This window comes from Polyodon spathula, chromosome 8, assembly GCF_017654505.1.
Source record: "Polyodon spathula isolate WHYD16114869_AA chromosome 8, ASM1765450v1, whole genome shotgun sequence".
NCBI lineage: Eukaryota > Metazoa > Chordata > Actinopteri > Acipenseriformes > Polyodontidae > Polyodon > Polyodon spathula.
In genome coordinates this window covers 15626439-15698527 of record NC_054541.1, presented here as the reverse complement: position 1 = coordinate 15698527, position 72089 = coordinate 15626439, and the positions used below count along the sequence as shown (strand labels likewise).

The 72089-nt window shown below is 39.2% G+C and overlaps 1 protein-coding gene across 5 annotated transcripts; it reads left to right on the top strand.

The window, feature by feature from the left end:
- The first annotated feature begins 34541 nt into the window (after positions 1–34541).
- On the top strand, positions 34542–69251 carry LOC121319509 (transcription factor ETV6-like). Of its 5 annotated transcripts, XM_041257005.1 has the most exons (9): positions 34546–34915; positions 40700–40826; positions 46222–46271; positions 56763–56927; positions 58897–59031; positions 63023–63490; positions 66287–66429; positions 66813–66913; positions 68493–69251. In XM_041257005.1, the coding sequence occupies exons 3-9, from the start codon at positions 46253–46255 to the stop codon at positions 68593–68595; spliced, it is 1134 nt and encodes a 377-aa protein (XP_041112939.1). In that variant the 5' UTR covers positions 34546–34915; positions 40700–40826; positions 46222–46252; the 3' UTR covers positions 68596–69251. The 5 variants fall into 5 exon arrangements, with proteins under 5 accessions (XP_041112938.1, XP_041112937.1, XP_041112936.1 ...); XM_041257003.1 differs by lacking the exon at positions 46222–46271 and having other exon boundaries at positions 34543–34915; positions 40703–40826; XM_041257002.1 differs by lacking the exon at positions 46222–46271 and having other exon boundaries at positions 34544–34915.
- The last annotated feature ends 2838 nt before the right edge of the window (positions 69252–72089 follow it).

Here is a 72089-nt window from a genome sequence, read left to right as displayed (position 1 = left end):
TTTCTGACCACTGTAAACAGCCATTCAGCAGGGGTGATGCATGTCATGTGTAAACTATGGAGACCTTAAAGCAAAAGAAATAAGCATTTGCAAAATAAATGTGTCACCTTTCTGATCCTGAACACATTGAGATTACTGAGAATATTGCATAAACTGCTGCAGATTATCAGATTTACCCAGAGCAGGGAGGGAATGAACAGTAAATGCTCAGCTGTATATTAGACAGGAAACAGGCTCATAAACGTCACTTAACAACAAGCTGCCAACCCAGGAATGTCCCTCACTCGACTCCGCCAATCCTGAGCAGCAGCTCGGAGATACAGCAGCACCTGCAATTATTCACCTACTTTCTTTAATTAGGTTAAACTGTGTAAAATACCCCAGTACTGTATATCTAGGCAACTAACTTCAAATCATATGTTGAAATACTAAAACAGACTTAATAAATGACAATGGCATTGAAAAAGCCTTTTAGTAAAAATGTTTGTCATTGAATTTATTAATAAGCTTTTTTTAGCATAGCTTAGCATAGCTTTAACACTGAACTTCCTTAGACCACATGCCAAATAATCGTGTGACTACCTTCAATTCATCACAGGTCAGTCAGTATCTACTTTCAGTGGCAGGTCCTTCTTTTTTTCTTACAAGGCATCTGTTTGATTTCCCATGCCTGCTCAACAACATGCCAGCAGCACTTGGCTAATTACAACTTGATATTTAAGTTTTATATTACTTCAATTCAACAATTGCTTTTACATTAATTTTCACAGACAGATCAGTCATTTATACTGGCAATGAAGAAATGTAGTGAAACAATAAAACGTTATTTGTTGTGTATGAGTGTCTCCATAATTTGTGACAGTACCTGTTAAAGCTGTGTGTAATTTAGTGCTGTACTATATGCTGTACACAGTTTTGGGCAGTCCGCTGTGCTCCATCAGAAAGCAAAACTTTGTTTAGATTCTCCAAGATGTTTCTTGTTATAGCTCTTTTGAAACCTTCTAGTCACTATGAGGTGGATTCAATCACCTTTCTAGAAACAAGAGTACACCACCCAATTGCGCTTTAGCCAAGGTTGTGTAAGCATTCGATATGCACACATTTTAAAATGCCTTTAAAAACTGCCACAAATTCCATTTAAAACATTCTCGATGAGCACTGAGCTATTCCCGTGATACCCTCCCCTCCCTCTGCAAGCAGGTTCATTCAGGTCTCAGTGTGGAGAATGGGTAGTAAACCACTGTGCTGTTCCAGTGACTGCCCTCCCCTCCCTCTGCAAGCAGGTTCATTCAGGTCTCAGTGTGGAGAATGGGTAGTAAAGCACTGTGCTGTTATTATTTTTTTTTTTTAGCAAACCATTGTATTTAGGTACAAAAGGCATTGAGCAGTGGTTAAAACTGTTTGTTCTTAAAATACATTTGAGTGGGACTCGAGTATGACAAGGAGGAAACAATCTGGATGTGCAGATCCATCACCTGTCATTACATTGTAAACCCTGTTCCCTGCACCACATTGCAAGCAATAAGAAAGTTAGCATCATTTGTTTTTGTGGAACACATCTGTCCCATCTACCTTAAAGGGTTAATATATGTTATGTGTACTACTTTATATTTGTAAGTAAACTTAACATTGCTCAGCGAGACAGGATGTGAGCAATCACCTTCACCTAAGAGCTGCAGCTTTAGCAGTGAAAACACTCAGCTTCAAATAGAGTCACTGGACCTGATATTCTCATTCCAGAGCGATTCCTCTCCATTGTGCTAGTGCTATACTTGCAGCAGTGGGGGGTTAAAAATAACACCTTGAAGATCTGAATATGCAAGATTAAAATGAAAGAGGATGTTTTTTGGGGTTTTTTTGCATACGCTTTTTTTTTTGTTTTAATTGTGCAAACAAAATTTGACTGACAACACTTTAGAGGTGGTTGATATTCATTGTGATCAAAAACTAATAAACCCTAATAATAATAATAATAATAATAATAATAATAATGAACATTTAAATGAATTGCAGCTTTATATGTACAGTAGGGCATACCTTATTTCTTCTAATTAAATGTCAATATTGATTTCTCTACTTTCTCATATTATTATGAAATTTTATGTTTTTATTGTTCATTGTTCTAGCTTTTTTGTATTAAATTTTTCTTTCTCCTCCAAAATTAAAACAATGTTTCATTCATGTCATTTTGTACTGCTTATTTTGACAGTTGTTGTATTGTCTCTCTAAATAATATGTTTGTGCACTCCTCCTGTGCTTTAAACAGCTTTAAACATTTACTACGACTAATAATAATAATTATATTCAGATTTTTTGCTTACCGTTCTGCGGTTGGAGAGTTTTCAATTCCAAACATCACTTGTCTCTTAATTCACACTTTTAGTGTACATTTGGCATATTCGCTTAAGAACTAAAACAGGAACTAAGCTTTTTTTAAACAAAAGAACCCTAAACGACAACACCGAAAGTCATGGAGTTCTTCCTCTTCTTCTTCCAATTGTCCTGTTAGAATGTCAGGTTCCTCAATCGGCCTGGAGCTTTAGAAAGCCAAGTAACTGGAACGGGAAGGAGACTCCTCCAGTCTTTAATATACTTTTCACTGTCTGTGCTCTGTGTGTGTGAGAGAGTGTGTGCATGTCTGTCTGTCTCTCTGTATTTGTGTCTGTGTGTGTGAGTGTGTATCTGTGCTGTGGGTGTCTGTGTGTGTGTGTGTGTGTGTGTGTGAGAGAGTGTGTGCATGTCTGTGTGTGTGTTTGTGTTTGTGTCTGTTTGTGTCTGTGTGTGTGAGTGTGTGTCTGTGCCTGTGGGTGTCTGTGTCTGTGCTGTGTGTGTGTGTCTGTGCTGTGTGTCTGTGTTGTGTGTGTGTGTGTGCTGGAGGACCTGGCTGATGCCTCCCTCCCTCCCTTCCTCATGAAGAAGAGTATGCCTGCAATAAAAACCTGAGACAGCCCTTCATCTGTGGCAGATACTGTAACCTCTTCAGGTGCACCAGGAACTGAGTGCTAGTTGTTCAAACAGTTTCATCTTAAAATACATTTGAGAGCGACTCAAGTATCACAAAGGGAAACTGACTGTTTGGATGACTGGCTCCAAGCTCTCAAACCCTTTTTGTGCTCTTTTTTGCAAAAATAGGAAAGTTAGCATTTTATTTGTGGGACATGTATGTTCCTTGTACCTTAAAGGGTTAAGAATCCCAACAATGTAATCACACTGGGGGCGGAAGCAATTCTGCTTTTTCACACTGCTCTCTTCCTCAGAACTGTAAAACATGCTTCACACAGGATTACCGCACTACTGTAATAAACTCCAGTCGAGAAACCCCCTGTTCCTTCACCGCAGCAACTCCCCACAACAGCTTAGGAGAAGTGAATGTCAGCGGGTGTCCTCCGATCCCCAAGCCAGTTGCCTCTTCACACCCAGGCCCTGGACAGTCGGGTCTGCAGTCCTTGCAGATTGTGCGTCATTCACCTGCAGGAGCAGCAGAGCTAATGCAGCGATCCCTGTGGAGTCCCCACAAAGACCAGCCACTTTACACAATCTTATTTACAGCCCAGTCCACACTGTACTTGTTAAATCAGCTACAGGAATGACTGACATAATATGATTGTTTGGGATTTTTTTTTTTTTTTTTTTTTTTTTTAAATCAAAATGATTGGACCTATTCACAAAACTTTAAGGAATTGTTTAAAATAAACTGTTGATAAACATTCTCTTAGGTTAACCAGTGCTTCGAAATGAGAATAAACATGTAAGTCCTCTCTTAAACATTTCATTGCATTGGTGCATTGGATTTGAACTCGGGCCCATAGAGGTGAACAGTAAGTGAATTAGCCTTCTGCCTTCCTTTTTGATCTTGACGTCCCTCACCAGCTGCACTGCCCCTGTGTTGCATGATATTAAAAGGCTACTTCATAATCATCCAGACTACATTTTCCAATGTCATGTCTTCACTCTTTAACATCCCATTATGTGTGTTCTGTAGGACTCGCTATACGATTGTTGATGGTTAATAAGTGTAATGGGATAGAGGCTGCATGAACCAGCGACCAGACTGCAAGCAAACCTCAAAACCACTATGCAAAAGAGAGTTAAGAAACCGTGACAAAGTGCATCACGCAAGACTGCCCATAACATAAACACAGCCAATAATGATCCAAGTAGAGACAACAACAGAGAATCTCATGCAATAGGGTATTATACCAGGGAGAAGCATTAGGAGGGGGTAGACAGCATTAGTGTATATAGCAGGCCTGTGCCAATGCTCGTATTTTCCTTTTTGGACATTTGAAGTTGTTCGGTATTAATTAAATGGAATAAAACGTGTTCATTAATCAACACAAAACAATGCGCTCCCTCTTATTTTATTTTTTTTTTACTTGCCTTAGTTTCCTTAGAAGGGCATCATCAATGCAGTGAATTGTGGGATTGTGGCCCTGGCAAGGTGTTAAATCCCTATTCCAGCAGGCAGACGGGAGCTAGAGTTTAGGGAAAGGAAAGATGACATGTATGCGGCGATTCAGTTGCACTTGCTTGTTTTGCAGCATATTTTCACTGTCAGCTTACAGCCTCTGTGCAGCAGTATAGTAGTAAAGCCCCCCGGATGAGTGGAAAATGAGTTTCCAATCAGCTTCTAAAACACTCAATGCGGGAAGGTAATTGCCATTGATTGGTAGTCATTTGTAAATGTGAGGGAAGGACAACTTTTCTTGTTTTGAAAACTAAATATTAAGAAATAGGTGTGTTTTGATTTATTTAATACCTACTGACAAATACTTCTTAAAGGCAAATAAATCAGCACAGCCCTTGTGTTTGGGATATGTCAAGCAATATTGTGCCAGAGGAGATACGTGTTCTATAGTGTTCTGCTTGAAAATGAAAAGTTCAACTGCGCAATCATAATAGTGCAACGAAAACCGCAGCGAAGGAACTAAAAGGATAGGGCATTTATTGTAATCCCTTAGAGGCTACCCCTTTAAGGCTAGGCTGTAATATCAGCTGGACAAGGTTGCCTGGAGCAATTGCTAACCAGCTTATCTGGTTCTTTCGCATCGAATGCCCACATCAAAAAAATGAGCGTGTCATGACTTATTGATTTTATCAGGGTTAGAAAAAAACTTGTCAGGTATGGCAGAGGTTCGAGAAGCTGTGCAATGAATTTGCTCTCTTCACAGTTGTGAATACAATAGTACAATAGACATGTGCTTTAGTTAAGGAATTCAGAGTCCTGTGACTAACACAAAGAGCTCTATAGATTGGACTTGCTGTGTATGCAGACAGCGCTTGTAGGAGTGAAACCACCTCATTATTTCTGCATGCTGTACTTCTCTGTCTTACCTTATCAGAAGAAACAATCAATCTGGAAATGACTGGCAGAGTTTGAATCTGCTGTCAGTGTAAACAAGCATGGAATTCAACCTACTCAACCTTTGAAGAGGCAAGAGAATTTTTATTGTGAAACAAGAGTGAATGAAAAAAAAAAAGAAACGTCTTGTTTAGATAAGTATTCACCCCCCTGAGTCAATGCTTGGTAGAACCACCTTTGGCAGAAATTACAGCTGTGAGTCTTTTGGGGTCTCTACCAGGTTTGCACATCTGGATTGTGCAATATTTGTCCATTATTCTTGGCAAAATTGTTCAAGCTCTGTCAAGTTGGATGGGAATCGTTGGTGGACAGCAATCTTCAAGTCTTGCCACAGATTCTCAATCGGATTCAAGTCCGGGCTTTGACTGGACCACTCTAGGACATTCTCTTTCTTGTTTTTAAGCCACTCCAGTGTCCCTTTGGCTGTGTGCTTGGGGTCATTGTCCCGCTGAAAGGTGAATCTCCATCCCAGTCTTAGGTCTTTTGCAGACTGAAGCAGGTTTTCCTCAAGGATTTGCCTGTATTTAACTCCATCCATTTTGCCCTCTACCCTGACAAGCTTCCCAGTCCCTGCCAATGAAAAGCATCCCCATAGCATGATGCTGTCACCACCATGCTTCACAGTGGGGAAGGTGTTACCTGGGTGATGTGCTGTGTTGGGTTTGCGCCAGACATAATGCTTTGCATTTAGGCCAAATAGATCAATTTTTGTTTCATCGGACCACAGAATCTTTTGGCATATCTTTTCAGAGTCTCCCACATGCATTTTTGCAAATTCCAAGCAGGATTTTACATGGGCTTTTTTCAGAAATAGCTTCCTTCTTGACACTCTTCCATACAGGCCAGATTTGTAGAGTACCTCAGCTATTGTTGACACATGGACAGTTTCTCCAATCTCAGCCATGGAACTCTTTCAGAGTTGTCACTGGCCTCTTGGTGGCTTCTCTGACCAATGCCCTTCTTACCCGGCTGCTCTAATCAGATTCTGGGTGGTGTTGTATACCTTCCACATCTAATGATCCACTTGACTGTGCTCGAAGGGATATTGAATGCCTTTGAAATCTTTTTATACCCCTCCCCTGATCTGTGCCTTTCCACAACTTTATCCCAGAGCTGTTTTGGAAGCTCTTTGATCTTCATGGTAGTATCTTTGCTTTGAATGCACTACCCAACTGTGAACCTTTTATTGCACACAGATGGACTCCATTTAACTTATTGTGTGGATTCTGAAGGCAGTTGGTTGCACCTGAGCTTATTTAGGAGTGTCACAGCAAAGGGGGTGAATACTTATCTAATGAAGACTTTTCAGGGTTTTATTTTTGATTGATTTGTTTTTTCACACATTGAAAGTGCTGATTGTGTGTAGGTTGTGTAAATCAAAGGAAAAAAATCCCATTTAAATGCATCAAGATTTCAGATTGCAACACAACAAACTGTGAAAATATCCAAGGGGGGGTGAATACTTCCTATAGGCACTGTATGGCCAAAAGTTTTGCATCACCTTATATAATGAACTCATTTTGCTTCATAAACTTGAATGAAACCTGCTGAATAATGTTCTGCTATCATATCAAATTTAACATCGCTTTGTAGTTTTCCACATTCTTAACGAAAAAACTAACAAAATGAAAAATGTGACATTTCAAAAATCTAACATTAAATACTGTACTGAACTACAATTATGGTCGACTTTTGTGATACCATTTTGTAGTTCCTTTGATTACATGATGTTAAAAACGATCGAAAATATGTTCATGTTTTTTTTTTTTTTTTAAATGATGTCTCAATCCTAAAAAGCTTTTGGCCACAGCTGTAGAGTTGAAATCAGACTTCAAGGCTAAGGCATTAAAACAGTAAAAAAAAAAATAACGAAGGTACAGGATTTACTAGCACAGTTAATGTGAATAAAATCATATGGCAGTACTGAAGATTTTCACAATATGGTTCAATTTCCTGGTATATGACATTAAGACCTTTCCCTTAGCTTAACTGTTTGAGAAACTGCATTTGCAGACTGAATGCAACAGTAAATGTGTGTTGTAATATTGCCTTCATTACAAACCAATGAGGAATCTCACTGATTAAACAATAAAACCACAGCCACTCTGGCAGGAGTCTGAAAGGAGGACTTATCAAAAGGACCAAGGTGATTTATTCAGGAAATAAATGAACCAGTACCTCGCGAGACTGAACACCTTCACTTCAATGGACCGAGCCAAAATGAAACAAGACTTGCCTTGTGTAGGAAACCATATACCCGGTACAGCTTCACCTAACATTTTAGGACTGAGACATACTTTAAAAACATACAGTACTGTGCAAAAGTTTTAGGCAGGTGTGAAAAAATGCTGTAAAGTAAGAATGCTTTCAAAAATAGACATGTTCATAGTTTATATTTATCAATTAACAAAATACAAAGTGAGTGAACAGAAGAAAAATCTAAATCAAATCCATATTTAGTGTGACCACACTTTGCCTTCAAAACAGCATCAATTCTTCTAGGTACACTTACACAAAGTCAGGGATTTTGTAGGCATATAGTCAGGTGTATGATTAAACAATTATACCAAACAGGTGCTAATGATCATTAATTCAATATGTAGGTTGAAACACAATCATTAACTGAAACAGAAACAGCTGTGTAGGAGGAATTAAACTGGGTGAGGAGCAGCCAAACTCAGCTAACAATGTGAGGTTGCTGAAGACATTTTACTGTCAAAAGTCATACACCATGGCAAGACTGAGCACAGCAACAAGACACAAGGTAGTAATATTGCATCAGCAAGGTCTCTCCCAGGCAGAAATTTCAAGGCAGACAGGGGTTTCCAGATGTGCTATCCAAGCTCTTTTGAAGAAGTACAAAGAAACGGGCAACATTGAGGACCGTAGACGCAGTGGTCAGCCAAGGAAACTTACTGCAGCAGATGAAAGACACATCATGCTTACTTCCCTTCGCAATCGGAAGATGTCCAGCAGTGCCATCAGCTCAGAATTGGCTGAAAACAGAGGGACCCTAGTACACCCATATACTGTCCGGAGAAGACTGGTCAGAAGTGGCCTTCGTGGAAGACTTGCGGCCAAAAAGCCATACCTCCGACGTGGAAACAAGGCCAAGCGACTCAACTATGCACGAAAACACAGGAACTGGGGTGCAGAAAAATGGCAACAGATGCTCTGGACTGATGAGTCAAAATTTGAAATATTTGGCTGTAGCAGAAGGCAGTTTGTTCGCCGAAAGGCTGGAGAGCGGTACACAAATGAGGGTCTGCAGACAACAATGAAGCATGGTGGAGGTTCCTTGCAAGTTTGGGGCTGCATTTCTGCAAATGGAGTTGGGGATTTGGTCAGAATTAATGGTCTTCTCAATGCTGAGAAGTACAGGCAGATACTTATCCATCATGCAATACCACCTGATTGGCCCCAAATTTATTCTGCAGCATGACAACGACCCCAAACATACAGTGAAAGTCATTAAGAACTATCTTCAGCGTAAGGAAGAACAAGGAGTCCTGGAAGTGATGGTATGGCCCCCACAGAGCCCTGATCTCAACATCATCGAGTCTGTCTGGGATTACATGAAGAGAGAGAAGCAACTGAGGCTGCCTTAATCCACAGAAGAACTGTGGTTAGTTCTCCAAGATGTTTGGGCCAACCTACCTGCCAAGTTCCTTCAAAAACTGTGTGCAAGTGTACCTAGAAGAATTGATGCTATTTTGAAGGCAAAGGGTGGTCACACCAAATATTGATTTGATGTAGATTTTTCTTCTGTTCACTCACTTTGCATTTAGTTAATTGATAAATATAAACTATTAACATGTCTATTTTTGAAAGCATTCTTACTTTACAGCATTTTTTCACACCTGCCTAAAACATTTGCACAATACTGTATATATACAGTACCAGTCAAAAGTTTGAGTACACCTGCTTGAAACCAGGTTTTTCATGATAATCTATGCTTTTAACTGTATAAACTTGTCTATAAACACTTAATATTTTATTATATGATACATGTATATATAAGCTGATAATCATAAGTGAACTGCATTTAAAAAATTAATTTTTAAATGAAAATGTAAATCTTGTCAATTTCAATGAAATGGTCACCCAAAGCAAGGGGATTTTAGTCTGAAGCCCAAGTCAGTTAAAAGTCTGAAATGTGTATAACACGGTGTTAGAACACTGGCCTAAGTATAAAAGTGTCTTTGTTAGATGTTCTCTGAGTTAACTAGCATGTTACCTAATTAACCCTTTGTCACCAATTATTGTTAACAGGTGAGGGTCCATGATCACTATAAATATATGTAGCATAGGCACAAGTTTGTTGTTCCTGAATGTAAGTGAGCAGAAAATGGGAAAAAACGCTCAGTTAAGCAAAGAAAAAAGACAGTCTGTAATTACTTTAAGAAATGAAGGTCAATCTTTAAGACAAATCGCAAGAACTTTGCAATTGTCTGTAACTGCTGTGGCCAAGACCATCAAACGATTTGAAGAAACAAGGACCGAACAAGGTCAGGCAGGCCAAGGGTGACCACAGAATCAGAGAACAAGTTTATTCGAGTCAGAAGTCTGCAAAACTGGCAATTAACTGCCCCTGCAATACAAGCTCAGCTAAATGCTACTAGAAGTACAGATGTTTCAACATGAACTGTTCAGAGGAGATTGCGTGAAGCTGGCCTAACTGGAAGAATTGCTGCAAAGAAACCATTGTTATGAGTGCAGAATAAGAGGAGGAGACTTGCCTGGGCCAAAAAACACAGAAACTGGATGTTTGAGGAGTGGAAGTCTCTCTTATGGACCGATGAGTCCAAATTTGAAATATTTGGGTCCAACCGCCAAGTATTTGTAAGATGCAGAAAGTGTTGCATGTGCATGAGTTCTGCATGTGTGGTTCCCACTGTCAATCATGGAGGAGGGAGTGTCATGGTACTTGCTGGTGACAGAGTTGGTGATCTTTACCAAGTCCACAGCAAGCTCAACCAGCATGGCTATCATAGCATACTTCAGAGGCATGCCATTCCATCAGGATTATAGCTAGTTGGGCAGTCCTTCATTCTTCAGCAAGATAATGACCCAAAGCACAGCTCAAAGTTGTACAAGAACTATCTGGCAATGAAGGAAATTGAAGGACAGCTCAATCTAATGACCTGGCCTGCCCAGTCTCCAGACCTCAATCCCATAGAACTTGTATGGGACGAACTGGACAGAAGAGTCAAAGCAAAGCTACCCACAAGTGCCCTACATCTCTGGGAATTGCTGCAGAAGAGCTGGGAAGACATGTCGGGTGATTTCCTGCTGAAACTTGTTAACCGAATGCCTTGTGTTTGTGAGGCTGTTATTAAGGCAAAGGGTGGCTATTTTCTTTAAGTCTTAGACATGTTGACTTTTCTGATGCATTGTGATCATCAACAATTTACTCAAAGCCTCCACTAGTGTTTTCTACTATTATAACAAGCTTGACTTGCATAAAGAAGGGAAAACATTGAGTGAAATAGCTTGCATCACTCGATTTACAAGGTGTGGTATCCGAAGCACAATCAACAAGTACAGAGAAACATCATCTGTAATTTACAAACCCAGGACTGGAAGACCCAAAAAGCTGTCTAACAAGGATGAGAAACACTTGAAGATTATATTGTTAAGAAATAGAAAGAAGACAAGCGTTAAATTTACAACAGAACTGGCAGAAGGCACAGGTGTCGTTGTCAATCAAATCAACAGCACGAAGTTCACTCTTGAAATCAGGACTTAAAGGATGTGTTGCATTAAGAATACCTCTGTTAAGAAAGGGGAACAAGACTAAAAGGCTAAAATATGCACAAGAACACAGAAATTGGACTATGGAACAATGGGAAAGGGTGCGTTGGACTGTTGATGGATGGACAGCCATTTCCTGCCATCTGCTGGCGAGAGAGGGAAACTACACCCTGCAGACAGCTCTGGGTAACAACAATGTTGGCTTTGTGTGTGTGTGTGACTGGCAATACAGTAATTAGTGTATTATTACATCTAATTATTATTTATTTTTATTTAGATATTTTGTATTTAAAACTGTCAACCATGTCCTACAATTCTATTTGATGTTATTTTCATTCTCACCTCTCAGTCAGTGCTCCAGATAAGAGGTTGGGTTATTCTGTAATTTACTCTTCAATTTAGACACATGTTATTACAATGTATGTTGGGTGAGTACAATGCAACACTCCCTTGAAATCACAAGTACTTTCAATAAATGCTGTACACACTTTATAGCTAACTTTTGGGGTATGCATTAACTACAGCCTTACATAACCCTATTTGAACCTGAAAAAAAAAATCAACAATGCATTTTTTGCAGCCATTTTGTCCTGCCTTTATAATAATAATAATAATAATAATAATAATAATATATTTCAGGATAGGCTACCCTTCCTTCCACAATGAAAATGCCCCAATACTGTACTAATGCAAATAATGAAACGATAATATAGTATATATAATATAGTATATATATATATACTAGTCGCATGTTCACCAACCATAATTATACAATTCAAGCGAGTGGATTCAATGGACTTATTGGTCACGTGTTTCTGGCACTAGCTGTCCTGGAATCGCTATGATCTATTGTCTAGCTGGAGGTTATACAGATGGCACGCAAGCTAATGTTGTATAATGTCTAAGTGATGCACTGAACACTTTAATATTAAAAAACAAGAAGCAACAAATAAATAAATAAATAAAATGACAAATGCCTTCAAACACGTGAAAACATGCCCGGGCCGGTACATAATTTTTACAGGGGTCATGAATCTTTAAATGTGGGAACCATGACGACAGGTTGATCAATGATGGCTTGAAGGAGGCTCAAAAAATGAAGAATTGCCTCGTGGGTGAAATAAACACAGCATTCCTAGACGTCGTGGGGGGTCATATTTATGTAACATGTGCACTGGAAGGAAAAGAAAGAATCTTTAAATGTTAACAGCTCAATTCAACATGTCACAACAATCTACTTTTTTTACAAATATGGGGATTATTGTCACAGATTAAATTTCAACCAACTACCACACATTAAAAACAAATCTTCACCTCCCTATAACAGCGCCCATCAACAATAATGAAGGCAACTTTTAGTCAAGTACAACTCAACACACAACTGAAACACTGAATTACAACTCAACACACAACTGAAACACAAAGTACAGCTCAACACACAACTGAAACACAAAGTACAACTCAAAACACAACTGAAACACTGTCTTTCAGGAATTCAGCTTGGTGTGCTGTCCTCTCAGAATGCATCTCCATCCATAATTAATATATTTTTGGCAAAGCGCATACAATGGAGAGAAAGTGGCTCTTGTGCAGTTGTGAACCATCTGCTCATCGTGACCTATAAAAGGTTCTGCTGCTTTATTTGCATTCTGGTTTTTGTTTCATGTATTACATGAGGGACAATGGCATTAGCTACAGTCAGTCACGATGCTATTTGAGAGTTTATCCTCACAGCTCTGAGAGAGAGAGAGACAGAGAGACAGTACATCTCAGTCTCCTCCCAATCCTGACATGTTTTGTGTTATTGAAATTTTAATTATACAATAAAACCATACTAGCAATCTGGGTCATGTGTTAACATTGCTTGTGCATTCAATATGCAGTGATAAAAGGTACAGTCAAACATATTTTGAAATAATAATATCTTTATATAGCACCTTTCATAGTGGACCACAAAGCGTTTTACAGAGTTAGGCTGTGAACTGTGCATTATCACTTACAATAGGACATTGATTGAACATTGATCTGCAGGACGGAGCACAAGGAGGTTAAGTGACTTGCTCCGATGAATACAGCACTGCTTCTGGAAATTTTGGGGGTCCCAGTGAAAATGTTGGGGGTCCCAACAAAGTACAAAGTCTTAATACAATGGTACATGCATTTTCTTTCTTTCTTAACTCATTAAAGTTTTGACTTTTTTTAATAATAAGATAAAAACAATAAAAGCCACAAACAAAAAATGTTTCTGTCTAAAAGATTGAAGAACAAAATGCCATAGCAGTAGAATCCACAAAAGTTAAATTCCAACTTGCTCTTCAATATTGCACTTCCAGAAGACACTCAACTCTAGAAAAGTGGGAAGTGAAGTCCTGTTCCTTTTTTTAACAATTATTTTTACTCATTTTCCAATTTTTCTCCCAATTTTTTTTGGAATGTCCAATTATTATTCAAGTTGGCTCACTGCTGCAACCCCCGAACTGGTGATCTCCAAGCTCTAGGGTGCATCAATCTGAAATCAAGGGAGCTAGATTTTTATTTATTTTTTGTTAAACATATTTAATACAGTCGGCTAGTAATAGAGAGATTGAAATGACCACATTTCTTTCTTTTTCTCTATATAGCTAGCGATGGTAATTTGGAAAATAAACTACCGGTACCCATCATCATAACTGCCATTAATTTTGCCGAGAATTAACAATCAACCAGTAGACCCTTAAACTTAGCAGTATTACTACAGTACAGGTGCAATAGACAGTGGGAAATTAACCTGCCCTGGCTACTATATGGATGGGCTTTTGAACACCATACTTAAAAAGACGCAACAAAAAAAATTAAGTTCTCTGGTTCTCTCTGGTCTTGTGCCAGTTCAGTTCTATAGGGGAGAAAAAAAATCCATTAAACTTCTCTACCATTTATTTCTGTGAGCAGCCGTCAACATCGTTCAAACAGTTGCTTGTGCAGCAGTCAGCAAGAAAGCCCGAAATGGATTTCAGCCAAACATGTAACCGTACACAGGAGGTCAAACGAAACGGGCGCAACTCTGTTTCAGTCTGCTCCGAGAACTGCAATGCAAAGAGACTGCCAGCATTACAAAGCTTGCACCTTGAACAACGCAGCTGTATCACCTGCAAATAACGGAGAGACGCAAACCTGTCCCACTGCAAACCTGGCAGCCCTGACAAACGATGCGTGCATAAAGGACACGGGTATAACTATCCTACTAATTATCTCCACTTCTATTTTTGCTTAGCATTTACCAGGCTCACTAATAAATGAATTTTTCCACAGAGGCCTGCTTCTGAAGACTGCTAAAAGCTGCATTTCTGCAATGCGGTGATTTCAATTAGTTACACAGGGGAATCAAACCACAGCTGTCCACCCCACTAGAGATGTTTCTATCAAAGCTGTTCACTTCACAAATCCAGCTTTACTAAGGAGACCCAGTGGTTGAATACACTTTGTTTCGCTGGAATAGTTAGTAAGCTGGCAAATAATAATTGATGCAGAAACATGTATGAAGGGGAACACAAAATTAGAAACATAACGGATACAATGAAGGTGCTGATGAGCTCTCCAAAACATAAAGTGTTTGTTTCTTTCTTCAGTGTCGTCCTGGTACTCTATAACATACTCGGGGTACACCTGCTGTTTCTCAAACACCACGTAAAAGGAAGGGTTGAAGGGCTCGTCTACGCAGCTATCGTAGAAGTTAGTGTCCCTGCCGTCTTTGGAGGGAGGGTGCCGGTAACTGAAGTTTCCCTGGATGGACGCGCCCACCAGAACCCGGGCCACAAACATGGTTCTGGAAGATTGGCAGGAGCTGGTGTAGTTGTGAGAGTTCTGTGCGAAGTGGCTCCCTGTGAAAGCAGAATTATTAAAATAGACCATAAACAGTATAATATGAAGGTTATGTCATATCACATCTAATGCTTTATAAACGTGAAGTAACGTGATGACTTTTTGGCATTGCTCAAAGCTCGCCTGCGCTCTATGGGCGACAGGGCCTTCTGTTGCTATGCCCCCAAATTATGGAACTCTATTCCACTAGAGATCAGGGACTCGGCTTCTTTGAGTGTTTTTAAAGTTAATTTAAAGACTTACTTTTTAGAAAGGCGTTTTATGATTTTTATGATTGTTTTATTTCCTTGTGCTTTTTTATGCATAATCTGTTTATTTATTGTTGTACTATTAATTGTAAAGCTCTCTGAGATGACTGCTTTTAGAGGTGCTACACAAAATAAAGTTTATTATTATTATTATTATTATTATTATTATTATTATTATTATTGCAAAACCGTTTGTTTCTCCTCATCGCGTTACAGTGGACCCTCCGCCAGGCGCCTAGTGAGCTCAAGAGGACACCCACAGGGCTGGCCTTTTTCCTCCAGAGGTCAGCATGTTTGTGGTTGGCTCCTTAAATAATTTAGACACCCACATGTGTCAGTACCACAACACATTGTTTCTTACCATTTTATGTACCTATTCTAATGATAGTGGCGGGTTTGAATACTGCTATCCTGCAATCTAAAAGCCTGACTAACAAATCTCATTTCAGTCTGTTTATTTTTTATAGTGCTGGGGCGAACATTGGTTTTTCATGTTTGAATATTCCTTCAAAATATAAATAGATTTTCAAATACTCTCATTTTTAAATAGTTGGAAAGCTAAAGTACAATTTGATGATATATATATAGTCAGAGTCAAATTTATTTCAGAAAGTCTGTGTATTAAAAATAGTATATATATATATAATTATATTATATATATATATATATATATATATAATATATTTTTTTTTTTTTTTGCAGCCGGCGAATAATACCTGTTCTATGAATGAATGCAGTATGAACAGGGTCATTGTTGCCTCCACTTATTTCAAGCAGGGTTTTGTTAGAATACTCAGATATTGTCCCAGCACTGTTATTGTACTTAGTTAATGCTACTTTCCCTTTAACCCAAATTGTGTCTATTTTAAAGAACTAGATGGTGGATCTTTTAATACTGATGTCATACAATCTATAAACCTAATTCACTGCATTTCTATTCTATGTAAAGTGTGTATACAGCTATTGCCAAAGATGTTGCATCTCCCTATAGAATAAACTAATTTTGATTGAATTAAATCTGCTGAATAATGTTAAGTTAATATATTGAATTACATATCGTTTTGTAGTTTTCCACATACAGTACTAACGAAAAACTGACAACAATTGAAAAATGACATTTTTAATTCTAACATGAAATACTGTACTACTATGTCTTCCTTTACACTTTTGTGATATAATTTTGTAGTTTCTTTGATTACATGATGCTAAATAATTATGTTCAAATACTTAATTTTTTGTATTTGAATGAAACCTGCTGAAATAGTTCACATATTGAATTACATACCGCTTTGTAGTTTTCCAGATACTTAACAAAAATCTTGAAAAATGTGACATTTCAAATAACATTAAACACTGTTCTATTATTATGGCTTCCATATTATTTTATAGTTTCTTTGATTACAGGATGTTAAATAAAAGCTCTAAACTATGTTCAGATATATATTTTTTATTTTTAATTATGTCTCAATCCTAAAATTCCAGGTGCTGCAAAACTTTTGAACACAGCTGTATATACCAACCCATAAGAAGGTTTGATTTATTTAGAGTTCAGAACAACGGACTAAAGCACGTGGACAAAACCTCATAACCCAATTTACCAGTAGACAGAAGACACGTGGCTCCCAAGATAAAGGCTGTTTATTGAAGAGTTCAAATCCTTTACCTTGTATCCTGTCTCGGGCAACTGGGATTTATCCCAGTAGGGTGGAACAGCTTTGAAAGTGGGAGCAAACGACCTACTGGGTCCACTTTTCCTAGAAATAAAAAAAGATATAATGTCAGTAGCATACATCTCACTCTCCACAGCTGTATGTATTAAACCCGAGCTCTCAGGAATGACCTGCATCCACCAATGTGCACAGGGTTTTGCACTAATGAATTGTTACACCCCTACTACATATAAAGTAGTGAACAAAAGTTTGGAAAAAACAATTGATTTACAGCAAGACTAGGAGTGGGGATTGTATTGCCCATGCTTCCTCACTCTGACCTCTTACTTACCAAGTACCCTGGTATATCTGAAGAAATAATTGCCTGTTTAAAAATATGTTAAATATTTTAACGTGCAAGACATCTCATAAGTAGAATGGTACTCTGAAATATATATTTGAAAAACATGCAAGAGATTTTACTGAACAGTCCCTTCCACAAGCGATGTGGTCCCAAATATGATCCACTTACTACCAATGCGGAGTGACCAGGTATGACATTCTCTCTTTATTTTACCCTCATAGAAAGATTTCTGGCGAAGGACTGCCGAGGATCCCACTACATTGAATATTGTACCAATCACCACTTAGGAAAAACATTTTCTGGGTAAAATAGAGAACCAATGCTCCACCCAGTCATTCAGCATTGTTAGTAAATGAATTATATTTAGAGAACCACCGACCTTGTGAGACAGATTGCTCATGAAAATCAATAGCAATTTTAAAAGAGGAGTCCATTTTCTATTGAGGGATAGCAAGATATTTAGTGAGAAAGTACTCTCAGTGAAATTATCTAGCAAGAAACTCCTTCATCCCCAGCTGTGCTGCTTTCCTAGAAAAAGGAGAACATTTCAGACAACCATTTACTTGTGAGATGTCTTGCACATTAAAATATTCAGCACATTTTTAAAGAAGAGACCAATATCTATTCCAAGGTATTTAATAAGTAAGAGATCTGAGTGAGGAAAAATGGGCAATACAATTCCCACCCTTAGTCTTGCATTAAATCATTTGTTGTATGTAAAACTCTATAGTGTGACTACATTGACTAGTCAAATAGCAAAGTGGCAGTCGACCTCAGACACTGGTAGTCGACTAATAGCACGTCACGTCAAGTCAAGTCAAGTAATTGTAAAACACAGATGGAGGGAGAGCTGTTGAGGTTGCAAACCATGAACACAGAACATTTTAGAACATTAATAAACAGGTTTAAAAAGTTCAGATCGCTTTCAAAGTATTGCACGCAAACAGCAAAATGTTACGGAATGGTCACGAACAGAGCAACAGCTGGTTGACACCAATTATCATGCCCCTTGTGAAGTCACTGTGAACCTTCTGCTTTCCTGCTTTTGTTGCTGAACAGTTGCACACAGCTAATGGACCACATGTCAAGTGATCACATGAATTTGTACACATGGTAGACAATATGACATATAATTACTGTTCATGAGACAAACTGACAAACTGCCCATTCAATGCTCAGATTGGAAATCAATAATCAATAATATTCCCAATGTATTCTCTTACATTATAAACCAATTGAGCCTTGCAGTTCCTTGTTACCGTTTTTTTATGACCTCTGCATCATTTCTGGAGACAAACACCGGTCGCCTTCGGACGGATTTCACGGTCTTATAACGTTTGTTTACCTGGATCTCGTCTGAAAAACAAAAATGCTGTTAAGATCTGAAACAGAAACATCACTGCTCCGCTGGCGGTCCTCGAACAAACTGCGGCTGACGTAAAAACGCTGTAGTCTGAAAACCGACACACATCAATGCGACCCATCAGGTTATTCTATTGGCAGATCAGCTAATCCACACCATGATCAGGACTTGTTAACTAAACACAATCACAGTTTCCTAAATGTGCCATTTTCAGGGCTATTGGCCAGGCACCACAGTGTTTCTTCGAAAATGTCACGGAGGTAATCATTCCAAACCGGATGGTGTACAGTGGCTGTTCATTCACTTTTAGGCACGCTTACATTTCTCCTTCATACTGCAGGATGTTGGAATGCTTCCCCTGCTGTTAATCTCATATTCCTGCATGCCTGCTGTGAATACATGCACTGAGCTGCTGTCTTCCAGGTATTTCTTCTCCAGACCTTCACTTGTGGTAGATGAAACTTGATGAATGCCACTCTATCGATTTAAAAGCAAAGTTTCTGCTTGAATTATGCTTGTCAGTCACATAGCGCTTTCTTTTTAAAGAGAGCGAGACACAGGTATGGGAGTTAACGTAGTGAAAGCATGATAAAGCATTGGTAAGAGTTGTAAAGACCAGCGCAGTACAGCAAAGCAAATTAGTAAACATGGCAAACCAGAATAAAATAGGGTAAACACATAGTATAACCATGGGAAAAGCAAACTATACCATGCAAAAACACTGTGGTAGTCTTTTATAAGGGTTGTGGTGAAATCATATATGGTTACATGGTACAGCAACAGATTACCAGCATATATCCGTTCCGATTGGTAAAACATTGCAAGGTTAGCATGTGCTACTAGACCATGATATAGGGTATGCACCTGTGCTGACATTGCCACAAAGCAGGGACCTGCTACAGAACGTTTGTGCTTGGAACTTACTGAGGCTGCATATTCTATCATCCTGGCAGTACCAGGTCCAGGTTGTGGTCAGGCTGAAGTCAGGTCTGGTGACGGAGGAGGCAGTGGAGAGGCGCCACACTTTAGCTGCTCCCTGGGTCATTGTCTGGAAGTCTACAGACAGAGAGCCGCTGCTGCAATATCAATAAAGCTTGTTGTACTGGTCTGATTGGAAACCAGGCTTGGGATAATCAGTGCATTATAAGACTTGTAAAGGTCCACCAATCTTAAGCAAGGACGAGAAGAAAGACACATAAGAAAAGTTTGGAAACTAGAAAAGGCCATTCTGCCCCTACTAGGGTGATTTAATTTAATAGGACAGAATCTAAAAGTTCCCAGTGCGACAGATCCAACAAATCACCGGGTAGGCTATTCCATGCATCTGTGTGAAAAAGTGCTTTCATTCTAAATGTATTTTCACTCCGCTTCTGCGTATGCCCTCCTGTTCTCTCTGTGCTAAACCTGAAGAAGTGTCTTGGGTTAACTTTATCTAGACAGGCAGGACTAAAGCCCTAAATGTAAATTGTATATTTGTGTGTGTTGGGGATATAGGATTGGCAGGGAGGGAGTTAAAATCCTCCCTGCCAGTATTTAAGGAGGACGAAATCCTTTGTTTGAGGTTGGTGTGTAGATAAGTGAAACCTGGGCTGGGTTGGGCTGGGCTGGGCTGGGCTGGGCTGTGGATACTCTATCGGTCAGTAAAGATGACTGCCCAACCTGAGCTATGTGTATTTAGTATTTTGTTTAAAGCTTTTAATTTGTCCAGCGTGCCTCTATTTGTTTGTTTCAGTGTTTTGTTTGTTTAATACATGTGTACACCAGCACTTTAAATTGCAGCTCTCTTGGCTCTGAGTCTCATTGACACCATCCTGTTGCGTAGATCATCTAGGATTTTATAAATGCAAGACCCCTCGTTTCCTTCCATTTTCTAGAGATTTCATTATTTTAACCTGTCCTCGTAGCTCATGTCATTAAGTTCTGGGATCAGCCTGGTTGCCCTTCTCTGCACCTTCTCAAGTGCAATAATGTCTTTGTTTGTAGTGAAGTGACCCAAAGTGGACACAGTATTCAAGGCAAGGGTCTAACTACTGTAGGGCATTGTATAATCTTAGCAGAACATATAATCTTAGCATATCTTGTGCAAGTAGATTTAAATGATTATGTTCCTGCACAAAGCAAGAGAAATACAATACTGGCGATTCAGCCCCCAGCCCCCAGCACTAGTGCACTGGTGCAGGGGTCTCCCAGCAGCACATACCTGCATGTGTGGGCCAGTTTACAGAACTCCTTTTCAATCTCTTAATTGTTGGGCAGAGCTGACCAGCTCAGCCCCTCCCACACCTCCCACTTGTAGGGCATGTCGAAATGGGCACTGACACACCAGCCAGCAAAGGGAGGCCAAATGGCATGCCAAACATTATAAACCAATTGAAACAGCTACAAAACTTTATAAACCAATTGAAACAGCTACACTAAATTTTATAAACCATTTGAAACAGCTACAAAACTTTATAAACCAATTGAAACAGCTACACTAAATTTTATAAACCATTTGAAACAGCTACAAAACTTTATAAACCAATTGAAACAGCTACACTAAACTTTATAAACCAATTGAAACAGCTACACTAAACTTTATAAACCAGTGGGAAACAGCTACACTAAATTTTATAAACCAACTGCAACAGCTACACTAAACTTTATAAACCAATTGAAACAGCTAAACCATTTTAAGCTAAACAAAGCAGTTTCAATGTCACACTTTATAACAGAGGAAATTCCATTCTGAATCAAAACTGGCTTATGCAAAAAGTGTACAAAATGAAATTTACTGGTTGTATAAGTATTCAGCCCCTTAAGCACCTTTTGCAGCAATTATTGCTATGAGTCTTTTTGAATAGGTCTCTACTAGCTTTGCACAGTAGGATGGTGACATTTTTGGCCATTCTTCACAGGGAAATTGCTCTAGTTCTGATAAGTGTGTTGGGGATTGTCGATGGACTGCAATCTTTAAGTATCACCATAAATCAATTGGATTCAAGTCAGGACTTTGACAGGGCCACTCAGAACACTTACTCTCTTCTTGTTCAACCACTTCAGTGTGGCTTTGACTTTGTGCTTCGGGCCATTGTCCTGCTGAAATGTGACCTTCCTCCACAGTTTCAGAGTCTTGACTGACTCAAACAGGTTTTCCTCAAGGATTCGCCTTACTTTGCCCATATTTCTCCCCTCTATCCTGACAAGCTTCCCAGTCCCTGCTGAATAGAAACATCCTGACAAGCTTCCCAGTATCTGCTGAAGAGAAACATCCCCAAAACAAGATGCTGACCACCATGCTTGACAGTTGGGATGGTGTTGACTTACATATTTATGTTCTACATGCATTTTGTAACTTTATCAATGTGGAGTAGTTTGTGTAGATTCTACATGTAAAGTCTAATTTGAAAGCGTCGTGGAGTACGCTCAGGTGCCAACAAAATATGAAAACTTTGCAGGGGGGTGAATATTTCTGCAAACCATTGTGTGTGTGTGTGTGTATATATATATATATATATATATATATATATATATATATATATATATATATATATATATATATATATAGATTAACCATGTCTAACTGCAGTGCTGAAATCACCTCACTGAATATAAGAGATCTAGTTTCTATGAACATTTGTCCTGTTCATTTTGTTTTGTAAACATTATTTCAAAGAAGGCATTAAGTTTGTTTTAAGTGGTGAAGACACTTCTTACCTCCATGTTTGCAGTCTTTCTTGACAAAGTAGATGCATATCTCTGTAGAGAAAGATAGAAATTTTCTTCAATGACATGCCTTTATTTATAAAGCATCATTCTCCAAGCAGGTATGCTAATACAGCCCTCCTTCACTGCACCATCAATGTATGTCATGTGAAAGGTGTTACAGTGGTGCTTTAGCAAGGGTAGCAATATAACTTAGGTCACTAAAATAAAATACTACATTAGCTAGGATAATGGCAATTTCACTAGATGAAAACCAATACAATGACTGTGATTTATCAAGGTATTTATCCCAAAAGAGAAATTAGCAACAGCTCATACAATAACATCAAAACTAACAGCACAGATGGTCAATTTAAAGGATTCCAAAGCATTCCTAAATTCCTTGTGTTAAAACCTGGAATGGATGAAACTGCTGTGCAATATGAGTCTTATTTCCATCCCTGTATGGTATTCATTTGTTACAAGAAATGAAGGCCACATTTTGCTGGTCCCTGTACTTGTTTCACTGGGCTGGTACTCTTATTGTTTAGGTGCGTTTGGTCGTTCTGAAGCAGGAGCACGCAGAGTTCCTTCCTGTAGGTCCTGGAGGTCGTGGTCTCTCAGGACTTGGGCATTGTGCTGCGTGGTCAAATCGTGGCAGAAGCAGCATCTTCGTCTGCAATCAGGACAAAACTCTACGTCACCACTTTGCATGAAAACACATTTGTAGACGTTCTGGGACCAGCATGGGTTTCACGCACCGGCGTTCAAGTAATATTTATATTAAATTATCATTTTTAAATATTCTTATACGTATTAATACAATCGTAAACAAAAAACCCTGTACCGTATTAAAAACAGAGAAACATTCTCTGCTGTAGAACGTGTGTTATTTTTTTCGGACATCATGCATGCAATAGTTTCCTCTGCACAACATATTTTTGATAAATTCTATATCGTTTATAAATTCTGTTTTAGGAATGAACACAAAGACATAATATCGCTTTCTAATATCGCGTCCCCCCCAGAGGCGGCATTAGACTGCTTCTCTCTGGATAACTTCCACGGCTACTTTGCTCGGAAAAGGACTTTCACATGAGAAACAAACAAATCACTTAAACAATTCAAACTGCGAACTAAAAAGATTGGCAGGCCTGACTATTATTACACCCCTGTTAAAAAGGCAATGGGGCCCCAGGCAATTGCCCTGGTTGCTGGCCCCTAAAACTGGCTCTGATTCCACACTTGTACCAAAACTAAAATGACTCACCATGAAATGCATATACTTTTGTAATTGGGAGAACAAAAGTATTTTCCATCTGTGCTACAGAATACTGCAGTATGTTTTCATATAATGAATAACTTCACAAGCTTAAGAACCTACAGGTAGGGTTGATAAGTATTAGGTCATGTTTTTGTTTGCTTTTGTTTACATGATAAATACCACATGATTTATCTCATAATGCTAGGCTTTTAAAGTCAATCTGAAACTAAACAACAACTTCTAACATACAAACCCTGTCCAAGTATATAGGCTTTCCATCAACCCATTACCTCACGCTTTTAAAAAGGCTTTCAAGACTACCCAAGTTAGCAAAAAAAGGAAATCTCACAAGCTCAGCCAATTGGGTGCCTATACCAGGCTTGATGACTTGCAGATGGCTAATTTCCCATAGTAAACAGCAAAGTGTAATACAGCACAGTGAAAGCATGGTGAAGCATTGTAAAGCACAGAGATGTATGGTAAAGCACATTAAAAAACAAACCATGCTAAACTAACGCTTATAAAAGTTTCCCTTAGTAAAAGCACAGCATAGTGTAATACAGCACAGTAAAAGCATGGTGAAGCATATGTAAGTATTGTAAAGCACAGAGAGGTATGGTAAACCAGGGTAAACTATGGTAAATGCACAGTATAACCATGGGAAAAGCGTAACTAAGGTGCAAAAATACAATGCAAAAATAATTTTGTTTTTAGTCATTATTTTAGTTGCCCCAAATGTTCTGTTTGTTTTTTTTTATTTTTATTTTTTTTGTTTACTACAGCCTAGATTTAAAACAAAGTCTAAGGGCGTGACCATTCTAAAACATTCGGTAACATAACTGGAAGGTTTTGTTAGCTTAATAAACATTATTTTTGCATTATTAAAAGGTCAAGTGTTGCACAGTACAATTCAACAGGGAATAAGTAAATAAATAAAAAAAGCCTTGTGTCCTATAGTCCCAGAGTTCTTTTGAAAGAGCCTTGGTGCTCATTGTTGAGTCTTTGCTTTGAAATGCACTGCCCAGCAGAGGGAACCTACAGGAACTGCTGAATTTATCCTGAAATCATGTGAATCACTACAATTCAACACAGGTGGAGGCCACTTAACTTGGTGTGTGATTTTGAAGGCGATTGGTTACACCTGAGCTAATTTAGGATTGCTATTTAAATGGTAGATGGACATTTAACCAAGCAAGCTATTTCAGTTTTTATTTTTAATACATTTTGTAGAATAGTTGTGGGTCAGGATATGTAGATAAACGAAAAAAAAAACTATGTTAATGCATTTTAATTCCAGGCTATACGGCAACAAAAGGTAAACATTTTGAAAGGTGTAGACTTTCTATCGGCACTGTGTGTATGTGTATATATATATATATATATATATATATATATATATATATATATATATATATATATATATATATATATATTTTATATTAATACAATTAATACAATTTTGTATTTATATATTTTGTATTAATGTCACTGGTTCCTCTGAGTTTACGTTTTCACCACCCAAGCTGAAGACCATTGTCAGGGGACCATTACTGGGGAACCGGTGTCAGCTTCCCCAGTAATGTTGTTGAAGCTGACACCCTGGGATCCTTCAAGAAGCTGCTTGATGAGATTTTGGGATCAATAAGCTACTAACAACCAAACGAGCAAGATGGGCCGAATGGCCTCCTCTCGTTTGTAAACTTTCTTATGTTCTTATGTTCTTATGTTCTTAAGACGAGGTAAACAGACAGCCCTTGTTTCATCCCCGGCTTTGTTGGCACTGAAGACGTTCTTGTTGAAAAAGACGTGGACTGCTGTGCTGTAAGGAGTTCATCTTAGCTTGTCTATCGGGACTGTATCATAAAATACAATGTGCTTACTGAGGTGTGTGTGCATTAGTTTGTATTACATGGTGGATTGAGGCTGCAGTCTCTTCGGGGGCGTCACCTGCACATAGCCAGAGTTGCACGTTTCTTACTTTATTTTTTGAGCATGGGTAGAAAAAAAAAAAAAAAACCTTTACGTTTCTTTACTGAGAGCGGTGTTTATTCGAGGGCGGCGTCTATTAAAAAAACTGATATCTAAGTGATGCATTAATTCGGGGCGGCGTTAATTTGAAGTAATACGGTAATTGTAGACCTCTATTTCTTGTAATGTTTTTTTTCTCATCGACAAAAGCAAACACCTGTACTAATTGACACAGGGGCTCTGTCCGTATATAAACCCATGTGCTAATTGACACGAGCTGTGACAGTATATAAACACCTATACTAATTGACACGGGCTGTGTCAGTATATTTTCATAAATTCCCAATCTGTGGTTCTGAATCCCCGGTCCCTGATCCCCGGTTCTAACTTTAATGCGGTAACTTGTGACCTCTATCAAATATCATGTGGAAATACAACGCACTTAGCTGAATAGCTCGGTCGATACATCACACTCGTGGTGGGGACTTTCATCCAACTGAGCTATGCAAGAATCAAATGAGGGTAAACAATAAGATATATGGGATAAATATGACGACAGAAAATAATATTAACCCAAGCAATATAGTGTGTCTTTTTGAAATCTGTCCAGGTTGTGCCCGGAGGAGGCAGTGAAACTGCTCAGATCGTCATGAATCATACATCAGATTATTACCCTCTCCCCGTATATTACATACCAACAGGAATTATCATTACACTTTTCCTATGTAAATGTTTATGCTTCCAGGCAGCTCCCCGTTTTAGTAATGCTAGATAATAGAGCTGTACAATCTCAGCGCCCCTCAAATGCAATTTACGTAATCGTTGAAGTGGTAACAACAACAACAACAACAATAGATGTTTTCCCCGACATGGACATTTGATTAGCTCCTCCGTATAATTTTCACATTTGTTTCTGCTTTGTTGCACAACGCAAGTTGTTTTCTTTTCATCTTCTGCAAAGGACGGAGAATATTTTGTCCATACTCGCTTTTCCGTATTTCTTGCTATTGAGTTGATGCACAACGCAGTTTTGAAATGGATAAGCAAGCCTTCACTCAAGCAGTTGCATAGCAATGCAACATGTATGTTGAACTTAAGTGTCAACCGTTTATGTTTATGCATTTCCTGAAGAAAAGAAGCTGTCTTTTGTGTACCTGAAGATACTACAAGATAAAATATTATTTTTATTATAGCGATAAATACTGCCACACATATTGCGGAAACTTGAACATTATATATATATATATATATATATATATATATATATATATATATTGCTATAATATATATATTATATATATATATTATATATATATATTATATATATATATATTAGATGAGAGTTGTATTTTTTTCTCAGATGAACCTTGTAAAAACAGACGTAAGTAATCAACTGTCCACATACATTATGAATGACATTCAGACTATCAAGACTGCTGTTAAAAACAGCACCAGCTTCAGACCAACGAAGCAAATGATCCAGTCTGCAAATGTGTCCATGAACTGGAGATCATCTGGTAGTGAACACGGAGGACAGGGCTAACAATAGTCTGCAAAATAGTACCAAATGCAATTAACCAACCCGCTGCAGGTGGGTGTTGAAGATGATCTCGATTGCAGTGAACACAATGTAACAGCAGTCTGCCCCCTAGAGGTGTGTAAAATTGATACAAAGAGAATTCCAGCAATTTTTCAGACGAAGTTTAGAACTGGCAACTGGCAACAAAGCTACATGCACTTCCCAACTAGCGGTATTCAATTAAATGTAATGGATATAATTATCTATATAAAAAAAAGTAAATGAGTGAAATGTTAATTGTATCTTATAATGAATAAATGTATAAATGTATCACTAAAACCTTTATCGATGTATTTGAAGCATTTCATTCCACATGAACATTGTGATACTAAACTGTGACAAGTTTTACTTACAATACTGTATCCAATTACATTTATTAATAAAAGTAATGTGTTTCTTGCACTCGCATGTCTTGCCCCAGTGGTTTTGCTCATACGCCACAGATAGCCCACGTGTCGCTATTCAAAACGACAATCCCTTCAAACAAAACTCAATACTACTCAGCTCTATAACATGAATAAGAAGATCTTAACATTGTACTTACAGTATGAAAAATTAAGAAGAAAAACTAGTGCTAACTCTTATACGTGACGGCAGAGATGAAACTAGATTGTGGACTTCCGTGCAACTATACACACATCTCATATCACTTTCACGCACAAATACCGCTATTGAGCCGTTTCTGAGACCCATTCACCACACAGCCAAAGCATCCTGTGAGTACAACTTTCAACCCTGTCAATCAACAAATGGTTTTCATGGCAACGGAAACAAAACAAACAAATAAATAAGCAGAATAACGTGGGCAAGCTACAGCCTATTGCATCTGTTGCTGTCTTTGAGTTTCCTCTGCATTCTCGAGAATTCCCTCAGTGACATTTATTGATTTGCGCAGGGTCTGTGCCCCCAAATGTTACTGCACAGGATAAATAATAATAATAATAATAAATTATAAAACATTTTTTGAAGCCTGGGTTATGACACTTTTTTTTAAATTTTATGTGAGTTTTGTTCTCGTTAAATTTAATTTAAAAAGTTCTCAATAGGGGGCAGTGTTAACTCATTTATTTGGATTGTGTACTCAGAGACAGACACAAATGTACACTATTATTCAGACAAAAAAAATCAAAACCCAACTCAAACTTTCTCCCAGTATTCAGGCTGGGCATTCACCTTCACTAAATCCTGGACTGCCAAGGACATCACCACATTGAATATTGCACCACTCTTGACAATCACCCCTTAGGAAAATCATTTTCTGGGTAAAACAGAGAACCAATGCTCCACCCAGTCATTCAGCATTGTTAGTAAATGAATCATATTTAGAGAACCACTGAACTTGTGAGATGGATTGCTCATTAAAATCAATAGCATTTATAAAGAGGAGTCCATTTTCTATTGAGGGATAGCAAGATATTTAGTGAGAAAGCAGTCTCAGTGAAATTATCTAGCAAGAAACTCCTCATCCCCAGCTGTGCTGCTTTCCTATAAAAAGAATATTTCAGGGGACCATTCTACTTGTGACATGTATTGTACTTGTGATATTTAGCACATTTTTAAAGAGGAGCCCAATATCTATTCTGTATATTTAGTAAGTTAACTGTCTTCATGGGGAAACATGGTCAATACAATCACCAGCCCTAGTCTTGCTGTAAATCATTAGCTGTTTCCATGATTTGTGCCAGTACTGCATATACACTGTGTGCTGGTGTAAAAATGTTTGTTTCACAGACAGAGGAACAGATGTCTTTATACTGTAGCTTGTGCTGAAGTGTGTCCAGACAAGGTTTTATCTCAACCGAACAAGCGCTTCGTTACACAGACAGACAGTCAGGGTCCCTGCATATACCACAGATTCTGATACTCTGTATACCTTGTGCTAGAGAATGTCTTTTTCAAAGATTCATCGTCATTAGGAAGTGGTTCTCTACATATATGTGAAGAATGGCAGTGTGACACTCAGACATGCAGTCGGACAGGCAGACACCCCCCACAGAACCAGATTGTGATTCACCCCATAGCTTGTTAGAAAGAAGGTCCTTATCTCATCACACTTTGACAAACGATTCTCTAGACCAGGGCTTCTCAAAGCCGGTCCCCCTGTGTCTTCTGGTTTTCATTCCAACTGAGCTCTCAATTACTTAACTGAACCCATAACTGAACTAATAATTTACTTAATTAGACCTTTTAACTTGTTTTCAGCACTTAAACAGTTGCAGATTTCAAGTTTGCTGTAACATTTTAAATCTTTTTCAGAGCTGAGACCAATTAAAAAGGTCTAATTAAGCAAATTATTAGTTCAGTTAAAGGGCTTAGTTAAGTAACTGAGAGTTCAGTTGGAATGAAAACCAGCAGACACAGGGAGCAGGTTTGGGAAGCTGTGAGCTGGATCAATCCATCAGTTTATTTTCATGGCAAGCCATCCCAAAGCACTTTAGAAAGCAAGCAAAAATGTAACTATAATATCAAATATTAATTACAACAAAAATACTAACAATTAAAAATAAATAAAAAGTGTCCGAGTTCCTAACAACTGGAGGCAGGGAATTCCAGAGGGAGGGAACGCTAGAAGAAAGACTCCGACCTCCCAGTGATGCAGCCTTATAAGTCAAGAGTAAGAGCTTAAATCAGTCAAATCAGTCAAATCCCTGTCTTAAAAGTAATATGAACCTTGACGGGTGTAATATAAAAGTTTGACTTTCATAAAGACAGACTCCGTACATACATCCCCAGTTGTAGTGTGACACGCAGACAACTTGCACCCAAATTAGATGAAACAGTAATGTAAACCTATTGCTTCAAAATAATTGGTCAATAGTTAAAAACAAAAAAAACAAAAACTGTGCCCTCTGATGTAACACAGTGCAGCCATCCTGCAACTAGAGCCTTCTCTTTTTAAAAGTTCAAATATACCCTGCTTACTCAAATCAAGCTATTGGTTTTGCAGAACTTCAGTTTTTCAAAAAAGAGATGCTGGTGTGCCAAATGCAGTGGAGATCAATAGAGATGATTTACAACGTTACTGGAATTAGAAAACGTCAATCTGACAAGAAGACCTTGTGGACAAAGGGTGCAGGTAGCATAAACTAGCATAATATAATTATAAACTGAATTTCTCATTGGAATGTACTATAGTAGAACTATAGTTGCCACCAGGGGACTGTAATGCCCGAAGCCTCAGGCTGAGGTCACTGTCCCATGGAGGGAACTATAGTTTCTTTCTGACGGGGCATTAGTTTCCTGCTATGAGCCGAGGTCTGCAGTCCATATTTGTTTTATGAGTCAGTCAAGAAAGTCATGTTTTTGAAGTCCACAGTGCATAGTAAATCAAGTTTTTTTGCCATTGAACTGTCTGTCTGACTTTCACACTGCATCATTGAATTCTTGGAGGAGTCCTAGTTTCAATGATGGTTTTAGTGTTTGCAGCATCTTTGGTTTGTAGTACGTTTCTGTTACATCACAAAATCGCTGCCCAGGAGAACCAGATGCGGGTTTGTCCAGCATTTTGCTTTGTTGTTGAAAGAGCGGAAGGACACGTGTGTGTGTGTGTGTGTGTGTGTGTGTGTGTGTGTGTGTGTGTGTGTGTCTATATATATATATATATATATATATATATATATATATATATATATATATTATTACACTTTACACTTTGCTTTTACTATGAGAAACTTTTCTAAGGGTTAGTTTACCACGTTTTTTTTTTTTTTTTTTTTTTAATGCTTTACCATACCTCTCTGTGCTTTATAATGCTTTACTATGCTTTCACTGTGCTTAATTACACTTTGACATGCTTTTATATGGGAGACTATTTTCCCCCCTGTCACCGTTTCTCGATCAGAAGGTCCAGACCTGCTAGGGGGCGTGCCATTGCTGGTACCCTAATGTCAGCGCTTGTGTTTATTAAATGTGTGCGGCATGTCAGATCCCAATGTGTTGGACACATTATTATTCAGTGACGACCCACGCAGGTAACATCCTTTTTACACCTGGTCAGAAACAGTAACATTGAAAACTGTCTCGGTTTTTGCTATTTTAGATTCTTTTTTTTTTAAGCACAAAACTGTAGCAGTGTGCTCACAAGTAGTTGAGAGCACAGTCATTCACTATACAAAAATAAAATAAAGACACTATGGATTACTTGTTGAATAATTGTGATCATGTGTGTAATAAAATTCTGTTTAACTTCCTGGACCATGGCTAGTTTTTTTTTTTTTTTAATTTAAATTTTTTGTTTAATCATGGAAGTGCCAGCAGCTAAGTCACCCTTTTAAGTTAGTACTGATTGCGTTGTGATTAACACAGCCATGTTCATAACTGATCTAAAATATGTACATATATACACCCAATGTTGAATTATGATCATGGGAATATATACTTCAGTAGTTGCTGCAGCTTCAATTAATTGAATAATTAATTTTCACTCAAAATCTTATTATCCCAGATAAGGATCAAGGTAGATCAATAATAATAATAATAATAATAATAATAATAAATAATAATAATAATAATAATAATAATGTTTTCTTTAACTCCAGTTCATAAGAACAGAGGCTCTCTGCCCAAGCTAACCCACCCCAAGACTGAAACACTGCAGCAATCTGGTTATTTAAACTCATGTAGCCTGTATCCCAAGACATAAATCCAATGCATGGATTGTGTATTTATTAATTATGATTATGTTTTTAATAATTCGTATTCTGTTTAACTTCCTGGACCATGGCTAGTTTAAAAAACAAAATATTGTGTGCCTGCCGCCTAGGGACGGGACGGTATGAAATCTGCAAGGTATGTTAACCCTTAAACAAAAATACCGCGATAACCTTAATATCACGGTATACAGCGCATCATGCAAGCTATCAAATAAAGGCTCAAAAGAAGAAAGACTAATGTAAATCACTTAAATTACTGTAATTCACAAAAATAAAACCAACAAATCACACTTCCTTTGATTTAAACATTTGATATTTATTATTTTACTATGCCAAATAACTTGGTACGTTTCTTTTTTTATAAAGACAATCAGAATAATAATTAAAAAAAAAAAAAAACAAGCAAAAAAAAAAACAACTAAAGTTGTACGCTCTCAATGTTATAATACAACAGTATTAAGATCTATTATTTGCTCAAAATGATGTGGTACTGTAGTTTGTTAAAACATTTTAAGGTATAAAATTTAATAAACAAACAAATAAATAAGTACTTTGTTTAGCTGATGGCAAATAGAATTGGGAAATTATTGGTCTTTTGCTTAAAACACAAGTATTTTAATACTAAAAAGTGTTATTGGATAAACATTTATGACATTGCAGAAGTAAGTTTCAAATGATTATTACACATGTGGAGTTTGTAAAAAAAAATAAAATAAAAATAAATAAAAATCTTCACTTACCTAAGAAAATTGGAATACTCTTACAACAGTTTAAACAAAACTGCGTTGATAATAAGTAGGCTATCCTGCTGCAGTCGCGGGACTGCGCTAGTTTTGTTTGAGACATCGGTCGTGTTCTTATAGCGCAGATTTCCGCAGTTCTGCACAGCGCTGCACAGAATCTCAGAGATGCGCTGTAGACGTCACTCAACATCCAGCCTTGTCCACGCTATATAAAATAAAACAATAAATTATTAAAAACAAAACAAACAAAAAAATAATAATAATGTACTAAATCCGTGATACGTGAAGTATAATTGTACAATAGTTAATGCTTATCTATTACATTAAACTGCCTGTTGATAATCCAGACAAATGTAAATCTAGGACCTTGATAATATAACTTGTGCTGCAAGGTTTGGAGAAGGCGTTTCTCTAAAAGCAGCGTGTGAGGTCAGAAAGACAGCAGCCAAGAACAGCCGGCGCAGCAAGCTCTGGGTAACAGAACGCAGCAATTGAAACGTGTATTCCGTGACTTTGACCGTTTCATTCAAAACCATTATCAAAATACAGTATCAGTTCACAAAACGATCTTCCTCAGACACTTTGCTAAGGCTGCGAGTACCATCGCTTGATTTAGAGAATAGGGGTTTGCAGTTAAAAAAAATGCGTTAACCGGTGTATAAACGAATTATGATAATTGCGGTTTAGATTAAAAGCAATGGTATTAATACCGTAATGTACCTAAATAGCAGTAAACCTGTATACCCACCCATCCGTACTGCCACCTGCCTATTGACTTCCATTCCATTCAGGCCAGGTCATTTCAATGTGGTGATAATAAGGGTGACAGATTGAGCAGGTTTGGCTGTAGATATTGCAAGCTGCGATTAAACTAATCTAAGGAAAGCAGGTGCCGAAGTTCAGATCTGAAAAAAAACTTCCTTTTCAGGAAAAGCGGGGGAAGACATGGAAAGACACAGAACTACAAAAAAGAAGCTGTACAAAAGTTGGGAGGATAGACTGCGGTTGGACAGGGAGTTGAAGTGTTTCAGTGAGGAAAAGCATGGGAAGTCGCACAGCTCGGAAGCTACCTGCATAACTTCCTTTTTTATGTGAGGTGGGTGATAATAGCCTGTAAATCTGGAACTATTACAGCACTGAATATCTGCACTATATTTAACATTTTAAACGGGCTGTAAATGAAAAGAGTTGCTGTCTTCAAAGTGAGACATTATTAAACTGTCTTATTAAATATTTGCCATTTGCTATAACATTTGTTATGTTTTTGACCATATGTCTCATATTGGGTGTGTGTGTATAAAAAAATATTTTAGGACGTCGAAACCATTTTTTTTTTAACATATGCAGAATATATATATATATATATATATATATATATATATATATATATATATATATATATATATATATATATATATATATATAAAGATAAAAATGCATTGTTTGAATCAACGTTTGAATATAAGTGTACAAAATTGAAGGCATATGAAAGAAGAGGTTTTTTGAAAAATTGTACACAAAAGGTTTAAAAGCATTTTAAAAAATGTTTATTTTTGGACGCTTCGGTAAAAGGCCCTTCTTCAGCTGTTGAAAAGAATAGTATACACAGTGCAGTAAACGTGTTATTATTCAAGAAATAATTATATTATAGAAATATTCTGTGGATGGTCATGATTATTAGAATAGAATGTGCATTCCCAGAGTTTCCAAAGTTCCCAGTTCGAAGACAAACTCTTGTTCATTTTGTTTCCGAGCAACATTTATTTGTTCCATGGGTGTGTGTGGGGGTGTGTAAAATGCTGCTTCCCTTTATGAGAAGTTGACAAATGCACGTCTCCTGAGAACCAAAGCCTACCAATTGAACAGAGCGCAAACAACGTTGACTGATAGATTTGCATTTCATGGTGCTGATTGTTTTTTTTTTAAACCGTCGCCGGTGTGTGAAAAGGGACTCGCGTGTCAGTTTAAAGTGCTCTTCAGTTCCTCATTTCCCCCAGCCTGGCTGTAACTCGAGAGGTCATTTCCTGGATAGCTTTCCCCTTTAAGAGAGTGTACAGTGCTGGGAATACACGTCAACTCAGCACTTCTACCAATTCAGCGAGCGAACCGCTCAGTTTGTGTGTCTTCCTGGAAGACACTGCAAGCAACAGATCGCAAATGAAACACATTAAGACAGGGAAACAGCGTATTCACGATGCTGCTCCACATTGCAAAGAAGCAAACAAACAAAACGTAGTGGCACCCGTGTTTATACGTGATTCTGCAAGCAGTAACGTTACTGCCACGGAAAGACGGCAGTAAATGCTTTTCTGGTACATTTCAAAGGGAAAAAAGGAAAGGAAGAAAGTGGGAGAAAATAAAACCGGAGAACTTACTGAAACTGCGTTAAGAGACATGTCTGAAAGTCATCTCCAGCTTACAATAAAGGTATTGACGGGTCCTAAACCCGATTCACTTTTTCTTTTTTTATACGTTTTCTGCTGCGGATAGACACTTGAATATTCCCGCTGACGTGATGTTGCTAATTATTTGTAATTGTCACCTGTTGCAGGTTTGGAGACTTAAGTAATAATGTACACAAAGCTGGACGAGTAGCATGGTTGAAAACAAATACGGTTACATTTTTACCTTGACTTAAGAATTTGCGCACGATTGGTTTAGTTCAGAGTTTGTTCGGGTGTATTTGGCAACCGCAGTCGAGTTTGATTTGAACTCCGGTGTTACGCAGATTTCTCTTTTCCCATAGAATTCTGTATCCCTTTAGGTTTGACGCCTGCGTAGATCAAAATAGCTGTAAAAACGCCTGATGTTTGTGAACAGTATTTACATGCAATAAAATTAAAATGTGTTTTAAAAGAAATACAGTTATATACGTTTACTTTTAATCAAGGGTTCGTGTATAGAGCAACGCAGGAGACTGAGCGTACTGTAGAAAATCGGTGGTCTTATATATTGCTACAGAATTAGTTTGGTCTTGTTTTCAATATTTGTTGCAAACTGCAGCTGAACTCCGTGGCAGTGCTTGAGAACACAGCGGGACTCTGGCACGTGAATATCGCGCATCCGCGTCCAGCTTTGAAAAACTGCATCTGCACAGGCATGGAATCATGCCGGGATACAGCAATCTGCTTAACACCTGTAAACAGTCACATGTGTTTCATCGTATTCTGTAAATTAAAACCAAATAAGTTATTTATTTATATTACTAGAAAGAATCGTACTTGTCCATGTTTGGGCAAGCAAATCAATTTATTTTGACAAAATGCGTTGTTAGACATTTGTATGGTTTTTGTAATGCATCGATTTTTCAGACTACTTGTTATTTCAGTCGATAACAAAAGCGGGCCCTTGATTTTATAGGAGAATACATCACGCTTAGAAATGACCCGCCTATGCATGTGTTTTTTGTTTGTTTGTTTGTTTGTTCATGAAGTTAAACGAAAACAATTAGATTGTAGAGACTATGTGTGTGTGTATGTATGTATGTATATATTTGCGCAAGAAAAAGCGATGTTTCTACAGTTACAGTTGGTATGCCAAAATTAGGAAATAAAATAGCCATTTTCATACGAATTACTAGGCCTTATTTGTTTATTTTTTTTAACTGAAAACAGTCCAATCAATTCCCTTGGTCCGATTTCAGTTTCGTTTTAATTCACTGAACAGTACAGATGCGTTTATGTTTTTCATGACTGCCTTTATCATTGTGTAGTAGAAGTCTTCGTTTCATAGTCTTTGTTTTTAAACTAAAAGGTACTAGACAATACAGCCCTCTGCTCCATGTTAGTCGATTAGGGTCCCCTATGCTGTTTTTGCTGGAAACACAGAGTTCTTTCCCAAGTAGAACCGCAGTTGCTTTTAGGATGATTAATTTTGCAAAGCCCTTGACACAAGAGTTCAAATGATACAAATGTTATCAAACATGGAGAAAAGGTATATCAGGGTCAACAAAACTTTTACCACTGTGTAATAATCCCTTTAAAACCCATTTAGGGCATGTACCTTTAATAAATGTCACTTGTTAAGCTCTGTCTCTTAGATTTGTTCTGGACTATCTGGTACAGTTCAGCTTAGTCTAAAGATGAGAGAACACAAAGTGGCTTGCAATGGTTTCAGGAGACAAGATTTCAGGTCACTGCGTGGCACACCAGGGGAGACTTGGTGTTTGATACAGCAAGGCTGTGTTAAACTAGGTCTCCTGGAACCACGTTTCAAACACTTAAGAGTGAGTGCTTAATGAAGCATCGAAATGCTGCTGTGCCCTGGTAAGGATGGGTGTTCAGGGTAAAACGACCGCTGTTCTGTAATGAGACTTGGTAGGTTTAGGGTCATGTGTGTTGTATGAAACTGGAAAATATGCTGGACTACCGCATGTAACAAGATTAATCAATTTCATTAACTCGATTTAGTTAATAGTGAAACATACTAATAGCTTCAAATTAGTCACAAAAACGTATTTATCATAGGCATCAATTGGATTTCTAAGTTAATGTTGTCAAGTACAAAAGTTCATATGAAAACATTTCTATAAAAAAAAAAACACACACATCTGCATCTCAAAACCTAGCCCATAATAGAAATTCAGCAAAACAAAAAACATTCTATGAACATACTTAACAAATTTAATATCCCAAAAGTATGTAATTTTTGTAAATACTGAGTTTTTACCATCTGTTGTATCATATCTGCCAGCAGAGCATTCACATGACCATGACATCACTGACCTGTTGCCAGAGGGCTCGCTCTGCATCCCACCCCAAGACAGACAGTCTGTTGGCTCAGATTTGCGAATTTGTGTTTTGATTGACAGTGTGCCAATAGTACCTTGTTACAATTTATTTTTCTAATCCCATTAGATTAGACAGTGCCTATTATTTTTTATGTTTAGTCATTAAGATGGGCTCAGAAATGAGTTTGTGGCTGGGCCCGGGTGCAGTTACAGCCATCAACATTAGGGGTGTAGCAATTCCTTGTGTATATTTTCTCCTTGTGATCTCCTATTGAGTTATTACCCAGGATGTGTGAAAATTAATAAATACAGTAAAATGTGGAAATATGTATAAAATACAACACAGACAGCATGGGACACAGCAAAGGTAACACAGTGTGTTTCTTATTAACTGTGCAGGGTGCTCTGTTCTGTGACACTTTCATTCAGTGGCAGATTCTGCCAAATATTAGGGGAACATTGGTACACCAGAGTGTAACAATCAACCTGTCCCCCCTGCAACACTCCCCTGCCTCCAGGGGTTACAAATTATATCTGCAATAGGGGTGCAACGATTCATTGTGTACCGATGAATAGAGAAACTCCCTTACATAATACATGGTATTGTACAAAGTTGCATGTGTAGTTTCCACTAATGGCAAGAACCTCTCATTCATTCCGTGGGCTATGACATAGCCGCTATATCATCTCCTCAGAGCCGTGGAGATATCTCAGGACTTTCTTTAACCTGGTCACCCACAACGACGCACGCCCTTTGTGCCATAGTATAGCTTAATTAACACACCACTCCTCCTCGAGACTCTTTTAAAAATACAGGATCGCTGCAAACCCATGAGTCAAGCTCAGCACTACTATAACAAGTGCTGTAGCAAAGTGGGTATCCAGGAGTGCCCCCAGAAATCTTTCACATGGTGCACACAATTGAACTACACCAATGCCCCTTCTCGTCCTGATAACGACTCTTGCATCGCCATGCTGTAAAGTGTTTCAGCCAATCGGAGTGCTGCATTTCTGCTCTTTCCTGAGTTTCTCAGCACCTACACTGTCACATTATAAAAGTGCCATCACATTGCACCGCCATTTCCCTTTCTAAAAATGAATAAACACAGTGTGCTGCCATCGAGACAGAACCGCACACTGACAGCCAGATAGTTCACAACAACAGTAAAAGCTACAAATAAACTTCTATGAAGTACAGACTTAAACTAGGGTAAAAACTAGCGCACAAATCTGTAATGCTGGTTCCATTTCTAATCATTTTACTCTCACAATCACTACAACTAATCAGTACTCATCTCTTAAGTATGGCGTATAAATAGAGCCCTGTGAGAATTTATTTTTTGTAATTTTTCATCATGTTTTAAGTATATACATATTTTTTTATATATGCATTTTTTCTTGAACATTTTTACATAAACAGATGTACAGTACTGCCCATGCCCTCTATAAAATACAATAAGATACAATACAAAATATAAATTTACACTGCCCTACTATTGTGGGGCTGTCATAATAATTGCACACACAGCAATCTACCCATTACAAACAAACGATAGGATTTGTATTTCAGTCCCATTACACTGAAGCAGTATACAGCAAGTTTGGGGGTTCTCAGTATTAAACACTAAGCAAAGCAGATTCATTCATTCATTCAATCATTCAAATCCATTCAAAACCAGAACAGCATTTGCTCCAGTGCAAAGTTTCCACTAGAAATAAAACCAAGAACTAGCATACTAATACAAAATACAGATTAACCCTTTCTGTATCACCTTGCATAATATCATACCCCGTTTATTATCACGATTTGCAAAAACCACTCGCCATGCACCATAGGTTCTTTGAGAAATTATCTCTCTTAATATCATCTCACAAACCCGCTTATTATTGTGTTTTGTGCAGCATGTCTAATCCTGCGTGGCCGGGCTTTGCAAGGTTACTTCAGGATATAATTCATTTCCGACACAACTAACAACCAGTAATCATCTCGGCTGATAAACTGACATTTTGTGCAGCCTGTCAGATGTTGCGTGGGGTGCAGTTCAGTTACAAAACACCAACGGCACCAAATTTTAACAGTCTTATACAAATGCACACAAAAATAACACCAAGTATTGACAGCTGTCATCAGTCGACAATTCGTGCCTTTTCTAGGTAATGACACAAGCTGTTTAGTTCCAGTAAATTATACAAAATGTATGTGTTCTGTAGTAAAGTATATGCATTTGTGTAAATGTGAAGAATGACTAAATGTACAGTATTAAAACACTGCTCTTTAATTCACTGTTTTCTTTTATCTCTTGTACTCGTAATATGCTGTTGTAATGTGAAACTCGTTTTATATCATGACCTGCTTTATATCACGAATTGTGCCTACACGGCATGTGACTGTTTTTGTTTTATTTAGGCGATTTCAAGTTATTAATAAAAAATAATTTATTATTATTATTGTTATTAATAATAATGAAAAGCATCTGTTTGAGTAAAGGAAACTGATCATTTTAAATACAGTAAGGTGAGTAATAAACTGACTCCATTGTGGTTTTCAGCTGTCCGCGTTCGACCGGTTTGCCTGCCTTTTTCTGGAGTTGCTGTGTTTGCTTGTAAGATGCCTAGAAGTTGTGAATTCTTACGAGAATGAACTGCAAGATAACAAGGGCAACACCTTTTAGAAGTTTTATTATCATCTAGTCAAACAGTTGTTTCCTTATTACATTTTCTGTGGTTTGTGAATTTTATTGCAGGGTTTATTTCCCACCAGAGTAGATGTTTATAAAATTGATTTCTACCTGATTTTATTTTTTATTGTATTTTGTTTTGGGACTATTGACACAAAGGTGGACGGTAGTACACTTTCCCCTCTGTCCTACAATCCTGATCTGAATATATTCAGTACTAATTCTTGCAGTGGGATTGGTGGTCTTAGACTATTCAAAAAGACATTCACTAATACATGTTAGAAATATATTAATTCAGATTCGATAAACATGGACATTAATCATAAAGCAAAGAGGCATGCTGTACAATTCTTAATCCGACAGTGTCTAAATGCACTTTATCTAACAACCCTATTGCATTGCTCTGTAATATAAAGAGCAACCTTGAAACCTTTCTTCGACCCCCATTGTGAGAACCGCTGGTCTATAAGATACTAGTGATGGATGAAAATAACATATTTTCAGAAAAAAACTGAGCTAGTGTCTTCTTTTTCAAATTGAATCGTACAGTAAGTAGGCCCACTTGTGCAATGATACAGCAGTAAAGGAGAAACAACTTTCATGGTAAATATTTCATTATTGGCTGTCACTTGTAGGAATAATTCATCCATTTGTAGACCTTTGTCCTTTACAACCTCCAAAAATTGAAAACATAAGAAACTCCATAACTAATAGCCTAAGTACTGTATACATAATAACCTGTGCTCATTTCTGGGCTGCGATTCTGGGTATGCTGTTAAGGAGAGCTTATCTGTTTCTCCACAGCAGGAAAGAAACTCGTACACGCCTCTGAGCAGCCCTTTGCCAAGCGCCACTTCCTCTCCTGTACATGTTCCAACACTGCGGGCCAGCAGGATGGAGGAAGAGCCTGTTAGACTGCCTGCACACCTGCGTGAGTAAAACACACACACACAGCCACACACACAGAGACATAGACACAGTCATACACACAGAGACATAGACACAGTCATACACACAGAGACATAGACACAGCCACACACACAGAAACATAGACACAGTCATACACACAGAGACATAGACACAGTCATACACACAGAGACATAGACACAGTCATACACACAGAGACATAGACACAGTCATACACACAGAGACGTAGACACAGTCATACACACAGAGACGTAGACACAGCAGTCATACACACAGAGACGTAGACATAGCCACACACACAGACACACAGACACAGCCACACACACAGACACACACACAGACACACATAGACACAGACACACACACACACATAGACACACACACACACACACACACACACACACACACACACACACACACACACACACACACACACACACACACACACACAGACATAGACACAGCCACACACACACAGAGACACACACACACACACACACCACACACACACACAGCCACACACACACACACACACACAGAGACGTAGACACAGTCATACACACAGAGACGTAGACACAGTCATACACACAGAGACATAGACACAGCCACACACACACACACACAGACACACACACACACACACAGACACACACACACACACACACACACATAGACACAGCCACACACACACAGAGACATAGACACAGCCACACACACACAGAGACATAGACACAGCCACACACACACAGAGACATACACACACACACACACACACACACACACAGCCACACACACCAGAGACACACACACACCACACACACACACACACACAGCACAAACACACACACACACACATAGACACAGCCACACACACACAGACATAGACACACACACACACACACACATAGACACACCCACACACACACACACACACACACACACACACACACACACACACACACACACACACACACACACACACACACAGGGTGGTTGTCTGTATCTGTCGGGATGTGTGTGTCAGCCACACCACACACATAGTGTCATAGACACAGCCACTCACACCACACAGAGTCGGTGTGTCTGTATCACAGCCACACACACAACAGGACGGTGGGTGTCGGGTGTGTGCGGTGTGTGTGGTGTATCTGTATCAGTGTCGTGGGTGCACACACACACACACACACAGAGACACAGACACACACACACACACACACACAGACACAGACACAGCCACACACACACACACACACACACACACACACACACAGAGACATAGACACAGCCACACACACACACAGACACACACACACACACACACACACACACACACACACACACACACACACACACACACACACACACACACACACACACAACATAGACACAGCACAGCCACACACACAGAAACATAGACACAGCCACACACACACAGAAACATAGACACAGCCACACACACACAGAGACATAGACACAGACACACACACACACACACACACACACACACACACACACACACACACACACACACACACACACACACACACACACACACACACACACACACACACACACACACACACACACACACACACACAGAGACATAGACACAGCCACACACACAGAGACATAGACACAGCCACAGCCACACACAGACATAGACAGAGCCACAAAGACCCACACAGAGATGCACACGCAGAGCCACACACAGCCACGCACAGCCACATACATGCAAGCAGAGACACAGCCATACACAGAGATACACGCGCACGTCTTGTGGGCCACAGCCACACACCAGACATAGGACAGAGCCACAAGACCCACAAAGAGATGGCACACGCAAGAGACACACACAGCACGCCCAGCCAAATACATCAAGCAGAGACACAGCCATTACACAGGATACCGCTGCACACACACACACACACACACACACACACACACACACACACACACACACACACTCAGGGGGAGGGGAAGGAGGAAGCAGCCATGCAATACCTGCTTTACTGCTTTCAGTGAGGAGAGAGAAGATGATTTTAAAGTTCATAGGGATACTTTGTTGTTTTTTTCTTATTTTGTATTTAAGTTAAATATGAGATTTGATGTTGATGCACTGGGCCCCTGTTTTTTTAAATGACCTGTATGATGATGGTGGTCTAGTTATATGTGATATTCACAGCCATGGCCTGGGGTATATGTTGTTGTTTTCAGGTCAAAGTTGGAGTAATAAAACCTACTGAATGGAATCTGCACTGTAGCTCTAGGAAGCAAGTTTAAAACACAGCCCTGGTTTGTTGAATTGCTTTGCATGAAGTTTGCTTACTGTAGTTGAGATTTGTAATGCAAATTCTTCAGGAAGGACAAAGGGCTCTGTTTTAGATAGGGAACATGTTGGGACACAATTGAATGGAGACGGGGCATACAGTGGGCAAACCTTTCAATACGTTTTCCTCTCCGACAGTAACTTCAGAATGCCGTTGTGTGATGTCCCAAGGCTGGCTTGAAAGCTGTCAATATATGTATAGTAATGCCTGTCATAAAAAATACTCCTTTGGCTGTCTATTCTTCTGTAGCATTGTCCCGCAGTCGGAAGCACTGAACAACAAGTCTCCTCCCTCTTTGAAGCTTTCTGCCCTGGGGGTGTGACTGTTGCATGCACTGTGTCTTCTGTTTTTAGCTCAGGGCCGTAAAACAGAAAATGGAAACCGGAACATTTTCAAAATGGTGCAAAAACCTTTTTAAAAGATGTGCAACATTATATTAAAATTTGATTGCTGTGCATTTTAATAAAACCACTCGCTTGTTTGATCAGTTAGGAGGATTTGCTATACGGTATGCAAAGTTGCAAACCGTAGCTCTGAAATGCACTGAGAAGCCCTGTCTGGGTTCAGAGGCTTGTGTTCAGTAATGGGGATCATTGTTATTTGTTTTATTCTTGTTATAAACTGACAGCCTTTTTTTTTTTTTTTTTTTTTTGCTCTGGTCGGTGTTCAGTTTTGCGGAGACTCTGCATTCTACCACTGGGAAGCTTCCCAGAAAGAATTTCCTGAGTGAGCAGATGGCAAACTTCCTGCTTTAAGATTTCCTGGAAAGGAAGCTGCTTGTAACCGGCATCAATTATTCATGCTTGAGACGAGAGGAATGAGGTTCAGATTTAACCCTCTGTGAGCCACTGTGCTGTGAAAAGGGACTAGGGGTCTTCAGCTGATTGAAAGGCTTTTAGGTTAGCAGGGACTATGGCAAATATTAAAGGAATAGAACTTTCCCCTTTTTTATTTGTATTATTATATAACATAAACCTAACCCATTAAGGCTGCTTTGTAATTTTTTGGAGCATTTTTAACTGACATCAACCTGTTATTCAAATTCTATAACGATATTGGTATGCGAGCTTACTCTAAACGCAAAAGGTATGTCTAAATGTAAGGCTTAATTCTGCAAATACAGCCTTTTATGATGCCTTGATATAGAATAAGAAACTGTAGCCAAAAAATGATAAATTTCTTGGTTTTTTTTTTTTTTTTTTTTTTTTTTTAAATGTGTTGAGCTTCACAGCCGGTGTGAAATGTCACTGCTCTGATTACAGGAACACGTCTAACGTGACAGTGCTCAAAATAGGATGCATCAGTTTGTAACCAAAACAAAGGATTTACATTTTTTCAGTGAGGAAATACTGGTTTAGAATGCACCAAATTACAAAAATGCCATTTGTGTTCTGTTTTTTATTTTTTCCCCGAAAGTAAAATTAATTTGGTACTTAATGGGTTAAATTCAATGGCAAGTGTTTTGACTGGGAGTCTTGTTCAGTGCCCTTTGCCATTGAGTTTATGAAGTTGCTTTTAGTATCTGTAAGTTTTGTTCTGGATGTGTTTTAATTTTCTCCTCTTCTGTGTAGAAATGTTCATGCTTCTTCTAGTCGGCCTATTTTTCTGAGTTTGTCGGGTCTTTTACTTTTTTTTACAACGTCTGGAAAAGGGAATTGCCAGTATCAGATTCTGCTGTTGTCAGCGAGTGAGGCTGTGCTGCTGCATTCTGAGGTGATCGCCGGCCTTGTTCATAAGAACATAAGAACATAAGAAAGTTTACAAACGAGAGGAGGCCATTCGGCCCATCTTGCTCGTTTGGTTGTTAGTAGCTTATTGATCCCAAAATCTCATCAAGCAGCTTCTTGAAGGATCCCAGGGTGTCAGCTTCAACAACATTACTGGGGAGTTGATTCCAGACCCTCACAATTCTCTGTGTAAAAAAGTGTCTCCTATTTTCTGTTCTGAATGCCCCTTTTTCTAAACTCCATTTGTGACCCCTGGTCCTTGTTTCTTTTTTCAGGCTGAAAAAGTCCCTTGGGTCGACACTGTCAATACCTTTTAGAATTTTGAATGCTTGAATTAGGTCGCCACGTAGTCTTCTTTGTTCAAGACTGAACAGATTCAATTCTTTTAGCCTGTCTGCATATGACATGCCTTTTAAGCCCGGAATAATTCTGGTCGCTCTTCTTTGCACTCTTTCTAGAGCAGCAATATCTTTTTTATAGCGAGGTGACCAGAACTGCACATGCTGTGTGTTGTACAGTTTTGGATAATAACTAACCCTTTACACCAGAGCAGAGTTTCCAAGTGGAAAAAATAGTAAAACATCTATTAGTGTTTTAACCCCAGCAATAACCAGCTCAGTATGATTTTTAGAAAGAGTTCTTCTGACGTCAATGTTGTGTTTTTTTTTATTTTTATTTTTTATGTATAGTTTTGGAAGAAATGCTTGGTAAAGTAATTGTAGTTAACAAAAAGAATCCTTAGAATCTCCACGCTATACACATCCATTCACTATATAGGTCTCAAAAGAAAACTGTGTTTTTAGCAAACATATCTACTTTTTAAAGCGTGGTATCTGGTACTACGCTAGGTTAAAGAAAGAAAGCTTGCATTTCCTTAGTAGTTTCACCTGGAGATTGAAACTGTCCCCTTTTCTGTCAGTATCCAACCAGCTGCATCCCCTAGTGATTGACATGCTTTGCTGCCAATAAGATGCTGTAAGACGTGCCTCCAATTCTCTGTCCTAAGTTTCAGTTGTGTCCTCTGGACTTGGTTTCTGTGATGTAAAGTATTGTCAGGAGGCAAGACCGATAGCAGTGGCCAAGATATATTGACCTCAGTATAAGGTCAAACAATAAGAAAGTAGTGTTTGCACTGAAGAAGGCATGAGCCAAACTGGTTGTCTTCATGACTTCTAGTTGTACATTCAAATAATTTTTGAGTGTTATTTTGAAGTTTATGGATAAAATGTACTTTTAAGAAAATACTGAAACCTTGTTTTTTTATGATTAAAATCCATAACAGATTCATTGCTTTTTCTGAAATGAATGGGTGGAGAATGTGTTTTTTTTTCTTTCTTCATTTTAGTGTAAACATTTCTCGTTGACTGGAAAGGGGCATGAGTCAGGCTTTACTGCGTGAGTATCGACCCTTTGTTCTGCTTGTTTCAGAACTTTCCTCGCATGACTCTTTAACTTGGCATTTCATTAGAATTCATCTAGCTGAGGGTGTGTAACACAACACTGGAAGCTGAAGGCTAAGAAATATCTAAGAAACTAAAATCAGGCTCATAACAATTAGCTTGGCTCTTAGAAAGGCTAAATATTTTCAGACAGGTGTCTCCAAGTTCTTGGGCCTAACAAAATATTGGCAGTAAATTATTTCGTAAATCACCTGTTTTCCTGCAGAAAAAAAAGACGTATGCATTATGGTAAACCTCCATTTGATTTTGTTCATGGTCTTTTTTCGCAAAGCTATTAACCCTTTTATGCCTGGAATATTGAAAATGGCTGGAAAAAAAAAGTAGTTTTGGACACATAATACATATATTTTTCATTGACATGTTTTTCAGTTTTTTTTTAATCGTGCATTTGCTTCTGCCATATAAAGATCAAAAGTGTTTTAGTCCCCATATGAGGTTGCCATGCATAATAGTTAGATCACAATATACGGATGGCTTCTAGATATTATATCATCTCCAATTAAGTTGTCGCGTTAAAGAACGCAGAGATGTTGCAAGTACGCAAGAGGGAAAGCATCGATGTTTTGTTATGGGGTTTGCGTTCGTTCTGTGTGGTTCTTGGTTCCTTAGCTGCAATACAGAGTTTTCTCTAAACTTTCAACTTGCTTTGAGCTTGTCTGAAGAACCCTAAATGCCAGGACCTGGGATTCTCCAGACAAGCTGCTACTGTTGAAGCTTTGTGATTCTGGCTGTAAAGGACTGAGTAATCTGTAGTATAAAAGGTTATTTTCATAAGTGCTTCTTTCAGAACTAGGAATCAAGCTTAGCAAAAGGAATTGGGTTCTGCATTTAACCATTGACAGTTTTTGTCCATCGTAGTTTTGTATACCCATTGAGATTGATTATCGTGATATTTCATTTAGTGTCTTTCATTTATTTAGCCTTGATAAATTTACTGTACTGAAACCTTTTTACAGGTAATTGCGTTTCTGAAAGTCATATAGAGCTTAAAAGGAACAGTGTCGCTGCTAACCAGGTGTTTTGTGGGTGGTGGGGGTGGAGTTAAGTGCCAACGGATTGAACTGGCCATTGGAACACAACTTTAATTCAGAAACCCCTCTATTTTGGAAGACAACACTGATCTGGAATTATTTTGTAATAAGCCAACAAGTGAAATAATAAAAATAATAATAATACATGTAATGATTTAAGGTGATTATGGTGGGAAGATTAGTGAGATACTTGAAAATGTTGTTATCGGCGGATCTTGGTGTTACTCTGTAATTGTTTCAAGCAGTGTTTGTCCCCACACTCTTTAAGAAATTCATTGAAATGCTGAAACTGTCTAACTGGGGCTATGAAGTGAGAGTTTTCTTTTAAGAAGCTGTGCTGTGTTGAGGGAGTGTCGGTCTGGCCCAGCCCTGCTCAAAGAAATGTGTATTGCTCTGTGTTTCTGAGGGAAATTCTCACCCTGGAAGCTGGCTTTGATAAAGGAATTTCCTGAGTGGGCAGATGGTGCCTTCCTGAATGAACCGTTTCTGAAAGGGAAGCTGTTTTCACACACCACTGGGCAAACAATGTGAAAATATTTTTGTTCCCCACATACTCCCTCCCTTGGCGGTTTGTTTATTAAAAAGAAAAAGAAGAAAGTGAAAAAAGAGCATTATTCTCCACTCTGCTATTTCTGTGCTGTAGAGTGAACTGGAATTCACAGCTTCTGTGCTGCTGTTTCATGTAGATTGGAGAATGCACAAAGTGTTGTTGGTGAAATGGTTCATTGTTTTCCATATCGGAAATTGTAAAACCAATTGGGGACCCTTCTGTGCCGATCGTGTCCCTCTGCCTGTCATACAACATGGTGAACACGATAACTGCCTCGATTCAGGTGCCTCTGTGATTTTTATCTTAGCCTGATTTCTACACCCTTCGATACATTTGTCAACGTTCAGCCCGATTTCATTTATAAATCCTATCTTGTAATTAATTTTATTTTAAGTGGGGGGGCATTTACATTTATTTTACAAATAAACATTGATGTAATCCTACTGTGCATGTCACAAGATTAACTTCCTAACAATATCAAAACAATTGTAAGACTAGGGGGGTTAGGACTTGGTTACAGCCCTCATAGGAGTGTTATCAGTTTATCTAAATAGAGTCTGTATACCGCTTGAATCCTTAAATAAAATGTTAAGGCATTTCCTGTAGTTTAGTTCGGTCTGTGACTAATATGGGGGGAAAAAAAAAAACTTCAGGGAGTAGGTTATTGATGGATTTGTAGGCAGTTATTTTGTTGTGAGATTGATGGTCACTAAAATAACATTCTTGTTGTTGTTTGGAATCTCTTCCAATCCCATTGATTTAAAAGGGCCTCTTGAACATGTCTTCCCTCTACGTTCAGCTGGTACATCGGTGTAACCATTAACCTTTTTTCCACGCTACCTGCCTTTTTAATAAAGCTATAATTAGAATTATTAAACCATGACCGTTTCTTAATTGAATTATGTTTTCTAATGATGAAGAAATGAGCTCAAAGCTTTTTTTTCTAGCTATACCTTCCTTAAAGGAAATTGATTGCTTCAGTGTGTAAAGGATGCAGTCACTGCACTACACACTGTTTGCTTCACAAAGACATTCTGTCCTGACACACCTCTGTTAAGTCTTGCAAATAACAAGGCAGAATTAGCAAAGAAACAATTGAGAGGATTAATTACTGGTTACGTTAAGAGGCGCTATTTAAATTACTATCCGTTCATTAGAGCAGCAAGTCAGTCAACATGCCTTTATCAGTGTTTCATATTTAATCCTGGTTATTATTATAATGCCAGTAAAATGCTAAACTTAATTTGTGAAGTAGTGTACATAGGATTACTCACACACACACAGAAGCACACAGAAGCTTGCTTTTGGTTAATTTTGTTCTTTTATGAAGGCTAGGTATTTCATTCTCGATTACACTATACCTGGTCTCTGAGTCTCTCAGTACAATACCAAATGCCCCACACCCTCTGCCTCCTGGGAGAGATCTGTCCCTAGTCCTACTAAGTCAGAGGCATCAGTCTGCAGGATGAAATGTATGAATCAGGCTTAATTTACATATTCATTTATTTCCGTTTTAGGGCCAATTTAAAAACCTGTCCTGTCTCAAATGTGTACAGTATGCCTATTTATATTTTTGAAATTTTCCTTTTTCATTTGGGTGTTGGAGGGGGGGGGGCAGTTTACAGTGTGGGAGTTTGTTTCTCTCACTACAAAAGAAAACCCAAAAGAAGTAAAGGACATAAGTTATTCCCTTTTGTTTGTTAAACTACATTATTTTGTTCTGTTGAATGCAATGCTACTGCTGGTCATTGGAAGGAATCTACAAACAGGTTTGGAATTTTTTTAAAAAAAATAAGTTTTCTGTGTTCCCACAGATGTTTGAATGTTAATTAAAGTGATCATTAACAGCAGTGAGATTTCATTATTATTACTCGCATGTGATTTCTGTCATATGGTACAAGGCAATAAAGGCGTACACATTTTAACAAGCTTCAGCAAAGAAAAGAACCTACATAAAGTATTCAGACACTTCCTCATTGATTGAAAATAAAGTAAAAGTTCGGAAATATCTTGCAATGAACAGGTTCCTACGATGTTGTATATGGTGTACTCGCCTATTTCAAACTTTGCATATGATTCGTATCAAATTAACTTTATGCTGGGCTTGTTTGTATCTGAATATCTCATAGGGAGCTCAAAGCAACCCACAAACACATCTGTGTTTGTCACCTTTTTTTTGTGCAAACTCCTTGGCCGGACATGTATTTAAAAAAAGTAAACCCATGCTCTGTTCTTCACAGTGCTGCGAAAGAGCGAGCTGGAAATGCTCCAGCAATCCCCCGCTCCATGTACAAATGGAGCGCTCCGCTCCCCGCTCCATATACAATTGGCGCGCTCCACTCGCACTCTCGGCCCCCAACGCAGGGCCCGATTAACCAATATGCCAATAACACCATTCGCTATAATATGCGCAGGACCCCCAAAATATGGGTTAGGGTAGGATCCCCATATCCTTTAATCAGGCCGTGATTCTCATAACAGTGCTGGACATATTTGCTTTCTGAATTGTTGTAAGATAATTTTTGTGTTTTCCTGCTTATTAATGCCAGCAATGAGTTGTGATGTTTACAAACATTATGACAGGGTTGAAGCATTTTCAGGTGCATCATTTACTGTTACAGCAACAAGAGTATAATTCAAAAATAAATAAAAGAATTGTGCTAATATTTATTAATTTACTTATTTTAACTACCATCATTATATTTTCAAATGCCATATTTAATTGTTAATACGTTGATAAAAAAAAAAAAGGGGGGGGGTGGAATTGGTAATTTTTAAAAAACGGAATTTGGTATTCCCAAGAATGAGGGGAAAAATCAGTAGCCCTAAAGATGGTTACAATTGAAGGCAGTGCAGACGCCAGTGTTTTATACAGTAGTATAAAGCAGTTATGAGCAGGCCACCAGTTAAGCATGAAGTCTATATCTATGATAACAACTGACAGGGCACCGTTATGATAGGATCTCAGACAGGCTTCATAAAGGTAAATGTACACTTCATAAAAATGCTATATTTATTATATATAAAAATCAGAGGATGATTCCGAATCAGAGGCAGAGCCACAACAAATGTCTTGTTTTAAATCAAATTGTAAAATTGTTGAGATACTTGTGTTTGGAATATTGTTTCAAAATTGTATTATGCAACAGAAATATATTAAAAGGGTTAATGCATCGCCAATGGTTTCTCACTGATAATTTACACTTTCTCAGTCAAAATGTCATGTTTCTCCGTATCTAAAAAGCTTAGAGGGAACACTGCTGAGAACAGTGTACAGTCTGTGAAGAACGGGTTATTATTTATACTGTGTAGATCAATATAAAAGTAGAACAACATTTTTTAAATATGTAAAAACAATTTTTAAAACTGCCTGGGGGAAGCAAATAGATTAACACAGTATTGTAAGTAATGCTTCATTCAACGTAAGTGTTTCATCACTGTTGGGCAGCCTTTGTTTGCTTAAACTTGGTTTATACTCTAAGCGTAGATACAGCGTATTGATAGAGGCCAGTCCTCAGCTGTCATGCTTGTCTGATGTGCCTTCTGCTCATTCCCTCAAACGAATGCAGCTTGCTGTGCCAGGCTGATAAAACAACACCAACGGTCTGTTTGACCACGGGAAATTCCGTGCTAAGGACTACTTTGTAGAACTTCCTGTTGAGGGGTGCATTGTGGGAAGGTGGGCTACCATTCATATAAATCTGCTGGGCAGAGCGCATTACGGGAAGGGCTTTCTGTCTGTAAAAACCCTTTTAAACTGTCACTGGAGAAATACATAAGACATTAACAACAACAAAAAAACACATAATCCCCTGGGGCCGGTTTTTCAAAACTTTTAATCTGGGCAACAGTGATCCAGATTCTGTAATCCTATTTTTTGTGATCAAGATTACTTTTATCTGGATCACTTTTTGATCCGGTTTTTCACTGCTGGATTACATTTATCCAGATAACAAATAATCACGATTATGAAATCGAGTTTTTTGACGTGGACTAGTTCTTAATAATGTATAGTGGATTTTTTTGTTTTGTTTTTTTTTAGGCCGTTAGTTATGATATAACCTAATTTAACAAAATAAATAAGATTGAGGCAATAATGAATAATACACAACTTTGTGTTGTTTTATGTGTTTTTTTTTTTTTTTAAATCACACAAATCACTTTTAATGTTAGTGCACATTTGACGCATACAAACAATTGTTGTTTTATTTATGCCTACTTAACAGAAATTAAATAACTAACCCTAAATTGACTAAAATACAACTTTTGAACAAAAAAAAGCCAAATCCACCTCTGCAGTAAGATCACAATATTTTGGATATGTATTTTGGATCAAAGTAATCCTGATCTCGTCTTTTTTAAATTCTAAAAAACTCAATTGCAATATTTAATCGTGATTAAAAGTGCGATCGAATTACCAAAATGAAATCTGGATCACAGTAATCCCAATCGCATTTTGATGTTTTGAAAAACCCAACTGCACAATATAATCCAGATTATATTGAAAACCCAGTGTGTTGTATATATCTGTAGAACTGGAAGGAAAGAGTTAATTAAAAGATTCTAAGTACAAAAAAAACTGTGATTGCAATGTGTGTTGCTGCTGTGTGGGCAGTGAGGGCTGCTATCAGGGAGAGAATGTTTTACTGCCTGGGAAAGAGACAGTAAAAGCAACAGAACTGACCTCACCAGACCTGGTGCAAGTAAGATTTGTCTGGTCACAATGTTGCTGACACACAGAGATAAGCCAGCAGCTAAGATTTGTACACAAAGGGTTGTAGAGACTGTATAAACCAGGAACTCGTGGAAATGCACACCTGAGTCCTCTCCTTGATGACTGACCACCACGTGCCCGTGCTGCTTCCATTTCTGTTTAGAACTATAACTAGGTGCTTCATGATTGTGTCCAATGATAATGGTTAAGCAGTGCGTGTAACTTTTTATTATTGGGATCAATACAGGAAACATGTTAAATTCTGCTTTGTGTGAGCTCCTTCACACACAAACCCAGAAATAATGTTGTTTCCTTACCGAACCATCTGCCCGGTTGTGATGATACCTTATCAAACTGCAACAGGAAATTGAGCACTGGTTTCCTTTTTATCCAATTAGTCTACAGCGGGTCCCTATGACTGAATATTTTTCTGGAACATGCATTTTTATTGAAGACAGAAAGGACAGAGGTGTTTTTAGTTCAGAGAGTTGAACTTTGTTACAGTTCCCATCACTTGTATGCATCAGGGGTTCCCAAAAACTAAACAAAGAGAGCTCTGTTTGCTTGTATTAAACAGCTTCTTGAAGCCATCCGTGTGTTACAGCTGAATCACAACACCCTTTTAATACATTGTGAATCCACAATGATAGGTGAAACAGTGTTGAAGTTAACTGACCAATCCTTTTTAGTAATCGGTCTGATATTAGTTATTCTGAATGTGGGCTTCAGTTGACCCAATGTTCCAGGGTAATGCAGTCTTCTTGAGGGAGCTACTGTTCGTAAGTAACATGTCAACATGGATATTCCAAGCTTTTAAAGTTTTACGTGTATCTAGCAACCCGCGTGTGATGAAAGTTGCAAAGGACCTTGTAGTACGTTTGTCATACTGAACATTGTACACACATGTTAAGAGAAGTGCTTGTTCGATGACTCAGATTTTCTGTGCAAGACTGTTTTGACATGCTGTGACAGAAAGACAGTGATTCTTGGTGGTAAATCTCCCTCCCGACCTGCGAGGGCGCTAAGTAACGGGAACAGAATACCATGGACTACTTGGTCTGACACTTCTTTCAGAGGGTTAAAAGGCAGTCGGTCATTTAGAAAAGGAGCTGAGCTTCGGAACACTAACTCATTGACCTGGAAGGGAAATGATGTGGCAGCCGCGGATTGGAGGAGCGGCTGCAATCACTTGCCAAGGGGTCCTGAGTGACGGTATAAATAGGGGTCGAAGAGACGTAACCTGTTTTTTCGTTTGTTAATGTAAAGTGACCCTGAAGGACCTGTGTTTTTGTGAATCAGCTGTGAGTGTTTGTTTGTTCTATTTGTTGCTTGTTGTCACTAGACAGCTAACATGTTCCGGAGCTGTCACCAAAGGCCAGCACAAACCTGGAACAGCACTTCGCTTGTATCACAATAAACTATATTGTACCACAATCACTAATTCACACACTAAACAGACTTGTATATGTGTTTTGTGTTTAATGTGGGGATACAATAACAGGACTATTATTTCGGGACCAGCTTGGGGATTATAAACGTAAGTAATACACGCCACTGTATTACTTACCAGCATTATTATTTACTGCTTGTTTTGCCGTCAGGCACTGGACAAAAACAAATAAAAACAAACCTTTTGCACTTGGATTACAATTGTCTGTCTGTTCTTTGATCACCTGCACCTGCACACTATTAACCACTTTGCCACACATGCTTGTTTAATGTTTTTCCTAAAAAACAACACTAGTTCTCAAAAACTAGGTGAGCTATTTATTCATTCTGGTTCTGTTAATAAATGCTCAGTTTTTTTTTCTTGCTCAGTTTGATAAAACAATGCATTGACATTAGGTTCTAAGAAATTATTGATCACCTCATTAGAAAAAAAAATCATCTAGTTCATTTTTTGTAATGCTTTTATATTTAGATTATTTTGTTTAATATTACCGGGTTTAAAAAAGGGTAACAGAGGAATGCAGTGTCTGGTTGATTCTCCCGTACACTAACTTCCAGGTTCCTCCGAAGCAGCCCCACTCAGATGCTGGGTTTGTTTTTGACTCTTCTGAAGAGGAAGTCTGATCACACTCATCTCGAGAGTGCTGTTCCCCACAGGAAATTTCCTGTGTCGGACTTTCTGGGGAGACTTCTTGTCATTCAGGCCCCCTGTGGGGAAGATAACGCAAAGCACAGCGCTGTGGCGAGACCGCAGTCGTGCTGACTATCACTGTGGTGCTGTTTACAAGCTGCACGCCTGACTCATAACTGAGTCAACGCAGGAACACTGCTGTGCGAGGGAGCGCTTTGTTCAGCTGACAGATCATTCAGTGATGTCAGCACTCCTGTTTTTAAAGATTCTTTTCTGGCCCTCGATTTATCTGAGTGCAACAGGCAGAGTCAAAAATAGAGAGACTCCATCAGCCAAGCTGAAGAAGGAAGACGCAGACAGGCCATTTGATTTCTCTGGGAGGGAAAAAATAAATGCATATTTGGTTTCTCATTGGATAACGTTTTGTATTTTCAAAAAATTTAAAATGCACAAAAGCTTATAAAAGTTCAAATAAGTTCATTCATTTAACATTTTACACGCACCTTAATTTTTTTTGTTGTTGTTGGTTCTGTTTTTCTTTATACAAAAAATTGCTGCAAACTTCGTGCTGGGTGAAATGTACATGCATTCACTGGAGTTTTGGATGTTTGTTTTCCTCCACCCTTTATTCCAATCTGGCTGGAGTCACTACAGTTAAAGGAACTGCTTCACGCTCCCATTCAGAGCCAGGGGATTTCCGTCCAGAGTTTGTTGTTATTGCAAGACTGCAGTGGTTATAGTGCAGGGAAGGGAATAGAGAAGCTTCAAAATGAGAAGCGCCTTCTCCTTTCGATCAGCTTTTCTTCACAGGCGCGTCACGAAGGGACTCTTTTACCATAAGAGACTCAGCTGTACCTATTAACAGATAGTAATAAATGGTGTTCCTTTTTATACAGGCCTCATTAAACACATTTTATCCTTCCTCAGGTTTTCTGAGCCTCAAAGATATAAAATATACTGGCGAATTTATTAAATGTGTGATGAAAAAATGATGGGATAATAAAACAGGCAAATATACTATGTAAATTCAGAGAGTATACAGAACCGATGGAAGATGGAGAATGCATTGATTTGCAGTCGACTGAGTGACTGCTGTTTGCATTGTATTTCGTTAATGGGGTCCTAATCGATGGCTTTCTATTAGAAGGGTGGTTCAAAACGGGGAGATCTTTATCAGCATTGCTTGGGTTTTGCTTGTGATAGGACAACCTCTTCCTTGCAGTCCTGTGCAATCCAACCATTTCTTAAATATCGCTTTGCATCCAGACAGTAGCAATACAGAGTCTCAATCTGCCTACTGCATCTACCCTCTACTGATTAAACGAGGGTCTGAATTAGCAGGCGTGCTTTTAAAGGGATCGGTATGAGCTGGATTATGAACAGACAAGTCATAATGGAGGTGGTGCCACACTCTGCCCCAGTGGATTTAAGAAACACCACATTTGTTTTATCCTCCTACTAATGTATTTTACTTTACTCTAAATGTTAAAACATATCTTAGACCAAAGAGGGTTCGCAACTCAAATACAAAGAGTTCTCAGAAATGTCTTCAATCTAACTACAGCTGGTACACCAGAGTGTAACCATTAGCCTGTCCCCCTGCAACATAATTACAGGAGTAAGAAAGAACACTTATAGCAAATTGGGTGTTTCTTGCATCCAGTTGTTGTAAGGGAGCAGGTTATTGGTTACACTCTGGTGTGCCAGCTGAATGTGTGAGAGCTCTATAGAGTGCACAGGGATGATTTTGCAGCAGGATATTATGATTTGAAAAAGAAAACAATATACAAAGTTAAACAACACGAACGCATTCTCAACATTAATGGAGTACTGCAGTTAATCCACTAGCGAGGCCTGCCAAGTTGTTGAGAGCCATCCTCTTCAGTGAAATGACCACAGCAGTGTTCTGTTTCTATAGCAAGTACAACTTATGGAAACGAGAGTATGTTTAAACGTAGATGAAACCGTGTGTGGGTCCTGGTTGTCTGGGGGTCCTCTGCTTGTCCCTTCCTGGCTGGTGTGTTTGACTGTGGGCTCCATCTCCTCTGCAGGCTTGCAGCCACTGTACTGGAGTCGGGAGGATGTAGCGCAGTGGCTGCAATGGGCTGAGAAGGAATTTTCTCTGCACCCCATCGACAGCAACACCTTCGAAATGAACGGCAAGGCTCTCCTGCTTCTCACCAAAGAAGACTTCCGCTACCGGTGCCCTCATTCCGGTAAGCGCTGGCAGGACCACGGCACACAAGTGTGACATTTAAACTCTCAATTACAGTATGAAATCCATACGAACTGAATATGCTGCTTTGCAGTACGTGCAGTCACATACTGGTGGTAATTTTTTCATAGAAGCCACAGACATGCACACTGAACTGCATTGCAAGTTGATTACTGATGCATAGCATTTTCTGTTTCATTCTGCGCATCCTGGTGACTGTAAGTTTACCCCAGTGTCCTCAATACAGCTTTGAGACATGTCTTATTTAATACACCTGGTACACCCGAGAGTAACCATTAACATGTCCCCCCTGCAACACAATTACCCAAGTAAAAAAAAAAAGCAAACACTCAAAACAAATGTGTTTCTTACACCCGCGGGAGGCGGGATGTGGGGGGTGGGGGGGTGTACGACAGGTTAATGAAACTGATCTACAGAGGGAATCTAAACAACAAGAAGAATTCAGTAGTTAAGCTACCTGTGATATTTCAGCATTGCTTTTGATCAGTAAAACGACTACGTAAGAAGCAGTTGTCAGATAGAAACAGAGTGGCGCCTCCGGTACAGGGCGGGGTAGGGGTTAGGTCAGCTGGGGAGTCCTTGGCTCACCGCACACCAGCGACCCCAGTGGCTGAACGGTGCACCTGCAGGCCGGCCTGTACGCAATTCAGAACTGCATGGTCCTCCAGCACTGTAAGTTCTGGATATGGCTGCACGGCGGACTTGCAGAGTGAGAAAAAGCGCATGACTGACTGCAGTTGTTTCAGAGGACGCAAGTGCTCGTCTTCGTCTCTCCTGAGTTACTTCGAGGGTTGCAGCGGTGAGCCAGGTTGAATAATGATTGGTCATTCAAAGATTGGGAGAAAATTGGAAAATGAATAAAAATAATTGTTCAAAGAAAAAAATAAAAATATAGAAACAGAGCCAGGTTCACAATTTAGAAGTTGGACAACAATGGTAGTTGATAGTGATAGTTTATGGAAATTCTTACCAAGTCCTAAAAGATTAGTTCGGTTTTGTGTCTGGGATTCTATTAAAGACACGGCACCACCTTTAAAATACAAAGGGTTAAATCCAGCCCCAGAGTGGCCAGACCTTTTAGACTGAGGGCCAAAAATATCTTCTCATGTGGTAAAAAGGGAAGTTGGTCTGGATGTGTCCAGAATAATGGGATACATTACAGTTACAGTACATACAGTTTTTCCTTCACACAGCATGTGACAAAAGTGTTTTTCCAGAGGAATAAGTGTCTGTTCCTCAATGGTTGTGCGCCTCTGGGGTCTGGAAGCATCTGCCAACTGAGCACCTGCTACCAGCCCTGTGTCTCAGTCTGTCAGATCTGCTGTCTGGCCAATTGAGATTTGACTCACCAGGGAGATGCATCTTGTATATAGTGGTACTACTACAAATCAGTTATCACACTGTCTGATTGGTATTGTTAAATACCCAACTGCCATGAGACCAAAATAAAAGTGCACAATAATAAGATGTGGGCTGGGCTGCGAACAAAGAACCTCAAGGTTTTCCTGTACATATTTAATCAGAGATGGAAGTGAATTGCATAGCGGTTTCATCCATTCATGGTTTACTATGAGTTTTAAAAGGCACATCTGAGCTTGTTGCCTATACACTTGGCTAATCAAGCTTGTTGTAAAACCTGGAATGGGTGAAACTGCTGTGCAATAGGAGTCTCCTTCCCATCCCTGTTATTTAATCAGAATCAATATTGACCAATAACTACTGGGCACATGGAGTGTACAGGGAGTTGAAAGTCTTCAGAGTGGATTAAGTCTGAGATGAAGTCAAGGTTTTTGTACCAGTGAGGAGACGGGTATCGCCTGTGTTTATGGAAACTGCCCCATGTTGTGTGCAGGATCAGGAATGATAGAGAGATTTCATATAATACAGAGTAGATGCATGTTGTTTTATAGCTGTAGAGTGTGCTTCTTACTTGTCGTGTTGTGATCCAGGTGATGTCCTCTACGAGCTTCTCCAGCACATCCTGAAGCAGAGGAACACTCACACCCTGCTCCTGTCCAACTGTTTCCCAGGAAACTCCCTGCAGCCGCCACAAGAGGTAACTCTGCAGCACCACCAGCTGGAAGGTAAGAGCGACTAGCTCCCTCTACTGGTAGAGAGTCATATTGCTGTAATGGGTGGAACCTCACCATTGCCCTGGAGGAGAACCAGCGGAGTCAAGCTGTAATTCAAAACGTTATCTGGCACATAGAATATTCTTAGTCAGCCAATAACCAGATGCTGTTTTTGAGTAGGAAAATTAATTTTGGAATAACGTAACAGAGCAACTAGACCTAGCGTTGCTGATTTGCAGTACAGTAACAGTACACCCTGTAAGCGTTTGTTTATGGAACTTTCTTTTTTATTGGAAAGTGGAGTTCAGGCAGGAAGCGAGATCACTTGACTGGGTTATTGTCTCATAATGGGACAGGTTTGTTCTGCTCAGCCAAAGCAGGAAAATACTGTGACAGGTTAAAGCTCACAGGATGATATAATGTGGGATCTAGTGCGTTACTTATTGTTAGACTCCGGAGTGGAGTAATGTAATGTAGTGGTAGACTAGTAGTGGTCTGCTTGTAGTACTAATGGAGTACTACAAGCAGACCACTACTAGTCTAGCACATGCTTAAACCATCCAAACTCGTAGCTCTGGGGGCGTTTGTTTATTGGGCTGTTCCTCAACTGTGGAATTGAATTTGTAATGTTTAATTAACCAGCAGTTTTTGCACAGTGCTTACACAATCTTCCTGTGGAAATATTTCCTAGTCTGACTTTGACAATTACAAATGTTGAAAAGGTAAATGCAAAGGGGTGGTGAAAGAGTTTGTTTTATCTCCATCCGTACAGCTCATGAAAACATTTTTACATTTGTCTAGAGAAGTGCTTATCCAGCTGAGATGAAACTTGGTTAGGACATTCCTTCACAAGTTATTCAGAGAGTCTCAATACAGGAGTGCATGGAGGAGACTGTGTGAAACGTGCATTTTTACATGGCATGTGGTGGATGTAAGTGATTTTAGTTTCTCGTGCTGCTGTTGTATTTTAGGGAGTACCTCTCTAATACTGTAGTTACACAGTGTGTCTTAGCTCAGTTGTTCTCAAATGGGGGGATGGGGGGGACACTCCCCTAACAGGGGCCATAGTATGTATCCTGGGGAGGCAGGAGAAGATTCAGAAAAAAAAAAAGATCTTGAACATCTTAACCTGTATATGAACTTAAAGCACATCTTACTGCTGATGCCTCTTGGCATGTCAGCGTTTCTAGATGGCGCTGTGCATCTGACTGGTGCCTTTTATCTAAGCTTGCGTGTGTTGCACACATGCATTAACAAAATGCCCTAAAAACTTAACATAAAGTAAATCATTTGAGTTAAGGGCTGCAGTGCAATAAAAGCTCAATAATTAACAGGAAGTGAAAAGGTTACTGTACCAAGTTGTTTACCGTCAGGTGTTTAAGGATGATTTTATCGCGCAGCAGATTCCCTAATTAGATGATGAGCTGATATGGTCTCTTCAGCCAAAGAAGCAGGCACTGTCATTTGAGATGTTGCTTCAATAAAAAACAGTACTGTAGTGTAAGTTTTATACTAAAGCAGGGTCAGCGGTTGAGGGGAAAATTAAGCTTATTTCTTAAACTGACCAGAAAGGTGAAAACAGACTGCATATAAATACTTGGGAGTGTAATTAGGAAAGGTACCGCTGAAAAAGAAAATGCTTTGGTGTATTTAATATAGAAAATAGCAGAAGGAATGACTGCAATTTTTAAACTTATTTTTACTGAAAAATAAATGGTAACATATAATCGTAACGTCTGTGTTAAGTCTTAAATCACAACTTTACTTATGCTGAGCATGGGAGCTGCAGCATGCTGTTTCCCATATTACAACTGGACACAATTAAAGGCACGGTCACCGATTCCACACACAAATTTCAGACAGTCTTGCACTGCAGGGGTCTCGATGTTCAAAAGTAAATTTTTTATCTTGCTTTGCTGTGAGCAGTGCTGAAATAAAGCTCCACCATTTCACTAATGGAGTACTACAAGCAGACCACTACTAGTCTAGCACATGCTTAAACCATCCAAACTTGTGCCAGAATGCACCATTTTAATCCCTGTTTTTAAATGGGGGGGGGGGGGTGATCCCCCCCCACACACACTGCCCATCGGCCCTACACACCACGATAAGATCGGTGCCCACTACTACCTAAGTGCCACATACCTTAAAACGAATGGGAAACCTGCACTGTAATTTCCTATCGTGTTCTGCAGTACATACAAAGGTATAATTAGGGCTTTTGATTTTAGGTTTTAACCGATAAACCCAGATAAAACACACCTGATCCTATAAACACCGGAAAAACACTGGAAGCACTCAATTCCCATTGATTTCACCCCTTTCCCCGTGCAGTTAGTTATGCAATGTCCCACCTTCCTGACTTGTATCGATTACTGATTCATTCTGAATACTTAAAACCCACCCCAGCAAATTCCTGCATTTCTATTGGAGACTGCACAGGCAGGGATTTAAAGCTATATCACAGTTCGGTAGGGAGGATTTACACGCTTGTGGAATTTAAAACAAAAATGCTTAGACACACCAAACCCCCAGAAGAATATGCCTGTGAACATAAGGATTTAGTTGAGGAAGACAGCAAATGAAAAGAAGGCACGAGTGTGCAAATACTGTCTGGTTTCTATACATATTGTGCCGAGAATTTCGGGAAGTTAAAAAAAACAGATCTTATACAGTATATGAAAAATGATTTCAGGGTATCTACGCAAAACAGCAAAAAATTAACACTGAAAAATTAAATAAACACTGCAAAACTGAAACCCTAGGTATGTTCTAGGAAACTAGTTCCTCCATGCAAGGAGTCGCTGGTCCTGCTCCACAAGGAAGCATGCCTGCTCTCAAAATAACCACGTGAGTTGAAGCTCGTTACGAGACATTTTGTAAACCTTGTCTTATCTGCTGCGAGGTTTATAGAGTTTGATGTACTTGTCACGGTTTTTGTTTTGCAAAATCTTTTTTTTTTTCATTTTTCTTTTTTCTTCTCTCCTTGTTTGTATTATTATTTTTTTTTAGTTCTCTCTTGTCAGTGAAGTACTGCAGATCAGTGCACTTGTTTATTCTGGCCTGGAAGGAGCTGTAGCCTAAACTGACTAGTTAATCATTTATCTAGCAGTAAGAGGAGGACTGTCATATTTCCAACAGGGTCTTTTCATGACGCGAGTCCCTTAGTTGCTGCCAGTGCTGTGGCCAAAAAATAAAGTTGGCGAGGTAGATGTTGACAGGGTTCTAGTTAACAGAATCATTCTGTTGATCTGCAGGGTTTTTCCATCAGCTGTCCAGGCCTCAAATGTGAAGTTTATAGCCAACAGGTTTTCCTACTCCAAGGTTAAAGAAATGTGTTTGCAAAGCAGCTGGAAAATGTCTACTAACCCCAACACTGAATCTGTGCCAGTTGTCGCCTCCTTTTAACCTTTTCTGAGCCATAAATGGAATGTTATGCTTAAAAATTCTTATACTTGTAGTTCACGATTTAATGCAAGTAGAGATGCAATGCCGCAGTAGTAGATTGTAGATCAAATTTCCATTCTTCATTATTTAAAAAGAACAAAGTTAAAAGATCAGGACCTGGGGTTATTACAATTGTACTTGTGCAGTTTGGAATTCATTGCAGCGGAACCTTGGCACGCCTGCGTTATTGTAATTGCAATTATACCATATAATTGATGCATTTTATAGTTCAATTCCGATCATTATTCTTGTATTTTTAACCACTTTTGTTGACCCTCCATTTGTTTGAAAATGTTTCTGTATTTGCATCTGTGATTACTGCTGGATTATTTAGAGTAAACATGGTAATGTGGGTAGTGGTTTATGTAACTTTATTTTAGTGTAATTGCAATTATAAGTGTAATTACTGCAGCATAATTGTAATTGTACAAAATAGCGTTGTAATCGTAATTGAACAAAACAACATTGTAATTGTAGTTGTCCCCTGGACTGCTCAGATCATGCATACAGACCTCAGTCCTTATTGTAACTATTTATTTGTATCTGCTCCTTCTAGAAACAGTCCGAAGAACCACCAGAGCAGCAGAGAGCCAGATCCATCACAACCCTCCCACCATCGAGCTTCGGCATCGCCCCCGCTCCCCCCGACTGAACAACCAGGGCCCCTCTCCGGACCCCGAACTGCACAGGCAGCACCTCTCCCTCAACGGTGCCCCCCGCAGGCTCTCCCCGGAGGAGAGACTGCACCCCCGCGGCCACACCCATCACCCCCCCCCAGCCTCTGAGGAGCCCTACCACCTCTCGGTCTCCCCGCCAATCGAGAACAATAACCACCGCTGCCCCACCCCCTCCGAGGGCAGCCCCCGCGTGATCCAGCTCTTACACCCGCTCCTCCTCAACGCCCCCCCGCGGGAGGGCCGGCCCAGGAACCTGTCCCAGCGAGAGGAGCTGCTGTACAGGAACCATGGCATGCTGCCCGTCTCCCCTCCAGAGGAGCAGGGGGTACCCATCGGCAGGATAGCAGGTAGGTGAACACTTCCCATCCGCCCAGGCTCCTGGATCCGGGTTCAAAATGTCAATTGGTCGTTAAGAGCTCTGGTAGGTTTCTGTCTACAAAGCATGCCGGTCATTATGGGAAGCAGCTCGTTGACTAATGACAGGAAAGAAGCAGTTCAGTCTCCAGGTGAGCTGTTGGGGGTCATTTTAACTGAAAGTAAGGCCTTTAAACAGAGCTCAGGGGAACCCGGGCACTGTACTCTGATACAGCTTTGGTCAAGAGTTTTACATCACCTAGAATTTTAGGATTGAGACATAATTTAATATTTAACATCATGTAGTTAAAGAAACTAGAAAATGATATCGGTGGAAGCCATAATAGTAGCACAGTATTTCATGTTAGATTTCAAAAATATCACATAGAATTCAATATGTTAACATAACATTGTTCAGCAGGTTTCATTTGACTTTATGAAGTAAAATGAGTTAATTCTATCGGGTGATGCAAAACTTTTGGCCAAAACTGTATTTCCCAAACATGTTTGTTTTTTGTTCCTTCTTTTGTTTTCTTGTTCCTGGTCTAGTATATTGTGTTCTTCTTCTTGTTCCTTGTGGTTTTGTTTTTCTAATAACGGTTCCCCTTCTTCTGGCTCTTCCTGTTTTGATGAGGTTGTACCCTGTCTGATGATACTGCACTTAGAGTACTGTGGTCTGTTATGGCGTCCAGTAAGAGCAACCTCTCTAGTCCCAGAGCTAAAAGTAATTCTGACCGTTGAGGCAACTGAATCTATGTACCCAAAATAATGAAAAGTTTGAGAAGATTTGATTGAAGTACTGGAAAAATCCCGCCACAGCGCCCCCTATCGGCCAGGCACCTTGCGAGGTCATGAGGACACCTGCTGGGCTGGCCTTTGTCCTCCAGAGGTAGATCGCTGACATCCGCTCTCGAGTTTCTGGGTTAAAAGAGGAAGCTGGTTCGGTCGTGGGATCGCAGGACGTCAACTGTCAGTTCTCGTGAGTTGTGGGGAATGGCTGCAGTGAGGGAATGTAGTTGGACATTCTAAAATTAGGGAGAAAAATAAATTGGAACCCCTTTTTAAAAAAAACAAAAAAACACGGAAGCTACTTTTTAGAATTCATCTTGATCCTTTTTGGTGGTGGTCGTGATAGTTCCCTATTTTCACACAATCCTACATTGAAACGGTACAGTGAACCTAAATAAAGTATTTGTGAATCTTTTCTGCACTGTTTCATGAATATAAAACTTTCTCAACGTGGGTGTCGTCTGCACAGCAATGAAACCTCTGCAGAAGCAGTTCCTGTTGGAAAGCTGCCTATTAAGAGGCACAAAACGTTCTTGTTCTTCAACCTCATGTCTCTTGTGTGAGATCACCTAGTAAGCTGACACAGTGACATTGACAAAGAAACTAATTGCAGCTTCAACTGCACTTGAAGTTCCTGACTTGGCAGCTCTTACACATTACCAGGAAGGCAGAAGCAGAAGATCATCCCCCCCTTTGCAAATAGGCAGCGATTGGTCGAGACCCGCAGACTTGCTGGAAATGACGCCAGGGATCGGCTTGGCGCAAATCCAGTCTGGCTGGTGGAATGTAAAACAAAACCACAGGCAGGTTCAAAGCCAGACAAAAACTGCTGTAGAGAATATTGAATACTTTGCTGTGCAGTGACTCGGAAGAGTAACCCAGCACCCCAGGTGGTGTGCAGTGCTTAGGGATGGGACTCATGGTGCCCCTTCTACCTCTTGTCACACTACTTGTTGACCGAATGCCTTGGTTTTCCCTTGAAGAAAGGTAACCATTGCTTCTTGAAATGCATTCAAATGATTTTAATAAGCAAGACATCCCATATCTGCGGTGGCACAATATTCAATGTCCTCCCATAATCTGGTTATGTGAAAATGTATTTTTTCTAGATATACGCTTGTGCAATAGTGATGAAAACCTTCTTTTGCACAAATTATTGCATTATAATATTGGCATGGAGCCTGTCTGTATTTCACAGTCGTATTGTAACATACATCTAGCGCTACCCAGTAACTTGGTTCAAACATACTTCAGCACAAGATATGGTGAGCCTCAGAATCTGGGGTTAAATGTAGGCATTCACTTGCAGATAAAATGGGTATTAGGATGGAACCACGGGGAGCACAATTCACGCGCAGATGTACAGAGATTCCAATTGAACGGGGTTGGCTGTTCACTGTGGAGAGAGTGAGAGGAGTGAGAAGTTTACTAATAATAACAATTGCTACTGGTGCTAAACCATCCCAGCACGGTACTTGTTTGGGTCAGTGTTTTGTTTGTCTATTTATTTTGGCCAACATGCTGTTTTGTGTTTTTTGTTTTTTGTTTGAAACCTTTTATTTTATAATAAACCAGCGCAATTCACTCAGCAGTCCTATCTGTGTCCTGTCTACTTCCTGGCCTCATCTTTGTCACACCTGCTGATTTACATTATTTATTTTTTTGGAACCCTGGTTCAAGCATAATTGAGTTCATGATTCCCTTACCAAGTCACTTGCAGGAGGGACTTTAACAATGGGCAGCGTGCTGCTGTACAGTATGTCCTTATAGCAATGCACAACAAGCACAGTTCTACACAGAAAACTGTGACTGTTACGTTCTTTTGAGGAGATGGTCTTGCTGTACATTAAATTTGCATGTCTGTGACTTGGCCATGCTTAAAAGCCCACTCCTCCTTACGACCGTACTGCCTGCAGCCCTGGTTGTCCCTCCTTTTAAGAGAGGAAGTATAGAAGTATCTAAAAGGTGCTGTTATCAATGACGATGTTTTCTTTTCTCAGACTGTCGGTTGCTGTGGGATTACGTGTATCAGCTCCTCTCTGACAGCCGGTACGACAACTACATCCGCTGGGAGGACACGGAGACCAAGGTGTTCCGGATAGTGGACCCCAACGGGCTGGCTCGGCTCTGGGGAAACCACAAGGTAACAAGTTTGTTTCGAGAGGAGTACAATTATTTAAATCGTATAAAAAGTACTTCTTACAACAAAATATTATTTCTCGCAATGTACGATTTCACAAGGTGTGTCAAAATGAAAATGGTTCAAGATCTGACCTTGATTCCTGTGCTTCACAAGGTCCATCTCAGTCCACTGTCCTCAGCAGGAATGTGAGCATAGCTGCAACCCAGCACTGTGCAATGTACTCACTGCTCAATGTGTGCGTTCCACTGGAATCCAGTGCTGTGCATTGTACTCACTGCTCAATGTGTGCATTCCACTGGAATCCAGTGCTGTGCATTGTACTCGCTGCTCAATGTGTGCATTCCTGATCCATTTATTTCTACGTTGTTTCTTTAAAACTACAGAACAGAACGAACATGACCTATGAGAAGATGTCTCGCGCGCTGCGGCACTACTACAAGCTGAACATCATCAGGAAGGAGCCAGGACAGAGACTGCTGTTCAGGTAATGAGAGAGGATTCAGGACAGAGACTGCTGTTCAGGTAATGAGAGAGGATTCAGGACAGACACTGCTGTTCAGGTAATGAGAGAGGATTCAGGACAGACACTGCTGTTCAGGTAATGAGAGAGGATTCAGGACAGACACTGCTGTTCAGGTAATGAGAGAGGATTCAGGACAGACACTGCTGTTCAGGTAATGAGAGAGGATTGAGGACAGACACTGCTGTTCAGGTAATGAGAGAGGATTCAGGACAGACACTGCTGTTCAGGTAATGAGAGAGGATTCAGGACAGACACTGCTGTTCAGGTAATGAGAGAGGATTGAGGACAGACACTGCTGTTCAGGTAATGAGAGAGGATTCAGGACAGACACTGCTGTTCAGGTAATGAGAGAGGATTCAGGGCAGACACTGCTGTTCAGGTAATGAGAGAGGATTCAGGGCAGACACTGCTGTTCAGGTAATGAGAGAGGATTCAGCCTAGTGAGCTCAGGCAGACACCTGCAGGGCTGGCCTTTGACCTCCAGAGGCCGGTAGCTCACTGACATTTTACTCTCAAGTTCCTGGATGTAAGAGGAAGCTGACTCTGTCGTGGGATCGGAGGACACCCATTGAACCTAAAATTCTGTGTAGCAAATTGCTGTGGTGAGGGGAACAAATTTATTGGATTGGACATTCTAAATTGGGAAGAAAACCCAGAGTAAAATAATTGACCGTTCCAAAAAAAAAATAAAAAAAGATTCACTTTGTCAGTCATTTGTTTGTCATTGCACTTTTTTTTTTTTTTTTTTTTTTACTATATATATATATATATGGAACAGGAAATGTTACACAAAGTGATTCTAAACAACGAGAAGAATACATTAGTTAGGAGAACTGATATTTCAGAGCTGTGCCAAGTTGCTCATTAAGGCCCTTTTGTGCCAGTCCTGCCTTGCTCATGTTAGCAAGTATAAAGTAAAAGTTTCCAAATGACCTAACATTTTGAGCAGTGCTTCATTTGTACAGAGAGAGGTGCCAAGCAATGACAATCATACCATTCTTAAGAACCGCACATTCAAAATCCAGAGCAAGTTTCTTTGAAAGAGTACTATACTGGTTTTTCAAGTTTATAAAGCTGTGTCCCACATCATATACCAAGTAGCAGCATGCATAGAAAAATAAATTAAAAAAACAACCGCAAGACAAAAAAAAGAAAGTAAAGCATGCCAGTAATTTTGACTGTTTAATTTTTAGCTTCTGGATATATTCTTCAGCTACCAGACACGTACACCTATGCCTAGGCTTGTCTTGCATGACTGAAAATTCTCAGACAGCTTGCATTTGAGAGCAAAACATAGTATAAGACTTTTAACTTTCACCGACACAAATGAAGCACTGGGTTTAAGATGCTGACTTCATATTCGGCACGCTGTTCTGTGATTTGAGGGCAAACCAAGCAAACCTTTTAGAGTCAGTAATTTAACAAGTTGCCACTGACTGTGTCAGAGCCTCAGTCGAGCCACGTTGCGTGACACGGTGCAGTGCTTCAGCACGGTTCGGTATACATTTCTAACACGTTCCTCTTTCTTTTGATTGATCAGGTTTATGAAGACCCCTGATGAGATCATGAGCGGCCGGACTGACCGGCTGGAGCACCTGGAGTCTGATCTGGATGACCAGCTGTACGTAGAGGAGGGCTGCTGAGGAGCACGAGACCGACAGCAGTCTACAGAAAGCACAAACAGGTGCGGCATGCGTCTTCAAGCCATGCAGAACCTAATCAAACACCGAAGAGACTGAGGATCTACCGACTGCCTTGGGGAATATCCGGATTTTATACAGGAGAGTGACAACTTTCAATTTCCGGATACAATCTGGCTAAACTTTTGGGATGCTCCTCTTTTTTTATGTTTTTGTCAACGTCGTTTTTTTAAGGAATTTCATGATTTTCTGTTTTTATTTCATTTTTAAAATTACAGGAATTGTGATTGATTTGAGGAGTTATAGTCAGTTTAAAAAAAAAAAAACACACTTTTGGAGAACTGGGAATTCTTGAAGATCCCAACATCCACTGGGATTTGGAGGTGCTTACTGGTACACATCTGCTACAGTCTCAACTACTGTTTCTGTGTCCAACTGTGGGCAAGTCTCCTTGTGCCTTGCTCCAGCCTTATCTGGTCAGCTGGGCATTGGGCCCTTAACCACCTCAAATTTCTATTTGTTTTTTTTGTTAAATAAAAAATCAGAACAGGATAGCTTGCAGTCATGGTGCAACTGGAAGGGAATATAAAAAATATATATACAGTGCCTATAGAAAGTCTACACCCCCTTGAACTTTTTTTAACATTTTTTGTTGTGTCAGTGCCTCAGAGTTTCATGCATTTAAATTAGGATTTGTTTTCCACTTATCTACACACCGTACTCCACACTGTTAAGGGGGAAAAAAGGTTTTATTGAGAAAAAAATTATATATGAAAAATACAAAACTGAATGATCATAATTGGATAAGTCTCCACCAAAAAGTTCCATTTTAGTTCAGTCAGGCCACAAAACTTTTTGCCACATGGCTACAGAATGTTTTTGCATACTTCAAACAGGATTCAAGGTGGGCTTTCTTGAGTAATGGCTTCCTTCTTGACACCCTACCACACAGGCCAGATTTGTGGAGTTCTTGGGATATTGTTGCCACATGCACACTTTGACCAGTCTTGGCCATAAAAGCCTGTAGCTCTTGCAAAGTTGCCAATGGCCTCTTGGTAGCCTCTCTGATCAGTCTCCTTCTTGCTCGGTCATCCAGTTTGAAAGCGCCTTGGAGTCTTTGCTTTGAAATGCATTACCCAGCAGAGGGAACCTACAGGAACTGCTGAATTTATCCTGCAATCATGTGAATCACTACAGTTTAACACAGGTGGAGGCCACTAACTTGGTGTGTGATTTTGAAGGTGATTGGTTACACCTGAGCTAATTTAGGATTGCTATTACAAGGGGGGTGGACACTTATCCAACCAAGCTATTTCAGTTTTTATTTTTAATTAATGTTCTACAAATTTCTAGAATATTATTTTAATTTGGAAATTGTGGGGTAGGATGTGTAGATAAATTTAAAACAAAACAAAAAAAAAACTTATTTTAATTCCAGACTATAAGGCAACAAAAAGGTGAAAATTTTGAAAGGGGGTGTAGACTTTCTATAGGCACTGTGTGTGTAAATATATATATATATATATATATATAATATATATATATATATATATATATATATATATATATATATATATATATATATATAATTGTATTTTTATCACTTCAAAAATTCTAAAGCCTGAGGTAATGTCTCCATAACTACGGAGCACTCATGGAGGTACTATTGCTGTGAGTGCCTGGAACAGATGTCAAGGAGCTGTGTTCGATATGACTCTGAAGAACACCACTGTGGTAAAATGTTTGTAAAAGACTTTCTTTTAGTAATTCAGTAGCAGGGTTTGGAAATAACACATGCCTACAGTTCTAGCTGAATTGGGCATTTTGCAGAGGAGCACCACAGTGTATCAGCTGCTGAGCCTAATCTAAAGGAATATCTCTTGTGTACACTAGAGTGTCTCATATACTTTGTTTCTATGCACCACTCAACCCGGGTTCAAAACCCTGCTGCCCCTACGTACTTAATTTGGTATTTTGTAATGCGTGTTTTTATATAATTCTCTATTGCTGTTTCAGCTTGGAGCATTATTTTTCAAGGCATACTAACTGAAGTTCACCCGCAAGGAGTTCCTTCTGAAAAGACTAATTTCTGCTCTATGAGTTTTGTGATGAGAAATCTCTGTACAAAATCAGAGTTGCAGAGAGGATGGAAATTACAGACCAGTCGCGGTCAGTTCAAACACAACTTTGGAATGCAGTTTTTGGGAGTCTTTTCAGAAGCAGCTTTCGTGGTTGAAAAAGGACATACATGAGTCAGCCTGGTAAACAATGATATAAAGTAGAAACAGCAATAGAAAATTGTACAAAAACACAAATATGAATTCAAATATTCAGGAAGCCTAGACTTTTCATTTCCAGGGAGAAGCACACTTGATTGCGGACTGTCGTGCATGATGAAGATCGGAGCAGTATGTTTTGATTTTGTTAATGTTTTTGGTATGAATGTGTGGGTGCATGCGAGCGTTCTGGTGAAGGGAATGTTAATGTAACAAAGCTGCCTTTTCTCAGGGCTAAATCATTTGTAACAAAAATAATAATAATAATAAAAAAATCGTAATGTCATTCAATCATCTCAGTAATACAAAACAATAAAAAAGTATAAAATGCCTATTTTTAAATTATTTAGACTTGGCTTCTGTGGTTTTCTTCATAGTTGTTTTATGGGGGGTTGGGGTTAGTGTGCCTAATTATTTTACCCACATTATCCCTTACTGCATTTCTATGGGAAATGTTAGCATAACCCTACTCCAGATGTCATCGATAGCCCTGTTCATGCTGGCATGCTGTACCCGGGTCACAACCCTGTGTCATGCAGGTTGGCTTTGTGATGTCACACTGCTTTTTGAAGAGGGTTGACCTGGGTGACAGAAGCAAGCACACAATGTGGGTATAAAATGCTGTTTGTTACTTTGTCCGCTTACAAACGGCCAGCATGTATTTTGTCTTGTTCGACTTGGGTCAAAGCGTCTCAACCCACATCCTGCGGTGGGTCGGTGTCAACCCATGCACGACCCAGGTACATGGTTTTACACTACGTGGGATTGTAACTCAGAACCTGGGTATAAGTGCCAGTGTGAAAGGGGGTTATGTAAGAGCTGCAGATTCCCTCTTTCCTTGTTGAAGGAAGAAGAGAACGTCAGGAAACATCCCATAAGCATGGCTTCTAGACAGACCACACAGGCAACAGTTATTAACTAGTTTCTGGGCTGGAAGTGAGGGACCTTGTGTTTATAGGGGAAAAAAGAATAGACCAATGTGTGTTATTAAAAGATAATTAGGATACTGTGTCCAGTTCCAGTCCCTACAAACAAAAAGGACAGTAGTCTAATCCCTAAACTAAACAGTAGCAGCCATTATCTGTAGCATCGTTACTGCAGTGATCATTACCTGTATTGTCATTACCCGTAGCGATCATTACCTGTAGTTGTTGTTATCTGTAGTGATAATTACCTGTAGTTATAATTCTCTGTAGCGATCATTACCTGTAGTTATTATCT

Excerpts from the sequence above, each read along its gene's own strand:
- LOC121319509 (XM_041257002.1), top strand. The coding sequence starts at position 34,790 with ATGCTTTTCTGGTACATTTCAAAGGGAAAAAAGGAAAGGAAGAAAGTG. Across the intron at positions 34,916-40,699 it reads ATCTCCAGCTTACAATAAAG|CAGGAAAGAAACTCGTACAC; the intron begins GTATTGACGGGT and ends GTTTCTCCACAG. Across the intron at positions 63,491-66,286 it reads ACCCATCGGCAGGATAGCAG|ACTGTCGGTTGCTGTGGGAT; the intron begins GTAGGTGAACAC and ends TTCTTTTCTCAG.